This window comes from Marmota monax, unplaced genomic scaffold (genome assembly GCF_021218885.2).
Source record: "Marmota monax isolate L192 unplaced genomic scaffold, Marmota_monax_Labrador192_F-V1.1 WCK01_AAM20220418_F8-fsc00230, whole genome shotgun sequence".
Taxonomy (NCBI): domain Eukaryota; kingdom Metazoa; phylum Chordata; class Mammalia; order Rodentia; family Sciuridae; genus Marmota; species Marmota monax.
In genome coordinates, this window is record NW_026693365.1 from 1,166,778 (window position 1) to 1,238,866 (window position 72,089).

General features: G+C 47.5%; 1 protein-coding gene across 6 annotated transcripts; it reads right to left on the bottom strand.

Annotated features, from left to right (window-relative positions):
- Window positions 1–10,060: 10,060 nt before the first annotated feature.
- On the bottom strand, window positions 10,061–58,861 carry Traf3ip1 (TRAF3 interacting protein 1). 6 transcript variants are annotated; one of them, XM_058583298.1, is made up of 17 exons: window positions 58,692–58,861; window positions 55,461–55,529; window positions 54,875–55,036; window positions 53,864–54,007; window positions 53,370–53,774; window positions 50,316–50,387; window positions 49,202–49,277; window positions 45,150–45,245; window positions 40,452–40,553; window positions 39,422–39,442; window positions 38,009–38,093; window positions 37,561–37,644; window positions 36,267–36,390; window positions 36,023–36,059; window positions 27,864–27,940; window positions 13,324–13,547; window positions 10,061–12,070 (listed from the first exon to the last, which is right to left on the bottom strand). In XM_058583298.1, the coding sequence occupies exons 1-17, from the start codon at window positions 58,812–58,814 to the stop codon at window positions 11,905–11,907; spliced, it is 2,067 nt and encodes a 688-aa protein (XP_058439281.1). In that variant the 5' UTR covers window positions 58,815–58,861; the 3' UTR covers window positions 10,061–11,904. The 6 variants fall into 6 exon arrangements, with proteins under 6 accessions (XP_058439281.1, XP_046312887.1, XP_046312891.1 ...); XM_046456931.2 differs by lacking the exon at window positions 45,150–45,245 and having other exon boundaries at window positions 40,452–40,514; window positions 58,692–58,860; XM_046456935.2 differs by lacking the exons at window positions 45,150–45,245; window positions 53,864–54,007 and having other exon boundaries at window positions 40,452–40,514.
- Window positions 58,862–72,089: the final 13,228 nt, after the last annotated feature.

A 72,089-nucleotide genomic window follows, 5' to 3' on the forward strand; every position in this document is an offset into this window, starting at 1 on the left:
CATGTATCATCTTCTAGTGACCCCCCGCTGAGCGCCCAAGCACAGCCTAATAAAGCCTCCCGCATACCAATCCCAAGCTGTCACGTGGATCTCTCTCATAGGGTGGTAAGGGATTGCGTGCCAATTCTCCATATAAGGAGTTGTTTATCACAGGCCACAGTGGAAGCCGGCGCCATCTTCTAATGGCGGCCACGGTCTATAAGAATGGCTTACCACATTACTACTTTTCTATAAGAGGTTAAAAGCTTTCAGCCTTTAATTCATGTTTTAAATGTGATATTATGTTGTGTTAGCTAATGTTCATGTAAACTTGAACAACAATTTATGTAAACTTTGTAAAATGATCAGCTTCAGAACTATAGTACTTGAGATTTATAAAGAGCCCTGCCTTACTTGAGATAAGGCTCTGTCCCATCTCACTACATGTGAAAGTGGCTATGAAAGAAGTAAGCCAGATTTCAGTACAGTTAAAGTTGTGTCCAAAAGTAGGTTTTTGCCAAGATTACTAGGATCTCAAACAGGGAATTATGATGTATAACCCTGCCAGAATTCATAAGCTAAATATGTTTTTACCCTAGTTAGTTTTGTTTTGTAGTTTGCTTATAGATGGTTTAAGGATTGCCTGGTAATGTTTTAAAGAGGTATTGCTTTAAGAACACAACCTGGGTCAACATAAGATAAGGAGTTATCACCTACAGGATAGAGAGATAGACATTAAAGCCCAGTGCTCTTAATATAAGGCTGTTGAAACTTATTTGCTGGATGTTTAAGATCAAGTTTTTAAAATTAGTTAAATTAAAAGGGCCAAGAAAACCAATATTCGACTCTTGCCCTCTGAGTCAGTCTGAATCAGGGAATAGGGGACTTCTCCAAAGGGCTCAGCAACTCTAGGCCACATAACCTCCTGAGCAGGGAGATTAATGAGACCAGTGGAGGACAGAAAGCCAATCGGTGCATTTGCTGTAAAGAGGAGGGTCATTAGAAAGGGGAGACATCCCTGATGCTTCCGAGGGAAGCCACATGGTCAAGCAAGGCCTGGACCCATCCTAAGGTAAATGGCACTAGCAGAACTGAGAAGCTGCTATGAAGTTCCCCGAGGACTCCCAGGGAAACTCAGCTGACTGTTGACAATAGATAAGAACAAAAGTCAGTTTGACTTGCTTCATCTTAAACACTTACCAAAGATAGTTAAAGCCAAAGCACAGCTGGTCCTAGACATTTTAAATGATAATAATAGTTAAATGTAACTTCCAAAAATAAGTAAACTAGAGGCTACAAAAGAGATTCTCAGACAGGAATGCCTGATAACTATTAAAAGGAACTGCCAGAGTAGTTTTTAGTTTAAGGCCCACAGATATTCCTAACCTACACAGGTAGGCTTGGTGTTTGCTAGTATGGTTATCCAGCCCTAAGTAGCAAAATTAAAGGTTTCTCTATTAGACATAGGTCATACTAGTAAAAAGGACATCTGTAAACCTAAATGTTTGTTGTTGTGTTTACATCCCTGACATTTCTGGCAAGGTGACAAATATCCTTAAAGATTTACATGCTTAGATAGAAGCCATGTCCTCAGCAACTTTGTCGTGGAAACAATATCTTAGCTTCTGGTTCTTGGTACTTCCTGGTGGAAAACATTGTTAGTCTCTGTCTTGGCCATTATACTCATTGGCACATTCCTGTGCTGTGATATTTATTGCTGCATCAATATGGTTCCAGTAAATTAATGAATTCTTGTTTCTCTTATAGACCACCTATCCCTCGAATGGCCCTCCAGCCTAATACTTCTCAATTGGACTTTTATCATGGACCACTCGATAGACCCGATTATTAAAGGGGGACTCCAAACTGCTTGCCCCACACCGTCCCTTTTCAGCCTGAAGAAGCCAGAAAGATTCTCTTCACCCCCCCCCCTTCCTTACAGCAGTGAGGAGTTCCCAAATTAGAGGGGGGAATAAAGCCAGATTTTAAGTTAGGTAGTCAGTGTAGTTAGATAAATCGGGGTCAAATACCGAGTGAAATCTAAAATGGAGGCCATGCTGAAAATGATTCCAGGGAACGCAAAACAACTCATGAAATGTAAAACCCTTCAATAATTGTGATGCATTACTTTTAAGATTAAAAGTAGTCAGAAAAAGGAGTGGGGAATGTAAGGGTAAAAGAAATTGAAGTTAAAGCGTAAAAGTTAAAGGGTAAAAGACCAGGTGTTGTAAAGTTTCTAAGCTGCAAGGTCTGAGTTAAATTTCTGTAGCTGTTAAGACAATGCTTGGAACTGCCCAGTAATAAGGGCTCTGTGTGGTCCCACATAGGCATTGCAGGGCCTGGACCAATCAGTTTAAATGTAACCCCCTCCTTAGGAATGACCTATCACTCCAGCCTGACCTGTTCCCGCCAATGAATGAACCAATCATGTTTAGGAGTTGTTATTCAATTTTCCCGAGCCTAATGATGATTTGTTCTGATGTATACAAAGCCCTCCGCCCTCCCCAAAAAGTGTACTTAAGCAGTGCTCAGCCCCTGCTCGGGGCTCTGGGCTGCTTTCCCTTCTTGAGTGGGCACGGAGCCCCAGCATGCTGGTTCAATAAATCCCCCCTTCTGCCAATTGCAAAAAAAAAAAAAAAAAAAAAAAAAGTCTTTGTGTGGTAAAACAAAAAGTTGTAGAATGTCTAAGTAAGTTGCAGGTTTGTGGAGGGTAAATTTCAAAAAGTTAGTGTGTAACTAAATTGGCTATATATAATTAGCACAATCAGTTACAGCTATTTATTTTTTCCCCTAAGGGCAAATATTAATGTAGTGATATAAATTAAAGTTTAATCCTCTTGTGTTAAAGTATTTCTGAAAACATTAATCTGCTCTTATCTGTCAAGATAATTTCTTGTGTCTGTTAAGAGAAACTAGTCTTAGAGAAACTAGTTTTAGAGAAACTAGTCTTAAATTTTAGAGTATTACACTACATTACAGATTCTGAATTTTTAAAAAAATTTTAAATTAAACTTAGTTAATATAAGAACATCTTTGTAATTGTGCTGCAGTTACTGGCTTCTTTGTATGCCAGATGTATTCATATCTTCCAAGTATGCAAGTCTTCAAAATGTAAAATTTAGGAGTGCATTTTACCAAGCTGTTCTTCTTTAAGCTAACGTTTAAAGTAAAGGTTTGGGATTATAAAAATTATGTTTCTTGATTCATAGCTATTATACAAACTCAATATGTTTTCGTTCTTGTTAATTTCCTTCCTTCCTTCCTCCCTCCCTTCCTTCCTTCCTTTCTAGTTGTAGATGGACACAATACCTTTATTATACTTATTTATGCTTATGTGGTGCTGAGGGTCAAACCCAGTGTCTACATGTGCTAGAAAAGCGCTCTACCACTGAGCCACAACCACAGCCCCACTCTTGGGTTTCAATTAAAGTACTATGAAAACAAGAATTTCCTTTTATATTTTACTTTTAAACTTTATAACTATTGTCTGTTAATGACTCACAAAAGTACAACTTTCAGTATAACAACTTGAGTTAATTTGAGATAATAGGCCATCGCCTATAGGATAGACAAGATGTAAGGCTAACTTCTACTACTAATACTGACCCCAATTAAATATAAGGAGTAAATAACTTTAAAGTTATACAACTAAAGTTCAAAACTAGTACTCATACTTTAAGACAAGTAAAACTTGTCTTACTTGGCTTGTTGAATATTTGAGACCAAAGTTAAGGAAGTAAAAGGGCCAAGAAAGAAAACAGCCAATATTTGGCTCTTGCTCTCTGAGGTCAGCTCAAACCCAGGGAATAAGGGGACTTTTCTAAGGGCTTTACAACTCTGGGCCACATGACCTCCCAATCAGGGGGACCAATGAGGCCATGGAGAACAGAAAGCTGACCAGTGCCCATACTGTAAAGAGGAGGGTCATTGGAGATGGAGATAGCCCTGATGCTTTCCAACAAGACCCTGACCTATCCTGGCAGATGGCACTAGAGGAGTAAGAGGCTGGTCACAAGTTCCCAAGAGTGACCCCTGAAAGAATTCAGCTGACTTTTTAAAAATTTTTATTTGTTTTTGAGAGAGAGAGAGAGAGAGAGAGAGAGAGAGAGAGAGAATTTTTTAATATTTATTTTTTTAGTTTTCGGCAGACACAACATCTTTATTTGTATGTGGTGTTGAGGATTGAACCCAGCGCCGCACGCATGCCAGGCAAGTGCACTACCGCTTGAGCCACATCCCCAGCCCTCAGCTGACTTTTAAAAATAGGTACAGCTTGGTCTTAAACACCTAGCAAAACAAGTTGTAACCAAAATATAGCCATATCTGGGCCATTTAAAAGGGAAGACAGTAGTTCTTTTAATGTAACTTAAGATGTACACTTCTGTCATTCCCACCAAGAGTAAGACTGGAGGCTATAAAAGAAGGATTCTTAGTAGTGCCTAATAACTATCAAAAGAAACTATCAGAGTCAGAAGCTTTTTTAGTCAATTTAAGGCCTACAGATCTTCCTAACGTCCTAGATAGGCAGACTTAATCCTTGTTTGCTAGTATGATTATCTGGCCCTACGTAACAGAAATAAAGGATGTCTACTAAACAGAGGATATGCCAACAGAAAGGTATTTTACAAAAATCAGATGACATTAGATATCTTAACTACATCTTATGGGGGCATCTGTGACATTTTAAAAATTAATATTATTTGCATTCCTGATAACTCTGGCAATGTAACTAATATCCTTAAGGACTTACATTCCCCAATAGAGGCCATGTCCTCACTGGCCTTGTTATGGGAACAACTTCTTAACTCTTGAACTTCCTGGTGAAAATTACTGGTTTCTCTCATCATCTTGATATTCATTGACATGTTCCACATGCTACAACATTTATTTTGTATTAATTTCATTCCAGTACTCATGTCTTCTTATTTCTCTCATAGAAGCACCCACCTCTAAGTTGACTTTACAGTCTGTTTTTTCCAAATCATGCTTGATGCCTTCACCAACCAGGGAACATTCCTAAAAAGGAAAACCCGAACGGCTTGCCCCATGTTGCCCCTTCTCAGCCTAAAGCAGCCATAGTGGTTGTTGTCTATTTCCCCTTACAGCAGTAAGGGTTCCATTATCCAAGGAGAGCATGAGATGGGGCAAAAGACAGGAAGCTGATAATCAAGGAAAAGGAAATGGGCAGATACCACTTCCTATCACCTGGTTGCTAACAACCTCCAGGGGATGAGAAGGATCACACTTTCCAACACAGGCATTCACCCCTGTGGCTCTTCCTACCTTTTAATCACCACATAACATGGGAGGAGAGGACATGAGAAGAAAGAAAACCTAAAATCATGGAGGGGCAAGATACTCCCACTCCCTGGACACCAGCCCTGGGCTCCCTTCTCTCTGGAGGGATCCCTTTCCACCCTACCCCCTATTTTAGCCCTTAAATAAAACTTATTTTCTTGCCTCGGCGTTTTGCTGTTTGCTGAGGCTGGCTTTGAACTTACGATCCTCCCGTCTCAGCCTCCTAAGCCACTAGCCAATCCTGATTTTTAAGAGTGGTTTCTGGGCCCTCACCATCTACCTAGGCATCCATACCACCTTCCCCAGGCTGTGTCTTACCCACGGCCTGGGCCCCAGAAGACGGGTCCAACCCACTCCCAGTGGGATGGTCATGCCTGCTCCAGCCTTATTCTTCTGTCAGCAAAATAATCCTTGAGAAGATCTTCCAAAATGCCCTCCAAAAGTACCACCACGTCCTCAATCCACTAAAAGTCTCAACTGTTTTAACCCTTGACTGAAGAGTGGGTGTCACTGTGCTCTAAGCCCACGTTCCAGAGGCCACCAGTCTACACTCCCAGAGTGCCTACACCTGCTAAGCACTCATCTTGTTATCTGTAGCTGGTCACGCACAGACCCTGACAGCAAGCCACGGATGTGGTACTACGTGGATTAGCCCAGAGGGCAGGAGAAGCAAACAATTTAATTAAAAAAAAAAAACATTCAGATAATTGTCCAAAGTCAAACAGTGACTATGTGAGCACCCAAACGCCGAGGGACTCTGTCTGGCTGGACTGGAGCCCGGGAAGCTCCTTCTCCTGTGGAGATTCCCCAGGCTCTCACTATGTTCCCTTACACATGGCTGAACACTGACTGGCTTACATGCTGCCCCGTCATTTGACTGACACTTGTGTCCTCCTTCGACCGTTCAACTGAGCGGCTGTTATTTTCTAATTAAAAGTCTATTATGAACCTTGACTCCTTGTTAGATATGCGACACATTCTTTTGTTTTCACTTCTGCCTGGCTACCTGGAAATGGGTGACTTCTCAGGGAGCCAGGGGGTCGTTTCCTTCAGGGTGGCCCACCATCACCCTGTCCTAAGGAGGCACGCAGTGCTCACCGCGCCCCCCACTCAGGGCTGCGTTCCCAGCCTCAGCGCGTCTCGTGACACAGACGCGTCCCAGGCATGAGACACATAAACACACAGAGCGCTCTCCAGCTGCAGCTTCTAACATTGTCATGCTGTCCAAAACTTTGATCTTTTGAGAACTGTTATGTGACCTGAGGTGAGAATGCAGTTGTATCTTTGCCATGCTGACAACCACATGTCCGAATACCGATGTGAATCCCTCTGCCTTGAAACGCCACATTTATCAAAACTAAAATCTCCAACTCATTGTCAAGTTGGGGCTCCTGTCCTGTTTCCTGGGTTATCTATTCCCCTGCAGTGCCTGTCTGTTTTAGCTAGTATAGTTTATATGTCAGGGGACAAATTAATTTTATTTTCAAGGCAAACTGTAGAATTGGCTTTAATTTCAACAATCTCATTTTAATAACAGGGTTCAATTTTCAGATTAAGTTGGTGAGAAAGGACATCTATGGACCCTGAGGCCCTAGAGGCCCAAGTGCAATCTCCCCACCACCCAGTCTTCTCCCTAGCCCTACACAGATGTCAGGAATGTTCCCCAGGGAATGTTCTGAGGACATCCCCAAGACCTTGGCTCTGTGCGGTCCCCAGCAGTGAGCTTCTCTACATTGTGTCCTGGGCTGGGCTGCAGGAGGGCAGGTCCCAATCCCCACACTTCCCACCCCAAGCAGGGGAGCTAAGGGGTCCTGGGTGGCTTCATCATCACTAGTGACCACCACAGAGTCCCCCACCATTTCACCCCCGGTCTCCCACAGGCTTCCTGATCACCTAACAAGTGCTGGCACCTCCCTCCTTCCAGGGCGCCCTCTCTGTGCTTACCTGGCCCTGTCTGTCCCCCCAGGCGGAAGGCCACTTCTCTCCCAAGAGCACGCAAAGCAGCATGGCTGGCTTTTCACTACTCAAGCCAGAAGATCTCATGCCTTTCAGGAAAACAGAACAGATGCTTCCTGAATGATGGCCCCATCGGCTCCATGGTTCACACACCTGGCTGAGACCACAAACTTCCAAACCCCCACAGAGGCCTCAGCCCTCTATGCAGGGAGCCAGAATGTTCTCTAGTGACCACCGGCAGACAACTGAGGCTCAGAGAAGACAGAGGAAGAAAAGCACATACGACAAAATGGTTCCCGACTCCACACTCTGTGCTCCTTCCACTCCATCGTCCCAAGGGGGAGGGGTTGGTTGGGGAGCGGAAGAGGAAGGAAGCCCTGGATTCACAGCCCTCTGCCAACGGAGGGGAGCATCCTGTCCAAAGGACAGCCCACCTGAATACTCCTCTCAGGTCAGCCCCAGCTCACAGACATCGGCTGGCAGGGAAGTCCTGAAAGGCGAGTGACTCACCCAGACGGAGATTCAACCAAAAGATTTTATTGGGGGGCTGCCTAAAGGGGAAGGAAAGGAGAGGCAGGGAGGAGAGGAGGAGGGCAGAGAGCATGAGCTTGCAAGGTTGTGTAGGCGACTTGGTGGGTGCTGACTGGAAGGGTGACTCAGAAACTGTGAGCGGACACTGTGTCCTGCAGGGACTGGTGGAGAGAACTTTTGAATTTGGCGCCCTTCAGAGAGGAGGGGCAGGGGTCAGGGATTGTGTGATGTTCTCGGGACCATCAGCCAAGGAGGAAACCCTCGCCAGCACCCTGTCCAGTGAGACCAGGAAGCCCTGCCCAGTGTCCGAGGCTCCTGCACATTGCCAGATGGGGCTTAGGGACCTCCAGGGAAAGCAAAGGATCCGGGCAGAGTCACGAAGACCATAGTACCCACACATGGCACCTCGTGCTCAGAGGCTGTCCCTTCATGGCCACAAGCCATCGGCACAGGCTTCACAGGCCCCCGCACCACTCATCACCCAAATCAGCGGGGAGGGAGGCGCTCAGTCATCACGCAGGTGCAATTCAGGCCCAGCTGGACGGTGCCCAGGGTGGATGGCGAGGGTGGCGGCAGCACCCTCATGAGGCCTGAGACCCCAGGAGGCCCCACAGGCCCGACGAGCAGCACTACAGGCACCTGCGCAGCGGTGGGGGCGTCAAGCAGTGGCCTAAGCGTGCTGCTTTATGTCACAGCACCAGCCAACTTCAGTTTTTGCTGAGAACAAAAGGGGAAATTTAAGGGTGTGACGCCGAGCGAGGTGGATGCTGCCAACCCCGCTGCAACCTTGGCCGGGCCCTGTGATTTGCACCCTGGGGAAGCCTGCGGCAAGCTCGCCTCCTGAACTCTTGCCTTACCAGAAAGACGGATTTTCCTGGTTTAAGAAAAGGATGATCCATTTGATATGCAGCTGTAAATAGTCTTACAAGTAAATTTAAATAATGGTTGAAAACCCATTTAAACTGCTTTTCTCTTGCTGAATTAATAAAAAGAACACAGGATTTCCTTGGTGCAGAGCTCCCCTAACTGCAAGGTCCTGAGTTCCATCCCCAGGTTATGGATGGCACAGTAGTGCCCCAAAAGCTCCCGAGCGAGACAGTGCCAGGACGTCCAGAGGGGAAGGCTGGGACCCAAGCACTGGATCAACCCTCCGCCAGCGCCGAACTGGTTGGTGACTGCAGGCAGGTAGGTGTGGCTGCAGCGTCACTGAGGGGGTGCCTTCGAGCAGAGCTCTGCTTCTTGGCTGTCAAACTGAGCAACTGCCCTCCACACACCCTTCGGTCACCATGTTCTTCTGTCTCCCTGGGGCCCAGAGCTGTGGGCTGGCTGACTGTTGACTGAACCTCTGAAATCATGAACCAACATGAGCTTTCCCTCCAAGTTGCTCTTGTTGGGTCTTGGTCACAGTGACAAAAGGCTGACTAAAACACCCCAGTCGCTCCCTCTCTCTCTCTTTCTCTCTCACACACACACACACACACACACACACACAAACAGTCCTCCCAGCCCCTCCATGACAACACAAGAAAGCTGGAGGTATCCTGATCGGGGCTTCGCTCCTGCCAGCTTGTATAAACTGGTGACCAAAACTCCTCGTGGAAAAACAAGCCCCAGGGTCAGAGTGTCCTGGGCAGATCCAGGGGCAGCCCCCAGGCACCTGGAGCAGCAATGCTGTCCCCTCCCCTCCGCCAGGCCGCTCACCTCCTCTGACATGCCTAAGCTCTGCTTTGCCACACTGGACCCTGCGGAACACCAGGGGCAATCACAGTGGTCTCCTCTGAAGGCCTCTGGATGAAGTGATGAGCTCTCTGTGTCCCTAGGAGTGGACTGTGATGATGACAGATGACCCTGACTGCAGGTGGTCTCTCTTTGAAACAGGTTTATGTGTGCACCTTCTGCCAACTGTTTATTCAAGACCCAGAGAAAGGTCCTGGCTGTCCTTTCTCTCTTGGGGTGCCATGACACCAGGCACAACATACACAAACTAGTCCAGGGCAGTGTGCAAACCAGCCCAGGCGCATTCAACTAGATCCCCCGCTACCCAATCCCAAAGTGCACCTGTCCTGGAGGATGCCTTCTGCCTTCACAGGTCTCAGGAGATGTTTCCTTTAAAGGCTGATTATTGAAAAGGAAACAAGCATGAACATCAAAGTGGAAAGCTTAAATTTTAGCCTTGAACTATTTTTTCCAAAAATTGACACATCTCCTTTGAACATAAATTAGTGTCACTGAATTGGTAAATGCAAACTCCTGAAGAATAACTCTAGAACTTATAAACCACAGTCGAGGAAAACACTTAAGAATTCCATTGGTATATTTCCTCAAAATGTTAATAAGATTAGGATTTAATCTGTTGATCATAAGATACAGTGATAGCTACATACAGAGACCTTCACGAGCTTTATAAGTTGTCTTAAAATTTCTGGTAAATACTTACCTGTCTTATAAAACTTCAGTTAAATTAGAAAAGGGGTAAGTGTCACAACAGGAATGAAAAGACGTATTTTTCTACATACCTTTGAAAACTAAAAATCCAAATGCTTATGATTTTTCCATTTGTGAAATGAACTGTACAATCCATACACTTATAAAAAAAATAGGTGATCATTTTTACGATTTACATATAAAAGAAAAATAAACTTTACGATACAATGTGATAGACTACTTCACACAAGTCTGCTCACATACAATGTATGCAATTTCTGCAATGCACAAATCCTATTCACAGGGACAAAGTCATGAAAGGCATGTGGCTTAACCTGAAGCAAACAGGGACCACTAGGGATCACAGCTGAGCCACTCAATTCAGTAGCAAAGAGACTATAAATACCTGAAGGACTGTAACCAACAGCCCCTCCCACCGCAACCCGTGTGTCCTAGGAACTGGTCAAAAATAACTGCAAGATGCAGGTGGGAGGGAGAAGCAGCAGTGCCACCACAGGGTAGATCTCCAGCACCTGCTCCTGAGCCAGGCAGCTTGGGAGCCCACGGCCGCCCCAGGGAGGGTTTGCTCTGCACCTAAAACAAGCTGTGCTGCCCTTGCTGACCCTTCTCAGCAATGCTCACGTTTGAGGCAGACTCCTCAGTGGAGGCAGAAGGACCAGGATCCAGCCCCCAGGACCTGCAAGTATAACTCCACACACAAACCCTTCCCAGAGGAACTGAAGACCTTTGTATGCATTTGCAATATTGTATTTAAGTGGAAAACTAAAAAAAAAATAAATAAATAAATAAAAATAAAAAAGTTTAAAAAAATTAATAACTTTGCTTTAAAAAGCAATTTCCAAAAAAAGTGGATAACATCAAAAAATTTTAGGCATTGTTCCGTCCTCCTAAGTCTTCTTCTTGTGGCTTCTCCTGAGGGCCTGTCTCTCAGGTGCACAAGCCTGTGCGAGGAAAAGGAAGATGCTGCTGCCTCTCACAGAAGGGCTCCTCCTACAGGGACGCGGGGCTCTGCTCATGCTGACCGGGGACGCCCAGGGCAAGGCCATGAGGAAAGCAAAGGTGTCCCTGTGGCAACTCCATACCAGAGGAGCTCTGAACAGCCACCCTGAAACCTCTCTTGTCCACTGTGAACTTGGAGGGCCAGATACACAAGCACAAGTTAACAGGGCCCAAAAAAACGACCTCATAAGGACGCCCATGCGCTCACGAAGAAGGAGGAAACAACCCGGCGTCGGCACACACCCAAGGACACGGGCTCCCGTCCACCCTGCTCAGCTGGAAATCTAAAATATAACGTGATCGTTTTCAGGCCTCATTCTATGTATCAAGTGCCCATCAAAAAGTTCATGGTGACCCTTCGTTTGGGGCCTATGCAGTAAGCCCTGACTCAAAAACCAAAATAAAGAACATCTCCTGGTGCCGACACCGCTTACCTGCATGAGAATTCTGGTGCAGGACTAAACAGGCTACAGAGAAAGAGAGAACAGGCTTGCAAAAAAACCTCCCACAAAGGTGTTCTGAAGAGCATTTATAAACAACGGGGGCTCCAGCCGGGAGGGGCACAGGCCTCCCGACACACTCTAGGTACAGGCATTTCAGAGCCCGGAAGCTTCCCGACGGCCATGCAGCCCACAGTACTTCCTCCCAACGGCCGGCCATGCAGACACAGCACTTCCTCCCTGGAATCCTCGGCATTCACCTTCGCGACGTCAAGTTGATACTGTACACCATCTTCTGGATTTTCTCTTCGTTCTTGAGAATGTTGGCCTTCACAGCACAGATCTTGTCCTGCTGGTCCTGGATCATCTGCTCCAGCTCCGCCAGCTCGACCTTCAGGGGTTCCACGGCACAGTCCGTGATACTAAGGGAACACACCAGCGCACATCAGGCTGCCCTCATTTTAGATCTGCTTCTTAACTAACCCCCAAAAGACAGCACAAGTCCACTTCTATTGCATCCAAAGAAAAAGGGTACGATCTAAATCTCTGACCCTGATGACAAGAAGGAGCAAACCACTCACGTCTGGACAAAGTTTATTTCACATTTCCGCAACCCCTGCCACGACGAAAAGAGAAGTCAAATAGGAGACTTACTAAAGGAGGCCAATGTTTCTTAAATGATGGGACTGAAGTCCTCAAATTATATACTTGCCAGAGTCCCAGGGTTGGCCAAGAGGTGCACAGCAATTTCCCCATGGACACTTAGGACCACCATCTAGACGAGTCCCTTCCTGTCAGAGGACAGGAGGCCTTGCCACAGGAAGAAGCTGGCCAGGCCAGTAGGGCCTTCTGTGCCAGCCTCTCATCTGCTGCACTAAATAATGGGAGCGAGGGAACTAACATGACCTTGGGAAAGCTGAAGTCAAAACTAACCTTCCCTTTATGGTTTGTTGTTGTTGTTTTTGGTTTTTGGTACTAAGGACTGAACCCAGAGGCACTTAACCACTGAGCCGCATCCCCAGCCCATTTTATTTTTTATTTTTTGAGACAGGGTCTTGGCTCAGTTGCACAGCCTGGCTTTGAACTTGCAACCCTTCTGCCTCTACCTCCTGAGCAGCTGGGATTATAGATGTGTACCACCATGTCCAGCCCATTTTTTTTTTAATATATATATTTTAGTTCTTGATGGGCCTTTATTTTATTCATTTATCTATATGTGGTGCTAAGAATGGAACCCAGTTTCTCACATATGGTAGAGCAAGTTGTCTACTACTGGGCCTCAACCCTAGCCCCCCTTTAGGTTTTTAAAGCATAAAATATAAACTAAAATATACAACAAAGAAGAGCAATAGTTTTCTATCATAACAAAATCAGGTTTTGTAAGGAAGAACTGTCAAGAATGTTTTTTTCAAATACTTTAAATCAAAATGTAGGGGCTAGGGCTGGGGCTCAGTGGTAGCACACTCGCCTGGCACCGCATTCAATTCTCAGCACCGCATGTAAATAGCCTGTGCTCCCTCTCCAGGCTCCTCCCTCCTCTGCCCTCTCCAGGCCCCTCCCTCCCCTGCTCCCTCTGCAGGCCCTTCCCTCCCCTGCTCCCTCTGCAGGCCCCTCCCTCCTCTGCCCCCTCTTCAGGCCCCTCCCTCCTCTGCCCCCTCTGCAGGCTCCTCCCCACCTCTGCTCCTTCTGCAGGGCCTCTGCATGCTGCTTGTTCTCCGCGTGCCACAGCTGCAGTTCGTTCTGCATGGCGTCCACGTCTTCCTGGATGTAGTCCATAATCTTTCCCAGAGGAAGCGCGCTCTTACACAAGGTCTGAATGGACACTCGGAGCTTCTCGATCTCCTTGGAAACAATATCCTTCTCCTTCTTCCACGCCCACTCAAAGACAAAGGATTTCTCCTACAGTCAGGGAAGCCAGGAAAAGAAAGAAGTATCCTGAGTTGTAGGCAGGAGGGGGGCCGCTGGGCACACCACCACCGGGCTGGACAGATGGGCACAGAATAGTGACTGTGCTGGCTGGGGACCGTATCACTCCTAGGACACAGGGACCAACACAGCCAAAAGAGTAGATGTGAGGTGGCAGGCTCCATGGGAGCACCCAAGACAGGAAGGGACCAAACCTTCCCTTCTCAAAGGGAATGTGGGTCTGTCTGCACCTGTAAATTAAAATATCTACTCTAAAAAAGTTGCAAAATATTTGCAAATCATAGTCTTAAAAAAAGCCTGTATCTGGGCTGGGGTTGTGGCTCAGTGGTAGAGCGCTCGCCTAGCATGTGCAGGGGCCTAGCACGTGCGGGGCCCTGGGTTCAATCCTCAGCACCACATAAAAATAAAATAAAGATATTGTGTCCATCTACAACTAAAAAATAAACTATTTTTTTTTTTTAAAGAGAGAGTGAGAGAGATAGAGGTAGAGAGAGAGAGAATTTTTTAATATTTATTTTTTAGTATTTGGCGGACACAACATCTTTGTTTGTATGTGGTGCTGAGGATCGAACCTGGGCCGCATGCATGCCAGGCGAGCGCGCTACCGCTTGAGCCACATCCCAGCCCCAAAAAATAAACTATTTTTTTAAAAAAGCATGTATCTAATATCTGGAATATGCAGAGCACTCTCAAAACCCAATGGCAAAAAGGTAAACAAACGAGTCAGAAAATGGGCAATGCCAGATATTTCACTGAAGAGCACATGCAGACAACTGTTCAAAGCCATCAGCTGCGGAGGACATCCAAGTTCAAGGCCAATGAGATTCCTATACAACCACCACAACGGCTGATTGAAAACTGACAGCACGTCTGAGACGCTGGTCAGGAGAAATGACATTCCCGCTTGCTGCTGGGGGCATGGAACAGCACAACCAGCTGGAAAGCGCTTGGCAGCTTCTGAAAAACTAAATGTGCAGCTACCATATGCTCTAGCGACCGTCCTCCTAGGGGTTCAGCCAGAGCCATGACACCCTCTGTACACCCAGCCCAGACGCCCTGCAGGGGGTCAAGTGAACTGTGGAACACCATGGAATGCACCAGCAAGACAGGAAGGAACTTGGCAGGGAGCCAGCAGGACAGCCCTGAGGAGTCCACTGGGTGAGGAGGGTCCTGAGACACTCCACGGCCCTGCACACCCCAGGCCTGGAGGACAGCCTGGCAGGGGCCCGGGGCTGAGGGCCGGGGAGGAGGGTGGGCTTGCAGGATGCTGTAGCGGCAAGGCCTCCTGGTTGGAGGGTGCGCTGCAGTTCTGCAGGGTGCTGCCACAGGGCAGGTGGAGAGGGCACCGCCTCCTCCATGTCCAACTGCAGAGGACTCTACAGCTCCCTCAAAGCAACATGCTCACTTTAAACAGGTGACAGTCAGGATGCTGGCTGACTAAAAGGGCTCACCACCATAGTCAACTGTTTCCCAAGGGGGAAGCGCACAGTCTTTATCACATACAAACTAGAAAATCTCCCTGACTTGGAAGACAAATTGAAAATTCTATTAAGACCCACTCGCCATGATGATGAGGTGGCCCCCATGTGTCGGACACTGTTGGCACTGACGCTGGCCGTTCAGGGCTGTATGTGTAACTGTCTCACAAAGCCATGGGCTAGGACAAAGAAAGACACAAAGAGCTCACTGGTAAAGCGCCCTCACACTGTGGGTCACCCTGTCAAACCCTTCATATTTCTACATCATAGAACCAAGCACTACTCAGAACACTGAAGTTTATAATCCTTATTTTAAGATGCTAAGAATTTAAAACAAGATATACTTGGGTTGGGATTATGATAGTTTGTGAGACTCTTTTTTTTATTATCTTAAAGGCAATGGATCACATTTCCACAGAACATTAGAATTCTGGAAACATCTAAGCTTTCATTTAGATGAACTTGGCAGGGTAAAGATGGACAAATCAAGCAGTGACTATTTGCTTTAACAAGAACACACACCCCTCTGAGGACAGACTAGTTTTTTAAATTTTTTTTTTTTTAGTTGTAAGTGGACACAATCAATATCTTTATTTCACTTTTTTTTTTTTATGTGATGCAGAGGTTTGAACCCAGTGCCTCACATGTGCTAGGCAAGCACTCTACCATTGAGCTACAACTCCAGCCCCAAGACTAGCTCTTATGTAGCTCATGTAGGTCTACTGGCAACTTTCCATATAAATGTAACCTTGTTTTAAAGAATTTTAATATGTACAGTAAAATTTAAGAATCTACAACCATACTCACCATACAGTAATTAAGTCATATGAAATATTAATTTTTGGAAACAGAGTAAAAATACTGAAAATCCATCATTACACAAGATACGACCTAAACCAATCTAGAATGTAGCAGGTTCACGGACGCAAGATGAGCGGTCAGTCCTGCAGCCAGCCCAGCCATGCCACCTCCCAACTCTAGGCCTTTGGAGCCTGACTTGATCTCTGTACTTCAACTTCCTCTTGATAAAATGGAAATAATATTTATCTTACAGGTAAGGTTAAATGGGACAATAAAATAAGCAGCTCCGTGCCTCACATGCAGAAGCCACCCACAGGCATTAGTTCTCACCGTCAACTTATCCCCAGAAAGAAGTCGAAGGCCTCAGCAGAAGCCCAGGCATGCTTTCACAAACCCGCCAGCCACACAGCTCACCAGGCATGCCTGCAGTACTATGGTGCATGTTGGAAAAAAGATTATTTATACTACCAACCTCCACCAACAGCTGTATGTCCAGATCCAGATGGGTAAATTTTTTCATTAAAACACAATTTTCCACTGGGCAAGGAGGAAACTCACCCAGCAACCCAGGAGGCTGAGGCAGGAGGATAGCACATTTGAGGACACCCTTAGCAACCTAGTACGCCCCGTCTCAAAAAACAAATTTTTTTAAGCCTGCAAAAAGGGGAGGGGGCTGGAGATGCAGTTCAGTGTAAAACCTCTGGGTTTAATCCCTAGTATTACAAATAATAATAATAATAATAATTGACCTTTCTTAGTGACATACTCCCTTCCCTTTCTCCATTTTAAAATAATGTATAACCCCAGCTATGAAATTAACACCCAAACTCTTTTCCATAACAAAAGGTTTGATTCTGAGCTCTGAGAAAATCTGCTGTGAACCATGCAGAACTACCCACAACACCTTTTTGTGACACTCTTACCAGGGTTGTTTCTAAAAGCTGTTTCTAAAAATCATGCAAACAGAGTAGCACCCATGTTTCATGGGGACGCAGACCCGCTCTCCTGGCTCCTGCTTCCTTTTGCTGCAGACTAGAGGCTACTTTCTCAGCTGCCTCTGGCATGAAGGCCTCTGGCAAGTGTAAAAAGCAATTGGCTGAGTACTGCACACACCAGCATGCACACCCCTGCACACACCAGCATGCACACCACTGCACACACCACCATGCACACCCCTGCACACATCACCATGCACACCACTGCACACACCACCATGCACACCACTGCACACACCACCCACCATGCAACACCCTGCACACACCACTGCATGCACCATCATGCACACCACTACATACACCATGCACACCACTGCACACAATAGCATGCACACACACTGCACATGTATCACACACACCCTGCACATACCACTACACGCACCGTCATGCACACACACTGTACATGTACTGCACACACTACTGCATGCACCAGCATGCACACACTGTACATACTACCATGAACACACGGCACACTCTACCATGAACACACCCTGCACACACCACTGCACACACACTGAACACACCACCATGTGCCTGCACTGCACACACCCTGCACACACCACTGCATGCACCACCATGCACACACCCTGCCCACACTGCACACACCACCATGCACACACTATCATGTGCACACACTACCATGTACACACTCTGCCTATGCCACCATGCACACACACTGCACATGTACTGCACACACCCCCATGCATGCAAACTTTAGAAAATGCTTCCAAGATTTTTCTGGTGATCAGTTACCTACTGAAACTTAATACTATTTGCATTTTACTATACACACGTGCCTCCAGAAATGTGGACAATTGTTTTAAAATTTTTAAATTTTCAATCATGTATTATAAGTCAGACAGATAAAAATGATCCAACTTAGAGACCTATTCCAACTGCAATGCTTCAAGAGAAGAAAGTACTAACTGAAGAACAGTGTCTTATTGTCTGGCCCTTGGGTATTGCCAGAAGTCTCTCTCACAAGCAGGTGGGGGCCACAAGGGAGGCCAGGCCTCTGCACTGCCCCCACTCTGCTGCCCTTGACTAGTCATCAACCAGAACTCTACCTTACATTAAGCAAACCTAGTAAACAAAAGCACGATTAATTGGGGCAGAGGGTAATAAATCAAAGAGCATTTGCTTTAAACAACACACTTACCCTTGACCCCAGGGGCTGATTTCTACGAAGCCTGTCAAGAGTTCCTATTCCTCATCAACAGGAAAACCTGCATTCAAGTTACAAATGAAACGCTCGGGCCAACAGAACAATCGTGCTGTGTCACGTTCATCCAGAAGTATCCCACCACCAAACGCCTCTGTGAACCAGACATTCACCTCTTGTGGACACAGATCACCCAGGACCTCTCCAACACAGGAACAAAATGGCCCCTAGGCAAACACTGCCACCTTTTGATGCACATACAGAAAAGCACATTAAGCATGAATGTTCAGTTTAACAGAACAGTGAAGCGGAGAGCTGCAGCTGTCACTTGGGCTAAGTACGCACACTGCTAGCTCTTCCAGCTTGAGCACAGGGTCTGCACAGGTCCGAGGCCTGCCCTTCAGCCTGCTGGAGGTCTGTCTGGCCCGGTGCTTGCCTGCATGCTTGTTTTACTTAGCAGGATACAAATGGACTCATGAGCAAATGGACTCCCTACCTCTGCCTCTTCTGCTCAACATTTGGTTTCTGAATCAACCACATAACTTAGATTTTGTTCACTGTACTGCAGAACAGTACTTCATTATGTGAATGAAACTCCATGATTTATTCACCCAGTCTACTGCTGGTGGGCTCTGGGGTTATTTTTCATGTAGGGCTTTTATAAAAAACACAACTCTGAATAACCTCACACGTGTCCCTGCTCACACAGGCACACGATGTGCTATGGGAAGGGACAAGAAGCAGCACTGCCAGGTCAAAGGCATGTTTTTCATGACATGCTGCCAAGCAATTTTCTAAGATGGCTTTAGAAATCTATGTCGAATATTAATGAACCAATATTCCACTTCTGTGCATATGAGGGAGCCAGCGCCTCCCTCCTCCATCATTTCTGAACAACTTCAAGGGCAGCAGGTAGAACACTGCCACTCCATGTCCAGAACATGCTGTTATTACCTACATCGGAGAAGATGGACAGAATGAGGGTACTGCCCAGACTGGGGCCAAACCCTGCAGGGGGACATCCATCCCATCCCACCTCTAGAACTTATGTCCACAGTTATGACCTGGGGGCCTCATTTTCCTAACTCACTTAGGAACACCTCTCTCAGAGATCACTGCAAAGATTAAACAGAGTGATGTGGGCAATTCTGTGGTCATACTACACATTCTGTAATTGTCAGTTATTACTGTCATCAACATGTCGCCCACAGCTATAAAGAACCGATGGCAAACTTCCCCCGGAGGAGGAATGCACACAGAGTGAGTGTTAGACGTGAGCTTCACCCATGACACCTTCGGAGGTGAGGAAGCCACCTCTTAGAATTGCATGAGAAGAGCAGCAAGCTAGCAGAAGGTCAGATCATGACCCATCTTCAGGCCAGACTTCCTGACGGCCTGGGAAACGGAAATGTCTTTTACAATTGTCTTATCAACGAAGGGTGACCGAATAGGCACTTGAAATGTAGCACTTTGGCAGAGGATTACCTTGACCCAAAGGCAGCTAACAACAGGTGTGGGCCAGGTGCAATGGCACACTCCTGTAATCCCAGCGAGCAAGAGGCTGAAGCAGGAGGAGCAAAAGTCCTCTGTTGAGAGTTCCTATTCCTCAGCAACTTAGCGAGGCTCTGTCTCAAAAACATTTTCAAAAGGTCTGGGGTGTAGCTCAGTGATAAAGCACCCAAGGTTGACCCCCCCCAGTGCCAAAAGCAAAAGGCTGCAGGTGCAGGTGCTCTGCTCTCCCCTCTTCTCCCTAGGAGGGCGATAAACCCCCATGGGGAAAGCCCTTCCTGTTCCAGAGGGATACAAGCAATCTTGTCATCAGAGATGGGAAGTGTCAAGGCCCAGGGGACTGTTGGACCAACCTCGTTAAAACAGCAGCGATCCTCCTCTGGTCCCTATATGCTCTGCCTCCGCCTGAGTGACCTGGTACAGGGGTGTCAGTGCTACCTGCTTGCTGCGGTCTTCATTTTCCTATGGGGCACCCATGTTCGTGTAAAAGCTCTGCATGCTTCTCTCCCAGTGCTGATGGGTGCTCTGCTCCCCTGCATCACAAGGGAACGGACTAGGTGACTTGAACACAGTCCCCTCTACTGGGGAGAGGCAGTGCTCACTCCCAGCTAGAGCCATGGGAGCAAGGGCGGTGGCACTATAGCCCAGGCCTGGCCTCTTGAACATTCTCATGTACTCAATTCTTTTAGATGGCCTTTAGATTATTTGCCCAATTCCAAACATCCATCAAATATTTTTTTTTTTTTTTTTTTTTTTTTTTTTTTTTTAATATTTATTTTTTAGTTATTGGCGGACACAACATCTTTGTTTGTATGTGGTGCTGAGGATCGAACCCGGGCCGCACGCATGGCAGGCGAGCGCGCTACCACTTGAGCCACATCCCCAGCCCTCCATCAAATATTTACCAGAATTGCACTAAGTTTATAAGATATTTGAGGAAAACAACGTCCCTGTGATACTGAATTTCCCCTGCGAACCATGGTGGTCCCGTGGCTTTATCTGGATCCTTCATATTTCCTGGTAACATTCTATAGCTCAACATGGTTACTATAAACTTCTCCATAAGCCACACCTTGGTTTATCAAGCTGCATTTCTGTTTCATGAAGAAACGGGGGGCGGGGGGTATTATTCATATTGTTTCTGACTGTTATCAATACTCACTTTTCTATGCTGATTTTGTCACTGACCATCTCTCTATTTTCTTCCTAAAAGTCAACGTTTTTGGCCAACTTACTTGGTGCACAATGTCATCTCCACTTGAAGATGATCCAGTCTGCTGCTTTCTAGAACTGAACTCATTTCTTTTGGTACTGGCTCAGCCTGCAGGTATCTCAGCAGAACTATGGTATCACCCTTGCTCCTGAGTCTCCTGGGACCTTCTCCAGCCACCCCAGCTACCGGTGACGTGATGACTTGACAGGTGCTTCTCCCTATGGTAAGGACGGGTCTTCCAGCCCTGGATCCTAATGGATGCTGAATCTTATAGGAGCTATTGATTTAAGAGAAAGTGCACTGAGTGGGGATTTTATTTGGCTTAAGAATAATTTCTTAGTTAAATGTTAGATAAGTAAACCACGAGTAGAAGATGCTGCCCAGCTGACCTGAGTGTTGAAACTGAAGCAGCTGACTTCCCGGTTGTGGAAGCACAAATAGAATAAGGAAACATGGACAAAACTACCGCAGAAGAAAACAGACAGGTCGGTCCGACGGGGGACACAGCTTTTAATCCTAGAATGCGTCCTCTTTCACTATGAATTACAAAACAAAACACAGGCTTTACAGAACAATGACTAGGAATTCCTAACTTGTCAAGCTTCTTACCTTTGCTTAAGTGAAATCTCTAGAATCAGTTTCATAACGATTTTAAGGATCAGTAATCCTTTTAAAACAAATCCTTTAAAACCCCTTTTGTGAACAATCCTGGGCTGATTCTGGCAGCAAGGAAACACCACATGAGCCCTGAGAGCAGCTGCAGAGGAGACCCTCGGGGCCATCTCATAGGGCGAAGCGAGCCCCAGGCTGAGCCCTCAAGGACCCAGCTATCACAGCAGCATTTCTACCCCAGCAACACAGGCAGAGAGCAAGTGTACACAGCAGTCTCTCCAACAGCAGAGAACAGTCCAGCGCAGACGCAGACCTAACTGAAGACAGGACTGGCTCTGGAGAGGGCTGCTCAGCGTCAGCCAGGACGCCTATGGAACAGGGCCAGCCCTGCTCAGGAACACGCCAACGGGAACCCAGGGGCCTCGACAGCACTCCACAAGCTGGTCACAGAATTCACATGAAAATGAAAGGGCCAGGGATCGCCAAAGGACAGCTACGAGGAACTAGAAAACAAGGCTTTGCTACCAAACACAGGTCCTATTTAGAGGCGACAGTGCTGAAAGCAGGCTGTGTCAGCGCGAGGCGGTGGACAGCGGGAACTAGGCCTGTAGAACCCAGAGTGAAAAATGGCTCTCACCCTTAACAAACAGTCAAAAAAATATTTTGAGATAATACTAGTGACACAGAAAAGTAAAGAAATTCACCTTTCAGTGTCCGTAAGTAAATAAAGCTCTACGGCACCCGGCCACTGTCTCTCAGTGACAGAGTGGCTTCTGCAGGATGCTGCAGCCTGGACTGGCTGGCGCGTCCCCCAAGGCTCCTGTGCTGACATGCAGTCCTGCTGTGAGCTCATGGCAATGATGCCCTCTCACCAAATCCCCTCTAAAGAAACATGTTTTTGTTTTTGTTTTTTTTAAGGGACCTCATGAAGACAGAAGGGAGGCCCATAGAGCGGAGGAATGGGTGGGGGAGGAGAGGGCAAGGCAAGGAGGCCTGGAGAGTGAGGCGGGTCAAACGGTTATATGTGCGTGTACGATGACTCACAGTGAATCCCACTGTCACACATCATCAAACTGTGTGGCCACAGTCACCGCCAGGTCATGAGAGGCACCAGGTGGGAGCCAGGGAGACCCAGCCAGGCCAAGTGCACTAGGGACATAGGCCCCCTTCTGGGTGGCTGCATCTCTGGGCCATTCCTTCTAGATTCTCCTTTCTAATGTTTTAACAACTGCATGAGCCTCACTGGTACCTTCTGAGGTCTCCTTACTCTGCAGACCAGAGAGGAAATCTCAGCCAGGGAGGACCCACCCGTGCCTACCTGGGGACCAACCCTGCGCCCAGGGCCCAGGCTTCTGGCTGCCCTCCAGAACCCTCCGCACACCCCACACTGGCTTCACCTGCTTTCCAAGGTCCGTTTGCCTACCGCTGGTGTGAGTTCTAATCCTTACCAACTGTGTCCCACCCACAGGCCAGCAAGTCACCCCCAGACCTCTTTAATCACAGTCTACACCATACAGTGCCCCAACTGCCAGCCACGACCCATTAGACTCAAGGTCCTGTGTGAAGCAGAATAGGGTACTGATGGGATAAAGGCCAGGAATGACCCCTGGACACACAGACCCAAGTCTAGAAAACAGACGGGGTCAGTATGACGGATATTTCACACTGGCATTTGAGTAAAAATCATCTTTGTTCATCACACGAGCACTCACCAAGTAAGCGCCCTAAACAGAGGACGACTTGTCAACCTGACCCTGGTGAGTTACAGCCCGTCACCTGTCCATGCAAGAGCCGTGGGCCACACTCGCACACGACGTGCTCTCCAGGTGCAGCCTGCACCTCCAGAGGCCGAGCTCCTCGAACACCTCACAAAGCTCACTGGCAAAAAATTCCAGTGGCTTCCAGACCTTTCTCGTCTGTGGTATACCCATGGCATATGCCTGTAGTTCTTTTAGTGAGGCACAGAGTTTGAACCTCAGCACCACATAAAATAAATAAATAATTTTAAAAAAATCTCCAAATAACTAACAATCCTTCTCCATACCACTCAGAATTAAAATCGATTTCGTGGCTCCCCAGCCTGCTGCTGACCTCTCCCTGTGGGCAACTACCACAGCACAAGGCCACTTTTACTTCCTTCACAGAAATCTCAATGGAAACAATATTCCTTGCCGACAAAATATTCCAGTAACATTAAGACCACAGATAAACCAGACCAAAAGGGACAGCTCTGTGAGGGCTACAGTGGAGGGGACCCGGGGAGCACCTGGCCAGGAGGGTCGAGCATCCGTGGCGAAACTGCACCCCCTGGCGGCCATAGTGAGAAGGGCCTGCCGATCTGAACAGAGGCCCAGGGCAGACAGACCAGGGAAAATCCCCAAAGGCTGTTTGCCGTGCGGCATTTACACAACACACCTGTCTGCAAAGGGTCACACTCACCGGGGAGTGGCATGTGTGACCTCCAGCACGCCCTGAACAGGCGTTGAAAATTAAACACCAGAGAAACACTGGAGCAAGAAAACAAGTTTTATTCAAGAGACGAGAGAGAGAGAGAGAGAGAGAGAGAGAGAGAGAGAGAGAGAGAGACTCCTCTGGAGAGGAGGGTCCAGGGCTGGTGCCAGGCAGTGGGGGTGTCTTGCCCCTGATAGATTTCAGGGTTCCTGTCTTCTCGTGCCTACGTGAGCAAAGGGCAGGGAGAGCGCTGCCAGGGGCTGACCGCTGAGGTAGGCAGCCTGGTGCTGAGAAGTGCTACCTACCCACTTCCTTTTCCTTAATCATCACCAACCTGCCCTTTGCCGGTCTCACCACCATTCGGCCTTGCTATCCCACTCCTTGGTATTCATCCAAAAGAACTAAAATCGGCATACTTTAGGGATACAGAGATGGCATTGTCCACAGCAGCAAAATCCACAAGAGCCCAGGTTGGAACCTGCCATCGACAGAGAAGTGGAGAAAGGAAATGTGGGCTATTGACAGCGGAGCTCTACTCGGCCACAGGGCGGAGTAGAGCATGGCACCTGCAGTAAACGGGTGGCATGGAGACACCACGCCAGGCGAAACGAGCCAGACTCAGAACGACGACAAGGTGCAGTGTCGGCCCTCGAGTGGGAAAGCCAGAGAGGAACTAGGCATCTGAAGAGGAGGAGCCCAGGAAAACAGGAGTGAGAACAGCGCAGGAAAGGAAGGGGACTGCGGGGGAGATGGGAAAGGGCGGGAGCTGCAGGTGATGGTGACCTCATCGCGTGGTGGCGTGGTGTGGTGCATGGCCGTCTCACAGTGAGCTCCACTGTACATGTGACCACAGAGCACCAATCCAAACACAGTGAACAAGGGAAGACCAAGAGAGAGGAGGACCGGCCGAGGGGGGAGGAGGAGGAGAGCGGAAGTACTGGGGCCTGAGATGGAGTGGATCATGGCGCATGCGTTTGTAAATAGTCAAAATGAACTCACTATTATGGGCAACTATAACATACGAATAAAGACATTTTTTTAAAAAACACTGTAAGAGGGGCTAGCGCTGTGGCTCGGTGGCAGAGCACTTGCCTGGCATGGGTGAGGCACTGGGTTCAATTCTCAGCACCACATAAAAATAACTAAAAATAAAATAAAGGTCCATTGACAAGTAAAAAAATATTTAAAAAATAAAAACACTGTCAAGGAAAAGTCAAGCCACAGGCTGGAAGAAAATTTATCTCCTAAAGAACCTGTATCCAAAATATATAAATTTAGAACTTTCAGAACCCAATAAGAAACAAACACCCTAATTAATACCCGGCTAAAAACTTGGACACTTTACCAAGGAAGACACAAGATGGCAAATAAGCACATGAAAAGACTTCAACATCATAAGCCCTTAAGGAAATGCAAATATAACCACGAAAAACCCCCAACGAGGACCTGGAACCCCCGCAGCCAGGGGAGTCTAAGGTGCACAGCGCCTGGGAACAGCTGGGCCGCTTCTTAAAAAGAAACTTCACGCACCCTACAACTCCGCAGTCTCGCCCCGAGGCTCCGAAACGACAGGACGGAGGTACTGACCCAGAGGCAGTCCACAGCAGCTCTGTCCCTCCCATAGGAGGAGCCCCTGTCACTGCCCGCACACAGACCCACACACCGGACACCCTATGGGGGCGCCCTTACTGCTCGGCGGGAACAGGGAACGACCATGGGTCCATGCTGCGATGTGGGCACACGGGAAAGTGACTGCGGAGCAAAAGAAGCCAGGCTCGCCCCAACAGAGCACACGTCCCTGACCTTGTTCACACAGTCCAAGGACACGCAGACATCAGCACAGCAACAAAAAGCCAGGGACTGGGGGGCAGGGGACAAGGAGGCAGGTGGGAGGCGGTCCGTCCTCCTCTGGAAAGAGACCTGCCGCCCCTGGGAGGGAAACCTTTACTGTGGTCCTTGGAGGAGCTCAGTGGCCACATCTGGCAGCTCTACATGTGGGCTCAGCCTCTAAAGCCAGGGTCAGCAAACGACTGCCCACAGGCCGCCCTGTCCCTCTGGGCAGTCCTGCAGAACACAGCCCCTACATTCACCACCACACGGCTGTCTTCGCACCCCTGGGCTGGAGTGGCTGCCACCACAAGGCTCCATCACCTGATGTGATGACCATCTGGCCCTTCAAGAGTCTGCTGACTCCTGCTCAAAGAAACGTGCTCTGCGTGCCAGACACGGGCACACTGTTGACAGCAGCAGCGGCTGAGGACACCCACGCGTGCGTCGATGAAGATGAGTAAAGCAATCAGGGACCCAGCCTTCAACTACAGTGATACACTGACCCACGGGCGTGTAAACAAGGAGAGCCTCAGAAACACGTCACCTGAAGAAAGCCATCTGCACCACGTGACATCACAACGCAACAGCACCAAGCAAGGCAGCACCAGGGCAAAGCAGAAGGCAGCGAGGCGGCTGGGGGCTGCCCTCCAGAAAAAGGGGCAGGGCAGGGGCAAAAAGCACTTCAACTTCTCCTTTATTTAAAACAAAACTGACCAAAATGTTTTAAGAGCAGATTAAACTTAAATCTGATGCTTATCAATATCCTAGAAAACCAGAGAGAGGTTTTCTGCGGGCTCCTCCCCACCCAGCTGCACATCACCCCACCTTCAAACAGCTGACTGAACTTTTTCAAACCAACAGATATTCATGAAACAAAGACAACTTCCCCTTTTATCTTCTGAAGTTAAGTGATTTACCAATGTGAAATTTACCCTTCAAAGGAGGCCTGAAACAAAGTCCCAGTATGCTTTGTACAAAAAATGGAGCTAGCCAGGCGCGGTGGCGCATGCCTGTAATCCCAGTAGCTCAGGAGGCAGAGGCAGGAGGATTGAAATTTCAAAGCCAGCCTCAGCAACAGCGAGGCGCTAAGCAACTCAGTGAGACCCTGTCTCTAAATAAAATACAAAACAGGGGGCTGGGGCTGGGGCTCAGCAGCAGCGCACTGGCCTGGCACATGTGAGGCACTAGGTTCGAGCCTCAGCACCACATATAAATAAATAAATAAAGATCTATCAACAACTAAAAAAAAAAAAGGTTAAAAAAAAATACAAAACAGGACTGGGATGAGGCTCACTGGCTGAGCGCCCCTGAGTTCAATCTCCAGTTAACCCGCCCAAAAAACCACACCTATAAAATCTAAACCAGTGGGCACCTGAAAGGCACCTACATGAACAGACCGGAGGGATGACCCTGGGTTTCATCGCTAGGGACATCTGGACGCCCTGGAGCAGAGGGACAGGGCTGTGGCGGAAGAGAATCCGTGGCAACAGAGGACTGGGTGAGGCCTCGCCCCACATGCTGCTGCAGAGGGCGCCTCCAACGCCAGCTCACGGGCTGTTTCAGGCCATAACTTCACAACTGGACATTTTAAGCAGGATTTTCTGAAACGAATAACCATTAATTTGGGAGGAAAAACAATGTGTGTGCACACAGCCCTGTGTATGAAACTTTTGGAATCACCGGCTGATTGACTATCCAAAAAACTTCTGTTTACACACACGCAAAATCATTCTGTTCATAGTGACATTAGAGGGATGCCACCTGAGCAGCAGGTGCTCACCCTGATGGTCACATGCCTAAGGATAAACAGCAGTGGTGCACAGGAGGCACAGGTCCCCACAAAACCATATCGCACATCTGTAAGGACGACCTAGGAGCCAAGGCCGAACAGAGCACACACTCGCTGCCAGGCGGGCACCCCAGCTCATCCTGCCATCAGCTGGGACAGGCGGCCAGCCTCCCCACTCCCCCAGGAGGGCCTGGAGAAGGGTGGGCAAGGCTGGAAGCAGAACCAGCCCTGGGCCCTGGCTCCAAGGAGCGGGATGCCAGGCCAGGAAAGCGCCCCACTCAGAGAGAACCCAGACTTGCACCCTCCCGACCGGGGATGAGCGGACAGACGCACGTGGCTGTACGGGCAGGCGTCACTGGTCATCACAACACTGGAAGCATCTCTGTTTAAAAGTAAACATGTGAGACAGATTGCTAAGGTGCCAACGGCTACAGAAATCGTTCCATTACCTTCTCTCCAGGTTTGGGTGATTGCTGCAACTTCTCATAATCTTTCTTAGTCTCCAAAATTTTTTTCACAAGTCCACCTGTTGAAAATCAGTGATTGTAGGTTAAAGATATTCTCTGTTCCAAGAAGCTATTTCCAAATGGGTGGGAGGGTGGGAAAAATACTAAATTCTATACTAAAAAGTTTCAAATAATCTATTTGATGAAGCTAGTCTACGAGAGAATGGTACAGCAGCTGGTATTGGAAATCAACTATAAAACTTTAAAGTCTAAGAAATCAGCTCATAGAAAGGGGAAAAGCTTTGGAAATAAAATAGATTTTCTTTTCTACTTCCAGAGTCAAGAAGTATTAGATTAACACCACAAAACATGACCATCTATTACAAACATAGCAATTCCAAATTATTTCTAAGTACTGCTATATATATATATATATATATATATATATATATATATATATATATATATATATATGCAAAAATACTACATTTCTTTTAGAATTGCAGATGGGATATATATCATACAAAAAATCATTTTCTTGAAAATATTATTCCACCTGACCACATATCATTATGGCACTGACAGAATACATCACACACACCTACATGGTGAAGACCACAAAGCTCCAAAAGGGGTTGAGGACTATTTCCTTATATTGCAATAGAAGGGATGCCAGCAAGGACTCAGTTTAAACTATAGAAGCATGGAGGTGGGGACAGGTACTAACACACACACACACACACACACACACACACACACACACTTCTCCTTTTTTGAAAATGGAAGGATCCAGCTGGGTATGGTGGCTCATTCCTGTAAACCCAGTGGCTTGGGAGGCTGAGACAGGAGGATCATGAGTTCAAAGCCAGCCTCAGCAGCAAGGCCCTAAGCAACTCAGGAAGACCCTGCCTTTAAATAAAATACAAAAAAGGGCCGGGGATGTGGTTCAGTGGTTAAGGGCCCCTGGGTTCAATCTCCAGGACCAAAACAAAAAAAGAAAAGGAAAGAAGATGGAAGGATCCAGATTACAGGCCACGTGGCTGGGCGCTACAGTGTGTTTTAAAGCAAGCCATGAAAAACAACAAACACCCCCCCCAGGGGTGGACCAAGCAGCTGGGATCTGCCTGCAGTCCCAGAGCCAGGGGGAGGGTACACTGCCAAGGCCGGGGCCCAGGCCATGCCCCAGGCCATGCCCGACCACTGGTGACCTCAACACTCAAGCCCGCAAGCAGGTTAGCATCCCGGCAGGCCTTCAGTCTTTTTCTCTTGTCGGTTTCCCTGTTATTGTCTTCCATGTCAGTTTATATGGTTTCCTGCTGTGCTCGTTATTTCACATTTTAAAATAATTTTAATATTTTTTTTACTATTTTTTCCCTCTTTCCTTCTCTCCTTTATATTCCACCCCTTTTATCTTTTGCTTTCTCTTCTGTACCTATTCATTCCCCAACATTTTTTTTTCGTTTTTTCTCTCTTGTCCTTTTCCTTCTATTTTTTTTAATGTAGTTTACTGTTGATTTTACTTCCTTATAATCTGACTTTTTCAGCATATGATCACCCCCTTTCTTCTCCTCAGTTAATGGAGAGGCAGAGATCATTCGCCCCACTGTATACTATCTCCAAGAAACACACCTCACAAGCGGAGGCAGCAACAGACTCTTAGGTGGAAGGGTGGAAGATGCCCCTCCATGTCGATGGAGACTGACGGCGAGGTGGAGCCACGCTCGTGTCCCAGTCAAAGCAGATCCCAAGCCCAAATCAGGAGGAACAAAGAAGGTCTTCACTGCTCATAAAGGGAACAATCCAGCAAGAAGATATAATAATTGTAAATACTTATGTTCTGGTTGCTGGGGTCCAACATTTTATAAAACAAAAATTACTAGGTATAAAAGGACTAACCCCGATCCAGAATTAGTGGGAATTTCAATATGCCTCTCTAACTAATAGGTCACCCACACAGAAAAGCAACAAGAACACATCAGATTTAAACCTTATTTTATAGATAAGTTGAACTTAACAGACATCTACATAACATGTCATCCCATGACAACTGCTCCAAAATTGATCATATATTAGGCCCTAAAGCAAGTCTTAGCTAATATAAAAAAGGAAAGAAATCATATCTTGTATTTTTTCAAAAAATAATGAATGAAATTAGAAATCAACAAAAAAACTACAAAGACTATACATACTTTGAACACTACACTCTTGAATGATGAGTGGGTCACTGAAGAAATTAAGGGGGAAATTTAAAAATACCTAGAATCAAACAAAGATGGAAACACATCAGAGCACCATCTCTGGATGCACAAGGCAGCACTAAGTGGGAAGTTCATAGCTACGAGTACTTCCATGTAAAAACAGAAATCTCAGACACCTACTGATACATCCACATGTCTTAGAAAAACACAAACAAACCGACCCTAGTTGTCTGGAAAGAAATAAGGGTTAGAGTTATTATCAACTAAAAGAATACCAAGAATCGATGAACTGGCATAAATTGAAAAAATAAACAAGGTTAATAAACCTCTAGCCAAATTAACCAAGTCAGAGAAAACCCAAATTAATCACATTAGATGAAAATGGAAGAATTACAACACACACAACTGAAATTCAGAGAATCTTTAGGAGATAGATATTTTGAAAACATACATGCCAATAAATTGAAAAGGCTAGAAGAAATGGACAAATTTCTAAACACATATGCCCCTACCAAAACTGAACCAAGAAGAGAGAGAAAACCTAAGAGACCAACTATAAGAACTGAGGTTGGAACAGTAATAAAAAGCCTCCCAACAAAGAAGAATTCAGGAACTGGCTGATTCACAGTTGAATTTTATCAGAGCATTAAAGAAGAATTAATGCCAATACTCCTCAGATTATTCCACGAAGTTGAAACTCATTCCGACTTCCAAACTCATTCTAGAAGCCTGTACCTCCTTGATAGCAAAAACAGATAAAGATACTTCAAGAAAAGAAAACTACAGACCAATATCATTGATGGAACGTAGACACAAAAATCCTCAATAAAATATTAGCAGCAAATCAAATTCAACTACACACTAAAAAAGATTATTTACCTTGATCCAGTTGGTTTCATTCCAGTGATACAAGGGTGGTAACACACGGAAACCAATAAGTGAATTAAACCAGATAAGTAGAAGCAAGGACAAAAATCATCTCAAAAGATGCAGAAAAGGCCTTAGGCAAAATCCAACACCTTTCATGATAAAAACCCTGAAGAGATTAGGGATAGAAGGCACTCACCTCAATATCAAAAGATATCTGTCTACCTATCTCAGGTCCAAAGATAACATCATACTGAATGGGTAAAAACAGAAAAATGTTTCCACTAAGACCAGGAACAAGACACGATGTTCATTCTCAGCACTCCCATCAAAACAATACTTGAAATTTTAGCCAGAGAAATTGAGCAAGAGAAAGAAATACAGATAGGAAAGGAAAAAGTCAAACTTTCCGTATTTGCAAATGATATGATCCTATACTTTGAAGATCGTAAAAGTCCTTCCAGAAAACTTTTAGAGCTGATAAATTTAATAAAGTAACAGGATACAAAATCAACATACAAAAATCAATATTCTACACACAAATAATGAATTCACTGAGAGAGAAGTCAGGAAATAATCCCATTCACCATTCATTTCACAAAATGAAATACTTGAAAATAAACCTAACCAAGGAGGTGCAAGCTCTCTACAATGAAAATCATAGAACCCTAAAAAAGAAACTGAAGAAGCCTCTCAAAGATGGAAAGATCTCCCATGTTCATGGATAGGCAGAATTAACATTGTTAAAACAGCCATATTTCCAAAAGTGATCTACAGAGTCAATGCAATCCCATCAAAACACCCATGATGTACTCACTAGAACTAGAAAAAGCAATCCTAAAATTCACACGGAAGATCAAAGACCAGAAGAGACACAGCAAAAAGAGCAAAGCTGGCGGCATCCCAATACCCAATTTTAGTAATACCTAAAACAGCACAGAACTGGCATAAAACCAGACACGCAGACCCATGGAACAGGACAGAAGACAGTCCTCTCACTCTGCATAAAGGTGCCAAAACATTTCAGTGAAATGCTCTTCAACACATGGTGCTGGGAAGACTGGACAGCCACCTCTCACTCTTATAAAAGTAAACACAATGTGGATCAAAGACCTAACTGTAAGATCAGAAATATTTCAAATATTAAGAGAAAAAAATAGAGGAAACATTTCAACACATAATCACAGGCAAAGACTTCCTGAAGAAGACCTCTATAGTTCAGGAAATACAGAGAATTGATAAACTGGATGGCATCAAATTAAAAGCTTCAATATCGAGGTTCCTTGAAAAGCTACAAACAGATGGGTCCTATGATCCAGCTGTAGCACTCCTTGGTAATTGTCCAACAGAATTCAGGTCAGCTTATCTTAGAGATACATGCATACCTGTGTTCACTGCAGCATGATTCACAATAGCCACATTATGGAATCAGCCTAGTTGCTGTCAACAGATAAATGAACAGAGAAAATGTGCAGGTATGTGTACATATTACATATACACACAGTGGAATCTTATTCAGCCATAAAGACGAATGAAATTATGTCATTTGCAGGAATATAGACGAAACTAGAAAACATAATTTTGAACAAAACAAATCAGACTCATAGAAAAAAGTATTAGATCTTTTCTTTCAAATGTAGAAGAAGTAAAAAACAAGAAAACAGGGGGATTCCCTGAAATTAGAAGGGAGACCAGTGGGAGAGAGAAGGCGACCAGAAGGAGGGAGGGAGGTGGGTGGGGAGGTACTAGGGAGGGAAACTGATCAATCGCGTTTTCATCAATGCCCAGTAAAATGTGCCATTCTGTATGATTAATATACACTCAAAACAATGCTAATAATGTAAGATGAAGATATTAAGGGAACTAAGTGGGTAGTACACAGGAATTTTCTGTAATATCTTTGCAACTTTTTTGTTGATCTAAAATGATTCCAAATAAAAGGTTAAATAAGAAAGAGTGACAGGGGCTGGGGATCAGAGGCAGAGCCCTCGCCTAGCACATGTGAGGCACTGGGTTTGATCCTCAGCACCACATGAAAATAAAGACATTGTGTCCATAACTACAAAAAAATTTTTAAATAAAAATAAAAACCCTGTTTCCTACAGGGTGAGGGAGAATATTGGGTAAAAGAGACAGGGGTCCAAGCCCCACACCTTTAAATAAATATACCTGGTTTGGGACACTTGGCCTTAAAGCTATGTGAAAATTCTATGTGAAGAGAAAAACAAAATTATGAATATTAATGCAAAACAGTGAAAGAAAAATAAGAATGTCAAATTAGTAAGTATATGCTCATTATTTCCTAACTTTAAAACAGTTATGAATCTGCTCTCATACTTCCCTAATGGGATATACCTTAAGAACAAAAAGAGAGAAATTCCCAACTTGCTGTGCGTGCACACTGTGGGAGCACGCACACTGTGGGAGCACGCACACTGTGGGAGCACGCACGGCTGGTGCTGCTGGCAGCCGTGATTTGGGGCAGCAAATGGAAGAGGTGCCTGAGCAAAATCAAAGCTCACAGGCAGAACCTTCAGTCCTAAAGCTCAACTGGAAGCATCGGCAGGAACTCAGGATGTATTTTCTTATGCAGAACTGTAAGTCCCTCCTTTGTGCAAGGAAAACACCCAGAACCCAGGACTACGCCAGAAGCAGCAAGCAGCCAGCCAGGCTCTTAGAGAAGGAGCAGCTGCAGGGGAAACACAGGCGGCCTGAACACCTCGTCGCAGCCAAAGAAGTGTGAAGTCACTGGGCTGTGCTGAAAGGCCTCCAGAAGACAGCCCGTCCAGGCTGGCCCGCCTCTTCTGTGGGGGCGGCAGCTCTGGGTAAGCAAAGCCAGGGATGGGGACGGAGGCGGAAGGGCCATCGTCACTGCCCTGCACCCCAGTGAGAAACAGCCATGGCTGCACGACCAGCAGGGCCCCAGGCAGACACGGCAGAGGTCTAAGACCACCCACGACACTCTTACCAAACAGCCTGAATCCACTGGGTCTTCTAGGACAGGTGTCAGGGCACAAAGGGGAAGAACGTGGCAAAACACACCACAGTGGCCCAGCCAACAACGCTGAATGGTGTCACACTCTAGAGGACAGCCAGGCCAGCTGCACCACCACACGCGTGTCCGGGGAGGGCTGCAGGCTTGGAGCAGGCGACTGCAGTGCAGGGCGTGATCTGCACCCTGACTCCAACCAACCAACCAGAAAAAAGCCGGGTACTTGGCGACATCAAGGGATCCCTGTTAAGTTCTTCTGTATATGATAATGGGAATTTGTTCATTTGTTTTTTTAAAGAGTCTTCAACTTCTCAAGATACATACACAACATATGTACAGAGGAAACGCCTTCTCTGGATCTGAAAACAGCCGGGAGCAGGTCACGGCAGGCTGAGCCGGTGGCAGCTGAGCGGGTGGGCACAGGGCCTATGCTATGACTACTCCTCCCACTTGTCTAAGGGTCTGACATGAGGAGGAGCGTGCTTGGGAGGAGAACAAGACTGCTTCAGAGCCGCAGGCGTGGAGGGACCTTCGGCTCCAACCCCACAGGTAAGAGAACTGACAAGAAAAGGTCACTGGCACAGAAGCCGCAGCTCCTCCAGCTCCACCTCCTGGGGTGGACCGCCAGCCAGCTGTGCCCTAACGTAGCCGAGCAGACCCCCAGCCAGCGCCCCCCACACAACGGCCACTCACGGCTGACCCTTCCAAAGCGCACACAGAGGGGGTGCTCACATGTGCACACCAACACACCAACGGAGGGGTGCATACACGCATGCACAAACATGCGAACACATACGTGTGGACATGCCAACACACAAGAAGGAACAGACACAAACACACCAACAAACAGGAAACACACATACACAGAAACACACCAACAAAGAGAGGGGGTGCATGCATGTACAATGGAACACACCAAGGTGGGGTACACGTGCATACAGGCAAATACACTGACACACAGAGGGGAAGCATATGTGTACATGGGAACACAACAGCCCACAGGGGCACAAGACCATACATACAAACACACCAACACACAGGGAGCATGTTAATATGAACATGCCAACACAGAGAGAGGAGAACACTCACACACACCAATATGCCAAAAGAGGGGGCACACAATGTGCAAGAAAACACTAAAAGGGGGCACGCCCACATACACGCCAAAACAAACAGCACATGCATACATGAGAACACACAAAACACAGGTATGCACACACATACACATCAACATATCAACACGTGTCGGACAGGTGCATGCGAGCACACAAAAAGAAGGGAACATGCACACAAACATGTCAAAACACAGGGGCACACAGTACATGTGAACACGCCAACACACGGGTTGCACACACACTTACTCTAACACAGGCAGGGAGTACCATCCTATACACAAAATCACCAACACACATGGGACACAGGCACATACACTCAAGCATTCCTATACACAGAGCTGCACACATGAAACATGTAAATACACCAACATGCAAGGGGTGCATGAACGTACATAACAAACCAACAGGGTGGACACGCACAGGTGGTAACGTGCCAACACACTGGGCACACACCTGTACACATGAACACATCACCACAGAGGGGGCCACACATGAAAAACCATCACACACAGAGGGTGCACACCCAAACATGCCAACACACACAGGGTGGCCCATACACCTACCCGTGAAAATACCAACACATGGGGGCACACCCATGTAAACAGGAACATAAACACCCATGGGGCACATGCGTACATGCAAAAATCACAAGAGAACACGTGGATGTCCAAACACACCAAAACACAGTAGGGTACATGCATGACACAGGTATAAGCCAACACATTCACAGGGGAGTGCCAACACACGGAGCACATACATGTACACATGAACAGGACTACACACTTACAGGCACACGTGCCTGGGAACACTGTAACCACCTGAGGTACACGTTCAGGTCCATGCCAACACAAACGGGGCACACGCACGTATGTGCAAATGTGCCAATAGACAGAACACCTACATGCAAACACACCGACACCGGGCCCCTGGCTCGCACACTCTGATGTGTCACACAGCAGGGGCACACTTGCGCCCAGCATCGGGACTCACCGTGCTTCTCGCTGTCCTCCAGCTCCAGCGCAGGCACCTAAGCAAGAAAGGAACCAAGAAAAAAGAAGATGCAGGCAGCCGAATTCTCAGAATGACACTTGTGAACTCAAAAAAGGAAGGATCAAACTAAAGAAAGTAGAAAAGTAACCAAAAAAATCGGAAAATTCTGTCTACGTAAGTCTAAAAGCTGGAGCACTGACGTGATGTTTGTGTGTAGTTACTAGAAACACCTTTGTGAACTGACCGTCTCAATTTCGGACATTTCGGAGATCTGAGGGGCAGCCTCCACCACAAACTGATCATCGTCTTCATTGTCTGAATTCTGTGAATCTATAATCACATTTGAGACGGTTTTACCACTCCCTGTCCTAAATAAGAAGACACAAGATCACATCAGCAATGGCCCATCAGTCCCAGGTTTTCCCCAGCCCTGTGCAAGAGGTCACCTAAGAGGAGGTTCACCACCACCCCCCGCCCCAGGGCCTGGCCGCATGGGCACGCCTCCCCCCACGCCCCCTCCCTGCTGCCCAGAGCTCCTGGCCACAGCCAGCCTCCCTCTACCCGCAAAGACCCGTGGCTTCTGCCTCCCCCATGTGTGCCCTACCCAGGCTGCAGCCTCTGCCCTCTGCCTGGAAGGCCTGTTCTCCAGGCACGAACCTCAGGCAGGGGTGGCATGGGCAGCCCCAAGGCCACAGCTGCCCCAGACCTCCCCTCTGCACAAAGCAGCTCCTCAGCGCCCCTCCTGTGGCACCCCGGCCCTGCTTGCCCGTGTCCCCGCCATGGCCTGTATCCCTGCCCAGCACCCACTACACCCTTCCTGTCCACCCAAGTCCTGCCCTTGTTACGAGTCGGCCAACATCCCGCAGCCTGGCCCACCACCTGGACCTCCCAGGTGACCACCCGCTCTCACCCAGGTTCCCTCTGCGGAGGCCCTGGTCGCCTGCAGCTGGGCCATCAGCCCCTGACTTCAGCCCTCCCCAGGTGACCTGGCCAGCATGCTCCAGAGCATCCAGCTGCCACCACTCCAGAGGATGTGCATGCGCATTCTCGCACACACACCATCCTCCGCTGCTCTCACAGAGAAGCGCCTGGAAACAGGTCTCCATGTGCTGTCTCCTCGCCCTGCCTGGGTTCCACCTGAAACCCACCCTGACGGAGCCTGCCTGTGGTCTCTGCAGGACTTACGACTTCTGGACAACTGTGTGGCCTTTGGCAATTAAGCCTTGAACCCCTTCCACCCTATTTCACCCTCACTGTTTTCACGCTCAAGTCTTCCATCTAGAGACCACAGACTCGTAGCCCAACATGTCTCCTGAACCTCAAGAAGTGACCACACGCAGACATGTGTCTCTCCTCCTCATCACCTGCCACGCACACTGCTCTGCGGCCTGAGGCAAGGGCCCAGCCTCGCTTTTCTCTTCCACTGCTCACCTGCCCATCTCTTGGTCCAGCCCCAAGGCCCGTCCAACCCACAACACACAGACAGTGGAGCGGATAGCCAACCTGTGCAACGGGGCCACCCAGCCAACTCGTCTTACCTGTCCATCGTCAAGGTCTCCACGCCCTCTTGCCGTTTGACCCGGGGAGGCGCCGGTCTAGCACTGCCAGGTCGAGGTATTCTTCTAAACCCACCCAAACAATGGAAAATCAAAAGGACACAAAACGATGAACATTTCACACTGGACAAAAGAAAACTCAGACTCAGGGCAAGGCTAATTCCCATTCCACCTCAACATGCTAGTCAGGAGAGTGACAACACCCATTCACGTGACCCAGCTACCGACAGTCAGTACTCAGCCCATCTCCCAAAACCCACTCTGTACTACGTGCAGTTACACAGCTCAGGAACAGAAAAACCACAGAAGCGGTGTAGGCTGCCTTCAATGCACACGATTCCACCTACTTCAGCTCAAGCACTGAGGAGCCGGCAGGGCGCCACAGCAGGCCCCTAGCTGGCACTCCTCTCAGGCAGCAGAAAGCACACACCTGACACTGGAGGACAGCTCGCTGGGGGCTTCTGGATTCTCGCACACCTCGGATTTATCTTGGCCAGTAGCGCCAGTGTCTCCTTCTAAACAGGTACAATCCAGCCAGCAATTCAGAGAAAGAAACACAAAGAACAAGTGATATTTAATTCAAGATTAATTAAAATATATTTAATTCGAATATAAATATTAATTCAAACATAAGTATTTGAAAAAGCAGCAAACAATTCCAAGTATAAATGAACTATTTTCTCATCCATCATTTTAATGAAGATAAGACAGACATGATATCTAAATTTAGAGAAGATTTGGGGAAATGATGTACTGAAACTCCGGAACAAACTGGTTCAGCTACTCAAGAAATAAAACTCAAAATATAGGTACAATTTAACATAAAGGAAATACAAACTAAGAAAAGCAATGGCCAGGCGTAGATGTACATCTGTCCAGATGCACACCCCGTCAACAGGATGGCTCGGTGACTAAGTCCATCATGTTACCATCATATGCTAGGCCCTTGTGTGCGAAACCACATTATCATGTTAACGTATGATGAATAACAGCACTTCAATAGCTTAGTAATCATGTCTACACTCAAGGGGTCCCAGAGGAGATTAAGTTACAAGCAATGGAATTACCAGGGCTTTTTATTTTTACCCTCAGCTTTTCCTTTATTTTTAAATTTTCTACAGTATTTTTATAAACTGAATAAGTTTTCTTCACATTAGTTAAAAAAGATTGAATCAGCAAGTTACAAGCCAAACTACTAAGACAAATTTACTCCATTATTGAAAGAAATTTACACTTTAAAAAGTAGTAAAAACATCAAAATCTGAAAATTGGGAATGTACAATATACTCTGAGGAAAGAAACATCCTGAAATGTATTCTTTTCAGGTGACTCACACACGTGGATTCCCACACGCCCATCACACCTTCAGTGGGTGCTGCAGTTGGGACCTGGACGCTCCCCCAGGCCCACGTGTTGAGGACATGCACAGTTGGGCATTGGTGAAAACTCCGAGGACCTCCCATCACTGGGGACATGTCCTTGAAGGGGACCCTGGTCCCCTCTTTTTGCTCCTCAGCCAAGAGGTGAGCAGCTTTGACCCCCCCATGAGTTCCTGCTATAACATGCTATCTTGTAACAGGCCCAAAGCAACAAGGCCAATTGATCTTGGACTGACATCTCCGACACCATGATCCAAAGTAAACCTTTTCTCTCCATAAGTTGATTATCATCTTAGGTATTCGTCAGCGTAATAGAAAGTTGACAAACAAAATTGATAAAAATTGTTAAGATATATTTCCTCAAAATAAATTACTTTCACTAGTGCAGTGTGTAAAGCAGATTTGAAATGTTTTTTACCCACACACAGACACAATACACCAAGTATACTTAAAGCCATTCTCACCTGCATCACTGATGGAGTCACCTAAAAAAAAAAAAAAAGCACAAGAAAAAATTAATTTTCGTGTTAGTCAACCTCAATGCATCAAGTGGCCTGAACAGAATCGGAGGAGACACGTCCTGAGTTTGGACATCTATTGGGAAAGAGGCCATTTCCTGGCAGCCCTTCCTAGTGCCCCGGCTGCCGCCTCCTGCTATTTTCGACTGTGAATCATAAAATGCACTCCCATGAAAGCCAGAAGCAGGGATGTGAAGAGTGTATCACAGACAGAAACGAGGTAAAGCCCTACAGCCAGGAGGCCCTGGGAAGTGCCATCAGACAGCTCAGGTGGGTGCCAAGACGCTACACAGAACCAGGTGAGCTCGGCCATGCACCAGCTCCCTGAGGCCATCTCCCAGCCACACTCCTGCACTGCCCCAGGGTCCCTTCTCGAGTGCTATGCCTGGGGACACATGTGGCCCAAGCAGTCACAGGCAAGCAGCAGTGCCACAGGGCAGGGCAGGAGTGGATTCAAAGCTGAGATGAATCATCTTTTCATGACACTTTTTAAATACACGAACACACACGTATGGAAGGGCCGACACCAGGTGCATTTCCACGCTGGCCCGGACATCAGGTGGGGCAGAGTGACCAGCAATCATCCGCACCCAACCTCTAGCCAGGCCCAGTCCCACCCAGGCACGCAGAGTGCAAGCGCTCCCCGGACACCCGGGTCCACCTGCCCCTGGACTTCCCGTGAACACTACAGCCTGAGAGCCCTCGAAGGGGTAGCTCTGGGCAGGGCAGCGAGCTCGGAGAGCAGCAGGATTTCTATTTGGGGACCATCTATGGCAGCCCCAGAGTCATGAATGCTGCCACTTGCCCTCACACAGGATGCCGCCTGTTACCAGCAGTGGCCTCTGTCACTCATGGGAAAAGCCCCAGGGGAAACCCCAGGCCCAGCTGCACCCATGGGAGCAGGCATAGTGCCCGGCAATGGCTGACCCTGGGGCAGTCTCCTCCCACCAGCAAGGTGCACACAGGCCGTTCTTGCCTTTCTGCTTTACTGCTGGGTCGGGCTCAACGCTCTCACGCCACAGAGTAGTGGAGTTATCATCTGAAACAATAGTTGAGTTAGTAATGGTTTCTTTGGTTCCTGACATAAAACAGTTTAAAATCGGTCACTCAGACTGTACCCTGAAGGGCTGGTGATCAGTGGCATCCTGAGCCCTCTGGGTTAGGGCTAACCAGAGCTCACACGCCCACCTTTCCCCATGCTGCAAGTTGACCAAACTGACAAAGGCAGCTTTGAAAACACATCTAGAATGTTCCTCCTGCACTGTGGCTCTGGGATTGGGCACCAGACTGTGAGCAGGCCCCTCCCAGCCCACTGACCCAGGAGGGACTCTTGGGCCTCCCTGGGCAAAGCAGCCCGCATCCACCTCCACTTCTAGAACCACTCGGACCCACAGAACCACTTGGTTCTGCTGGCTCCCACCATAGTCAGGCCCAGGAGCCGGCTGTTCCAGGAAAGAAGGAGGAAAAGAAAGGTATCCTGACACATGTACTATCCTAGACATACTGAGAATCACAAAACAGGGGTCTCATCACTGTGCTCTGAAGTCTTGAAAATAGAAAAGAAATTGAATAGCTGAGAAATAAAATAAAATATTTCCCTATTAAAAACAAAAAGGGCACAGGAGGTGCTGGAGGAAGAGGTTTTGAATTATGGCAGGACCCAGAGCTGAAAAACTGACCCATGGTCCAAGACACACCACTGTCTAAATAAAGATGAAACTGGAAAAACATCCCCCAAACCCAATCCTAGATGTCTTAAAACCATTTAAAGAAATAGCTTACATCAGAATCAACCCGTCATTAACTAGCAAATAACTGCTTTATTTAGGTAATAGAATTACATTAAATTGATGATATTTTTAAAATATTTTTTTTTTTAGTTGTAGATAGACCCAATATCTTCACTTTATTTATTTGTATGTGGTATTAAGGATCGAACCCAGTGTCTCACTCAAGCTAGGCAAGTGCCGTACCACTGAGCCACCACCCCAGCCACATGACATACAGTTTTGTAAGGAAATCTCTGTAAAAATTATGTTGATTTAAACAGTCTAACAGCTAATTACTTATGATGTTTCCTAAAGGGTAGCCAAAGAATGAATATAAAATATTAAGATCTAAAAATAAATATGTTTGGCAGTTGTAGATTTGTCAATTTTAGAATGAAGCACTCTAATAAACGTAAGTTGTCATATTTTAGTTAAAAGTGTCAAAGATGTTCTATTTATTTACTTATTTATTTGCAGTACTGGGGATTAAGCTCAGGGGCACTCTACCCCTGAGTCACACACACTCAACACTTCATTTTTTTACGTTGAGACAGGCCCTCACTAAGTTGCTGAGGCTGGCCTTGAACATGCGACCCTCCTGCCACAGCTCCCCAAGTTGCTGAGGTGTGTACAACTGGGCGCAGCAAAGATTCTCTGAATTCTATAGAACCCAGGATCGTAGAAGGTAGATGCAAATGCACTGTCTTCTGTCTGGAGTTCAAGGGGATGAATTTATCTTTTCCAAGTTCTAGTGAACTTAAACAAGCTTTACTAAACCCCAAGTTCCCACAAACACAAAGGACATACAAATAGGCTACATACTCACTAAAAACACTAGAATCAATTTTTACTCACAAAGGGCAAATCAACCAGTTTATTGAATAATACTTTTAAAAGACTAAAATAATGCACTTATTAAGAAATCAAAGTTACTCTGCAGGGTGAAACAATCATTGCCTCAGCACAATCTGCTATCTGGAACTATCTGGTAAGCAAGAAATCCCACAGGGAAGGACGGGGCCTTGGCACCAGACTTCCCAAGTTCAGACCCTGGGGCTGTCACTGGACACAGACCTGAGTTGCAGTCCATCAGGTCCTGCGACCGAAACCAGCCGCTGGATGGCTGCCCACAGAGCCGCTGCAGGCAGTCCCGACAGTCCGCCTTCTACAGCGGCCTCACAGACTGCAGCCTCCTCGATTTGCTACTAAATGTCCTCACAGAACCAGGGATTTTTAAACATGAAAACCATTTCGGAACAAAAATGGTTACTATTGGGAAATAATGATTCTTTCAGTGAGGTAAGAATTCTGTGGCTATGTAGACTACCTCATTTTATTTTTTGAGCTGCATGCTGAAGTATTTTAAAATATATTATTAGGATGTTGCAATATGCCTTGAAATCATTCATAAAAATACAGAGCTAAAGTGAAGCATAATGTTGGAACCACTCAGCCTGGGTGAGTGCCTGAGTGTGAATTGCACTATTCTTTCTGCTTTCTTGTATTTTTCATGATAAAAAAACTGGGGATATAGGTCAGTGATACAGCGCTCGCCTAGCATGCATGTGCGAGGCCTTGTGTTCAATCCTCAGCACCACATAAAAATATATAAACTAAATAAAGGTGTTGTATCCAACTACATCTAAAAAATAAATATATTTTTTAAAACAAACTTAAACCATGCAACAAAAAGGAAAGAGGGCAGGAAGACCACGAGTTCAAAGCCAGCCTCAGCAAAAGCGAGGCGCTAAGCAACTCAGTGAGACCCTGTCTCTAAATAAAGTACAAAATAGGGCTGGGAGTGTGGCTCAGTGGTCCAGTGCCCCTGAGTTCAATTCCTGGTACCAAAAAAAAAAAAAAAAAAAAAAGGAAATGAGAGAAACTAAGCAAAAGAAAGGTACAGTTTACATTCCAGAGAACTTGGAATTGTCATAGGTTAAGAAAAGGCACAGCCTATAGCTGGCATTACAACATGGAGAGCAGGAAGAAACCATTCACACTTTAAAAAGGAACAGTTGAGTGCCTTTTTGAACTCTTCACCCAAAATGCAAAATGCTAAAAACAAGACCCACAAGTTCTCTTCGGACAACCTGAGGCAGCAGGGTCAGCGGGCCCCAGCACAGGCCCAGCGTCTCGGCGTCTGAGCTGCATCAGCTGCCTGCACCTGTTTTTCCCTTTTTGGCCCTGGGGATTGAACCCAGCGTGCTCTGACATCCCCCACCCCACTGTTGTTTGTTTGGTTTCTTTTTTGAGAAAAGGTGTCACTAAGTTGCCCAGATTGGCCTTGAACTTGCAATCCTCCTAACTCAGCCTCCTGAGTTGCAGGGATTACAGTGTGGCCAGCACTCTGGCCAACACAGCCGCTTTCCTTTCCTCTGAAGTACTTAGGAATGAGAGGTAACAGCCCAGGGCAGGGAGCCTGGGAACCATGCTCAGCGCCAGAAACAACTGCTTGCAGCCTCTGAGTTCCAGGAGTTCCCAACAGCACCCACAGAGCAGCAGGGTGACTGTGAAGGCACCCCAGCCCAAAGAGAAGGGTTGGGGAGGAAAAAGAGGGACCAGGGTCTCTCCCAGCCCCGGGGGCACATGTGAGCAGGGCTATGCTCCCCGCTGGACAACCAAGCTTCATTCTCACCCACAAAACACCCCACTGAGAAACAAGGTTTGCAGTGTGCACCTCTTCACGCCCCAGGTTACACTATTTTCACACTTGTAGATAAAATCCATGAAATGCTCAATACACGCCTGGTGGACAACTTCAACCTGTGTTAAAGTCCACAAGCTCTGATACAGCCTGATCAGGGGCTGTCTGTTCAGCTAGTGACCTGTCACACAGCACACCTGTCACTCAGCTGCTGTCCAGACACCAGCCCGCTCAAACTCAAGGCGGGCATTTGTACAACCATCTGCGATGAGCACACTGTGGTTCGGAGGACCCATCTGTGCATGTGCTCCAGGCCAGGAGGTAGTGAGTGGGAAAGGTGTGAACGTGGTGTCCCCAGCTACACTGACACAGGTCACTCCATGGCCTACCAATTGCCATTCCTCCAAGCCTTCACCACTGCCCTTACCCTCTCCTGCAGCACAGGACACCTGGCCAGCTCCCCCACAGGAGCCTGGAGAAGAAAAAAGGTCCCTTAAAAATAAGATCCAATACAAGATGGGGCTGAACTGTGACGCACATGTGCACAGTGGAGTAAGACCCAGCACGGCCTCCGGGCTTCCGCACCACGCCCGCCACACCAAGGCATCAGCCACTCACAGCACCCCTCCCAGCGAGGGAAGTCCTCAAAGACACCATGCAGAGAAGGCCCCTCGCCATTCTAGCCACATTTCCAGAGTCTTAAAAATGCAGATGGAAACAAAAACTTCTATCTTCTCCTAGAAGAAATCTACACTATTTTTTTTCTTGAATACAACTCAAAAATTCTAATATTTCTGAAGAATTTGGTCTCGGGACACAGAAGACTGGTGGGACTGATATTTCATTGAGGGCTGCCCACCCACGCGCAGCGGCACACCATCAGTGCTGGCTGTGAACGGGCGAGTGCAGTGTGTTGCAGACGTGCTGCCTAAAATCTTTATTGTGGAGAAATTCTAGCAGCACAGTAGGCTAAAGATTAAAAAAAAATTCCAATAGCAAAATTAAGAATGCACTTTGACATAAAAAAAATAGAAGTTAAACATAAAAATACATGTAAAGATTAACTTAAAGCTGTCACAATGGAGCAAAATTAAAGAAAATAAAACATCAAGTCATTTCTGATCTTCAGCACAATGTTAAAAAAATCTGACAAACACTGGAGTGGTAAGAATAATACAAAAAAACTTAGAACTACACCAAGATGTCGCAACTGTACATCAAGGTGTAGAGGAACTTAAACTAGAGAATACCTTTTTCTTACCTATTTCTGAAGCTGTAGTTTCCTGATCTGGTTCGTCATTTAATCCAGACGTTATGGGGTCTAAACTTTTACCTGAAATATTATCCTCCTTCCTTCCTGACATAAAATAGTTAACAACAGATTAACATATTACAAAGCTTTCAGTATCTGTTTGCTTTAGTTGGGATTTATAGGGGTCTGGGTCAAGGCCACCAAAACACCACCATGTCCTCTCAGTGGTCCACTCTCAGCCTCCACTTGGTTCCCATAGACTGGACAGAAGCCCCCTCCCCTCCATGAGATGCCCTCCCCACATCCAGGACAGCCTCTCCTAACAGCAGCCCTGTCCTCTGCCCCCTGCCCTGGAGTCCCGTCCCCCGCAGAGCTCAACACACCCTGTTCCCCCAAAGCCACAGCTGTAAACATCGTCATGGCCAGAACCTCAGGTGTGTCACCTCCAACCTCTGCGACTCTCCCTGATCACAGGTCACACATCCCACCGTCTACAAAGACCTCCGCGTGCGCAGTCAGACCTGTGTTCTGGTACAGCCGCCCACACAGCAGCCTGCCATTTCAGCAAGCGGCACTGCGCAGGTGCCCAGAACCCCCCAAAGCGGTCTTCTCTCGGATTCCTCTCATTGAAACAAGTGGCACCCCGTCCATCGGCACAGCCGTCGTCCTCTCTCCTGCCCCTCACACCCTGAACCCCACTGCTGTCGCCACCGACACCTGGTCCAAGCCACCACACTCCCCATCCAGTCGCCACGAGCTCCTCGCTGTCCCAGGCCTCCACTCCTGCCCTCCAATCTTACAAGGAGGCCCTTTAAAACACACACCCTAACTCTGTCCTCTGTCTGTCCTGCTCAAAGCCCTCCGGGTCTTCCAGCCACCAGCCACCTGTAGACACAGGGCAGAGGCCCCAGGCCCCTGCTGGGGCAGCCCCTCCCCCAACACTGCCCCTCCTTCCTCTCCAGCTCCACGGCTGGGCTTCCTGCCCTGCATGCAGCAAGTCCAGCAGCTCAGGTCTCTGCTCAGGATCCCTGGACACCTGCAGGTCCTCCTCCCCAGCGAGTCACCTGTCCAGATGTCCCCAGAGGCCCTCCCTGCCGTCCCTTCCTCCTGCTTCTCCTGGCTTTCTTTTTCACTAAAAATCCTCATCACTAATCAACATGAATACAGGCACCCTCTCGGCTCCTCATGAGTATAAATGTCTTCCAAATAAAGAAAGGAAGGCTGCACTGGACAATTTCAGTCCCAGGCAGACTTAGGGTAGCACACCCTTGGCTGCGGAGAACAGCCCTGTGGCCCAGGAGCAGCTGTCCTCCTGCCCTCCTCCACTCTGACCAGGCCCACGTGACCCTCTGAGGCTCCCCTGCTCTGTGATGGCGCTGAGGCAGAGAATCAGGTAGCGAACAACTGCCCCCGGCGGACACGCGCTCTCAGTCCCACTATGGCTTAGTCTTACCGAGCTGTTTCCCAGCATGCTCCTTCTTAGCTTTACTGTAGGAAGAGTTACGTTCTTTTTCTGGGGAAAGACTGTGTTCACTGGTTCTAGAGTCCCTTCTTCCTGACATGAAATTGCACAACGAAAACATGTATTACACTTAACTTGTAATGCTGAATAGTTACCAAATGAATGAAACCAAACACACTAATTCCAAGTTATACTTCCTTTAGAACACACTCCTCATGAGTTAGCAAAAATTATCCTACTCTTCTGTGGACTAGCCTTGGGTTCTAGGCTAGTACGGCTGTCCACATTCATCCTATGAACATGTGCCATACTCTAGTAGATGCAGGGCACAGAGGTCCCATGCCTTGAGCACCCCCGGGTCCAGATGTTTGTCCAGATACCAACCCACCCAAGCAAGGCCAAAGGTTTGGGCCGAGCACCAGCTCTGCTGGGGCAGACTTGGGCCAGGTCAGTGCCTGGCCAGCCAGCAGCAAAAATAGGAGCCCCTGAACTGCTGACCGCTGAGAAGCTCACTGCCGTCAAGGGTGCAGTCTCCAATAGAAAACTCTTGAAGAGCACCCAGAAAGAAAGAGCCCACGGCAGAAGGCGGCCGTACACACAGACGAAGGAAAACCCTGCGTGTCAGAGATGGAGATGCCTCAGCTGTGAGCTCGGGAAACCCGAAGAAGCAACCAAGATCCCTTGGATCAGGATGAGCAGCAAGGCTAGAGTTCAGATGGTGAGAGCAGTCAGTGAAACCAACAAGCCACTAACAACCAGGGGGAAGACAGCATCTCCAAACACGAAAACAGACAACGACTGAGCCACCACCTGGACAGACCCTGCAGACTGCAGCTGGAGGCAGCCACCCTCTGAGAAGTGGCTGCTCCCTTTGCAGGGGGCTCTTGAGTCATGTGGCAATTTTAAAATTCATCTGAACAGATAAGCAAGTAAAATGGCTTAAAACTTTTCTGAAAAGAACACTGACAAGAAACAGTAGTGAAACAGAGACCAGTGAAAGTGGAAAGCGAACAAGATCCCAGACCTTGACGGGTGCAACTAAGCCATCAGGCAGAAAGGCACCCTTAATTAGCAAGTGATCCTGGCACAGCAGGCAAAGAATTCTAAAAAAATAAGTCAGCGCCTTGGCATACGCAGGAATGAAAGTAAGAGATGAATACAAAGACTCAATATTAAAATGTATGCTAAAACACAAATCTTCAAGTCACAAATCTTTACACAAATTACCAAAAGCTTCAAGCACATAAAATTAAGCACTCAGGCAAATCCAAAACCAAACTGAACATAATTAGTACAAATGAAGCGCAAAAATATAAAAAACACACTTACTTAAAAATTGGCTGAGGTCCTTAACATACAAAGAGTTCACACAAAATAACAAGAACTCTTGCATCTCCAGACAGTCAATGAGGAATCAGGAAAGAACAGACAAATCCAAGACCCCAGTCAAAACTAGGGACACACATGAAAAAATGCAATCTCACTAGGAATTAAACTTCCCAATTTTTTGTCTATCAAAATCAGAAAGCCTTGGGGCTGGGGCTGGGGCTGAGCAGTAGCGCACTTGCCTGGCATGTGTGAGGCACTGGGTTCGATTCCTAGCAGCACGTATAAATAAATAAAATAATATCTATCAATAACTAAAAATATATTTAAAAAAAAAATCAGAAAGCCTTGCCAGGAGCAGTGGCACACACCTGTAATCTCAATGGCTTGGGAGGCTGAGACAAGAGGACTGCAAGTTCAAAGCCAGCCTCAGGAAAAGCAAAGCGCTAAGCAACTCAGTGAGACCTTGTCTCTAAATAAAATACAAAACAGGGCTGGGATGTGGCTCAGTGGTCGAGTGCCAGTACCCACCAAAAAAATCAGCCTTTAAAACACTGGAGGGTGGGCAGAGGGCACCTATAGAGGAGCCCCGGGCCAGCGCTCACTCCTCTGGGCTGGGACAGGGCACCACCAAGAGGACGTCCCTAGAGCATCACTGACTGACTGTTGGGAAGGGACAGATCTTATGTAAGTTCACTTCTGGATAATTCCAACTACCACGCTGTCCCACACTAACCTACAGGATTCGGGAAAGCGTGGTGTTTCAGAAACCACTACTGCTTTTCAGAGCCTCCAGCAAGAGCGGCTCTGGCCAGCGCAGCCCTGAATTCCCTGCCTCTCTGGTCCTACTGCTGGTGTGTCACAGTAACGTTCCATTTTCAGCCAAATCCCAGGCCAGACCTGTGAGCGTAGCTTTCTGCATGAGTCCAGTGCTCACTCCTGCTATTTTTAACCACAGGCACATATGTCATCTGCCTGCGTGCTCTTCATGCCCAATGGGAAAGACAAGAACCCTGCAACCCGACGACCAACACACACTCTGGAAAACGAAAATCCAATCACCCCCTTTAAGTTCCAGCATAGATCTGCAGCAAAAGGGGCGGCTTTGCCCTGAGTGGTGTGAGTTCACACAAGTGTGTACACATGCGTTCCCCCCACTGTTTGTTCCCAGGCACGGCAGACCTGTGACCAGCCACGAGTCTGCTACCAAAGAATGGGACGAAGGCAACAGAGCTCAGACCCACATCTGCAGCCACAGTCAGCTCGGCAGTACCTTCCTCTGAAGTTTTGGATCTTCGTTTTGATGTTTTTGATGTCAATGACCGGGACGCTGTCGTGGAAAACTCAGCCTTAGAGAGAAGAAAAGACAAAAATCAATGGAAGCTTCACACAGCAATACCACCAGACTCATTGTTCAAGCTCTGCCCAAGGAAACCAAGTATGAAAACAGCAGCAGCACAGGCTTTAGGGGACTTGCCACATGGTGCAGTTACATGCTCGGGACCTGAGAAGGAGTCCAGACCTCTTCCAGCCTCCACACAGGCTTCTCTGTGCAGCCCCAGGCAGCTCAGCAATCTGCTAAGGGCGCTCAAGAAACACTGCCTGTCACACGTGCTTAATGCCGGTCACAGTTGTCAGAGGACTGCAAGGCCCAATGCCCTGGAGGGCACTTGCTCACACTGAGATGCCAGTGGGACGAATGTGGGACCAGTGTGGGACCACCTCTGGATGTGCAGTCCGCCACTGAGACACTGCCATGTGACACACGACTGTACTGAACTACTTAAATGCATCTGTATGCCACTCTGAAAGTAAAACCTCTCACCTTGTGTTTCTAGAGAACACAGTGGGAGAAGGCAGCACACCCCCCCGCCCGCCCTTGACATGATTCCACTCTCACGCCCTCTCCCCAGAGCAGCCCCGGTGGCCCCCAGCCCTCATGCGGCTGACTCCATGTCCCTACTGTCAGACAATTATGGAAGTCAGCTAAGCTCTCAAGGGTCCCTTCTGCCAACCTCTACAGCATGGCCTCACGGGGACGACAGGCCACGAGCGGACCTCAGCCACAGGAAACACTGTGGGGTCCCAAGAGTTGCCAGGCCGAGCTGAGCGAGCGCCTCAGCGGGCCCTCCCTTCCCCACCAGCCCCCAACTCAGTCCTCTTCCCGACTCACCCCGAGTGCCCCTGTCACCACCTCCCCTCAGCACCACACATCACACTCACCAAAGGTGCAGGCCCAGAAACCACCCGACATGTGCCAGGAGGTATGCCACGCCACCATTCCTGAGACAGCCTTTCCCCAGCCACAGCCCCACTGGTCCAGGGAGGACACACATCCACGACCCAACTCCAGTTCACAGCTCTGGAAACTGCTGTTTAAACTCTACCTCTGTTTCCGCCTTGGAGTCTTTAAAGGATCCATCTGAAAACTTCTTAGATATCTCCCCTGAACTTGCTGACTGTAAAAAAAAAAATATATATATATATATATATACATATATTTTTTTTTTCCTTCAAATTTTGGAAATATTCACATCTGTAATACCTAAAAACAAATCAAGCTCTGGTCCATGATACTGACGTACAAACAAGCAACCCTTTGCACAGACCGGAGCAGCCCGTCCGGTCACTGCTGCTGGAACCTCAGTGCTCCTGGCGAGCAGCACAGGGGCTAGGACACCAAACACTCCTGCCTGGCAGGGGACTACGCAGAGGCCAATCCCCCGACCATGACAGCCCAGGAGATGCAGAAATGGGATGGGATGAATTTAAACTCCAGGGCCCACAAAATATTTGTCCGTCTTCTGATATTTGAGCATCTTCTAATAACGGGGCAACTGGAATGACGTGACTCTTCATAAGCAAAGGCTGCAGACAGACAGTCAGGAAGGCACCCTCCTAAGCCACATGACTCCTGTCAACGCCATCTACACATCTGGACACAGGATGTCAAAGGACACCCGTTTAGTATTTCAACAATGAAACATGCTCTTCAGACAGACACATCAGATGGTACAGGTGGTCATCACCCAAGGTCAGGGGGCCCAGCAGGTGCCACACTCATGTGCTCACCATGTAGGGTGACATCTGGGGCTCATGGACGGCCAGTCTAACCTGGCACCTGGGCTCCAGCCACCACACCATACCCCCATGGCACTCCCGACTTCTCAGGATGCCTCCGTCTCTATCTTACCGTCCTCCACACAAACCATGGGCAGGCCGGGTGCACACCTATAACCTGAGCAACTCACAGGAGGCTGAGGCAGGAGGATGGCAAGTCCCAGATCAGTCTCAGCAACTTAGTGAGACCCAGTCTCCAAAGAAAAATAAAAAGGGCTGGGGATGTGGCTCAGTAGTGGAGTGCTTGCCAGCGTCATGCAAGGCCCTGAGCTAACCCCCCAGGACTACCAATAAAATAAAAGAAAGAATTTGTCTGGGCAGCCTGCGCCCTCCTGTCGCCCTCCCTCCAAGACAGTCAGGCTTTGGCTAGAGCGGGCAGTGATGTGGCACTGCAGGGCCTGAACTGCCATCTCCTGCCTCCACTAAGGACTGACATCCTCAGGGCCATTTTACAAGTCACTTGAACCAGGTTCTTTGAGAGGCACCTCATGGCAGCTCATTCCTGCATGGCGCTTCTGACCAGGAGACCTTGCTGCTGTTGTCCAGATCAGCACAGCTAACAAAGACACCCCAGATTCACAAAGGCCAGGCAAACAGAATCCCTGAAAGACCTAAGCAAATCCACTGCACCTCACTGTGGTCTCCAGCCCTTCTCAACAAAACCATCTTTCCCACTTGGCTCTCACACATCCCAAACATCAGCCTGCAAACATTTCTCTTTAGAATTTTCTTTCTCTCTATTAAAGCGACTAATCGCAGCATTGGCAATTTCAGTGAACTCAATGTGGGAGGCTCTATCTGAAGACCCCCAACTGCTGAGGAGGCTGTCCACTCAGGGGCTGTCTCATGCACACAAAAAATATACCAGAACATGCCAGCACCTACAAATATACCAGAACACGCCAGCTGCAAAAAGCAGATCAGGGCGAAATACTTTTTCTCAGGCTGCTAAAAAGTGGTAAAGAGGGAGGCTGCACTCTCACCCTCCAGGGCCCCCAGGTCTTTATGGCAGAGAACCAGGGTGTGTTAGTTACTCCAGACGTGAATGGAGGGAAAGCGATACTATGAAGACTACAACCTGACAGTCCCCCCTAGAATACCGATTTCAAATGCTAACAAAACCACATCTTTTTGGATAGGTGCCCCCTTGCTTGCTGCAGCGGGCAGAGAAAAGTTTATACCGACTTGCAGAGAAAAACCAGTTTACAGACTTCCAGCAAGGTCAGTCCTGTGGAGCCCACTCCCAGGGACAGGGATGCCCCAGAGGCAGCACTACTGAACAAGACGGCCAGTGGGGCAGGGAGCTGGAGGCCAGCACAGGCCTTGCCTCTCACTGCCCAGCTGCATCACCTGGGCAGTCCAGGAGCCAGGCCAGACCTCTGCCTCCGCTGCCAGCAGCCACAGACCAGACGACTGTCCTGTCTTCCCAGGATGATGTCCCACAAGAAGGGCATCTAGCAAGGCAACTTGCACATTTAGAAGTCACAGTCTGAAACCCAAGGCTTCTGGCCAGTCGTAAAATTACCTGAAAATTCCATTAAACAAGAATGACAGGGGCTGGGGTTGTGGCTCAGCGGTAGAGCACTCGCCTAGCACGTGCGAGGCCCTGGGTTCGATCCTCAGCACCACATAAAATAAATACACAAAATAAAGTACTGTGTCCAACTACAACTAATAAACAAACAAATAAATACATATAAAAAGGATGACAGTAACCTGAAGTCTTATTGTACCGATCTGCCAGTGTCCAAAAGACTTGGTGTCTCTGCTCCTTAACAAACTCAGTAGTGCCCGAGCTCCAGAGACCACACGGCCACTGACCCTGCCGAAACGCCACCTCCAATGACACCAGGGACCAGCTCCACCAAACACAAGTGCAGGCCATGTCACAGAGGTGCAAAGCAACATATCTCGGCACATCTGGCAAGATGACAAGGGCAACTGGGCAAATGAACTCAACCCCTGAAAACGGAAGCAGCTCACAAAGAGCGAGCGCCTCGCGGTCTTTTCCCAGCTTCCTCCAAGCTACCTCCCGCCACCCCCAGAGCAGCGCTCCTCACAAAGAGGCCCAGGAAGGCCTGTGACTGTGCTGCCACCCGGGGTTCACTGGTCTGAAGACCCCGCCAGCCCGGCCTGGTCCTCCGGGCCCCCGGGGGCCACCACACCATGCTCTTCAAGGATGGCCATGCGTTTAAAAGCAGGCCCTGGCAGAACCGTGCCCTCGCGGGCTCCCACCAGGAATGCGCAGTTTTACGCCGCCACGGAAGGAAACCCTCAGGAACGGCCGGCTCCCCCCAAAAAGCCAGCTCCCAGGCCGTTACCTTTCTCTCCAGCTTCTCCTGCTCTCGGTTCTTCTCCCTGTCGGGGTCCCTGGAGTGCTCCCCGTTTCTCGCTCTCCGCCGCTCCCGGTCCTTGCCCTGGTCGCGGTCGCGCTCCGGGTCTCTGAGCCGCTCCTTCTCCCGCCCCGTGTCCCGGCCTGCGTCTCTGTCCTTGTGGCCTCTGTCTCTGTCCCTCTCTCGCTCCTGCCTGGCCCTGCTCCTGCTTTGCTCCTTCTCCCCTTCCCGGGACTTGTCTCTCTCCGCCTCTTTGTGTCGGTCTCGGTCACTGTCCTTCGTCTTCTCCTTGCCCCTTTCTTTTTCTCTTGACTTGCCGTCTTCTTTCAGCTCTCCTCTCTGCTTTCCATCTCTGCTCGTACTTCTCTCTTTTACTTCTGAATTTCCTCTACCCTAAAAATATATGTATATGTAAGTATAAGCGTTTTTACCTAAACTACCAACAGACCGCTTCATTCCTAAAGGTGCGCCACTGCAGTCACCTCTCTATCTCTGTGAGCTCTCGAGTCGCCTTCCCTCACATTCTTATTGTCCGACTCGTGAGGCTTGGAGGTCCGGGAGGCCCTTCCTCTCGCGTCCGCCTTCTCTCCAGCCAGAACTCTCCGCACTGCGTCCTCGCTGGAGAGCTTTTTCCACAGGCCAGGAGGTGAATGCAAGGCAAAAACGAGATCAGCACGGGCAACAACACAAACGCCAGCAAGGGGAGTTCATTCGACAGATTTTGTATGAGTAAAATTTGAATGAAATATTAAAAGAAAATGTCATTATCACAGACAAAGCCCTGTGTCTCTTGATCACTATGACTAATGATTCATCACTAAGTCCTGGTCCAGTCCCACCCATGCTGCCCAGGGTGGACGTGAGTGTGGTTCAGGAGCAGTAACGCTGAAAACCAACAACTCACAAACCTCTCCACCTCCACTGGGATCAGGGCCCTAGCAGAAAGGGCCTTCAGAGGTGACTCGACCACCTCATTCCCTAAAAACTAGCACGCTCTGAGGCTAGGACACCAAGAGGTGGAGCAAGCCCAGTGCAGGCCTGTGGTGCCTGGAGTAGGGGGCACAGGTGTGGGAGGCAAGGACGGAAGTTGAGGAGCAGCTCCTACAGCGCCCCTCGCCCTGGGCAGGTAAAACGCTGTCCTCAAAGGAGGCAGCACCAGCTTCAAAAGACAGCTTTGGGCCGCCAGGCCAAAAGCAAAGCACCTACGAGGCCCCACATACTACAGAAAGCCTGCCATCCTGTGTTTTGCAGGCCCTGGCTCACAATCACAGAAGCTCCTCCTGCACCTCCAAGCTCCAGAATACTTGGGACCCAACTCAAAGTGCAAGGGTCAATGGGTACCACTGGAACTCCCCCTTAAACACCTCCCACGATATTTAAGTCACTCACTCCCCCTCCACTTCTTGCTACTCAGCACTACTAAGTTTAAAATGCCAGTGCTGCAGTGTCACCGTGTGGATGCAGCACTTTCCAATGATCTGAAGCAGCATTACCTTGTTGATGCAGCACTTTGCAATTATCTGAAGCAGCTCGTTTGTTCTTTCAGGCTCGTGCCCGGCCACGATTCGGGCTGGTTTTGCCAACAAAGGCTCTCCTGAAACCATCATGACCACATCTATGGCCTTCTGGAGGAAGCTAATTTTTGCATCTTTATCCTGAAATGTTTCCATTAAAATAGAAATATTAACATACTTCAAAGAGTTTGCATTATCCTCAGAATGTTTGAAAGACATGGGATAGATCCTCTTTATAGAAAAAACAATTTTTAGATATATGACAAATTTAGAAATACTGACCTTTTATAACACAACAAAATTCATGAAAGCTATTAAGTTAGCTGATGGGCTGCATTAACCTTTGAAATACTAATTCTGCTTTTCAGTCGATAAATTTAGCACAACACGGACTGGCCACAATCAAGAAGATGAAATGAGAAAGGTCCATGCCATTCGTGAGTTAAAGGGCCTCGTCTGCCCACCACACACAGCATTTTCCTCACACAAGGGGTAGCCGCGGCCTAAAACAATCTGTTCACTCGGGGGAAGGACAGGGAGAGGAGGAGCCCCCACGCCAACCTACCTTGACGTTATCTGACTTCATCTCAACATCTGTGTAGAGGCCCTTCATGAACCCAGTGGTCCTAATCACCTTCAAAACACAAAAAAGAAATTCACGCACCTCCCAGGACATCCGCTGACCCCCCCACCAGCGCCCAGGAGTCTCACTGTCCACTCTCGACAAATGTTTACGTCATGAGTGCAGGACGCTGTGGCGCAGAACACAACCAGGCCTCAGGACATTGTGGCTGCAAGCACAAAGAGTGCCAACACCCAGGGGTGCCAGGGCAGCCCACAGGAGGGGAGGGCCCAGGTGCCAGGGACAGCTTCCCAGGGGAGACCAGACCTAAACTGGACCCAGAAGCTAACAGAAGAGCTGGGGAAGAGGGCATTTAGGAAGCACTTGACCAATCAAAGAAATCTATTCCATGAGGGATGGAACAATTCGGATGGAATAAATCTTCTTGTTTGTGGCCAGAGCATGTTGTGCTAATTTATCAACTGAAAAGCAGAATTAGTATTTCAAAGGTTAATGTAGCCCATCAGCCAACTTAAAAGCTTTCACGAATTGTTTCTGTTGTATTATAAAAGGTCAGTATTTCTAAATTTTCAAGGGATCCAGAGAAGTGTGAGACAGCAGGAGTCTGAGGCCTCCAGAGTCCTGGAGGGCCTGACCCAGAGGCTCTTTGCAACCACTTAGGGACACAAACTATGCTTACGAGACCGGGCAGTTCTAACACAGAGAGGCCAGGCCACTCTGAGCTTCACTGGAGTCCCCCAGGCACGGTGGCAGGAATGGATACCAGAAGGAAAAGGAAGAGCTTAGCCTGGGCATCCAAACCAGAATCTCCAGATGGGTCCTCCTCACTTCTTAGGATGGTGGGGTACCATGCATCTATGTCATCACTTCTGTTCTCCTCCTACCTGCCCCTCCCCCTCAGGTAACCTGAACCCTGAAATATCCTGAAAGGGCTGTGGTTTGCTCTGTCCCTCCCTGTCCCCCACCCAGAATCCTGGATATCTTAAGGTCAGAGTTATTAAAAATGTAAGGGTTACTGAAAAATCAAAACAATGGATTTTCTAAAAAATGAAACAGAACAGAAAATATCAGGTGTGTCCTGGGTCAGCTGTAGCTTTATTACTGTGAGTCAGGTTTTAAAAACCAATGGCAAAAGACAGGCCTGGGAGTCAGCCAACTACTGCGTTGTTTTGTTTGGCTTTGTTCTTAGAAGATGGCTAGAATGCGGACTCTTAAAAGCATCCCACCCTTAATGTTCCTGACAAGTGCTCACTTCTTCCGGGTTGAGGTTTTCCCAGGGTGCAGACAGTTTAAATTGTGAGCAGTAACTGGAAGCAACAAGAAACAACATCACAGAACCCTGCTTAACCTAATGAAAAACGCTGTTAGTTCGCTACAGCTCCATATTTAGACACTGACTTGAACAAGACATTCAGGGGCAGTAAGAATCTTCACAGGACACTCTCCACCCACCATCTAAAAATGCTTTTCAGCATGTCAGCCATTCTAACGCCTTGTCAAGCAGGTGTCAGTGCATTTATCTTGACACCGAAAAAGAAATTAATTTCAGCATTAGAAAAAGTTCAGAAGAAAAGCAGACCTATTCCCAATGGAGCATATACCTCACTGCATACCTGCCTACCAGGCCACAGAGTGGATTCCTGCTTGAATGTTCCTCCTCCATCCCACAAAACACCCTTGGACCAACCAGGACATGGTCATTAAGCCACACCCACAAGCTCCCCCAGGATGAGCAAACTCCCCTGTGGCACTCCCCTCTTCTAACCCTGCCATTCCTTTTGGTTACCTGCAGCATTCTCACTGAAAGGTCCTCCCTAAGTCCTGAGAATGGAAGTATTCTTTAGGCTCCCTCCCCCTCAAAGTTTCTCTTCCCTCCAAGTGCCTTCCTCGGGTGGCCCTACATTTCATGAGCTGCCAGGAGCAGCACAGGAAATGAGGTATAGCTTTGCAGCCTCAGCTCCAACAGTGCAGGCTCCAGGCAGGCCAGTTTTTCCTCGCTCCCTCAGGATCAGGGGATGGCACCTGCTACTTCACAGAGTGGTGGTGACAGAGCACACTGCCTGGCTCCCATGGGACTCTCTACACAGCTGGGTCCCTTCCCCATACACCATCCAGGACAGGCTGTAAGAGCTGTGCAATCCAAGAGAAGGGGACCACCAGTCAAAATAGGAGTGTGGGTGATTCCCAGAGCTTTTCCGCATGAGCAGGTTTGGGACAGAGACACACGTTCCAGGAGAGTACACACCGCAGCTAGTAGGATGGCCAAAATCAACAAGGAATGAGAACCCTCACGCCGTGAGGCTAGGAGCCCTGGGAGCCTGCAATCTGACCCCTAAGTCCCAGAGAGCACCGGGGCCCCTGAGCCCTCTGGTGCACCCTGAAATGGGTGCTGCCACCCTTGAGGCAACACTCCTGAGTTACTAAGCACCTGGACAGACTGCCAAACAGTGAATGTTTGTTGTGCAATTTCTATGTACCCAGTGCAGCTCACTGGAGATGCACTAACAAATCAGTACCGTCCTGTCATTGAGAAATTCACCGTCCTTAAGTGAGAAAGTCACAGCGACAATAACCTCAAGTTAAAGCAGGCTGTGCAGTTTATCAACAAATATCAAACGACATTTTTACAGCTTTCCTTTCAGGTTCCCCTACAACCAACATATTTATTCTCCTTCGTGTATTTATTAAGCATTCTAACTCCGGTGACTGCACCAAGCAGTCGTGAGAGAAACTCTGAGGAGGGAGCCTAAAGAATAGCTCCACCCTCCCAGGACTTGCGGAGCACCTTCCACGTGAGATCGCTGCAGGGCAACCAAGGGGAATGACAGGTTAGAGGGGAAGTCACACAATCGGTTCTGCCAGCAGAACCACGAAGGGCTCTGAAGAGACACGCCTGTGGGTAGGAAAGAAACGGGAAGGTTCCCGGGGCCGGGCGCCCGCGACCCCAGCTACCTGGGAGGCCGCGGCAGGAAGATCGCGAGTTCAGGGCCAGCCTGGGCGACCGGTCGAGGCCCAGTCTCAAATTAAACGTAAACAGGGCTGGACGCGGCTCGGCCGGGGAGGCGCGCAGAGGCACAGCGCCCCGCGTCCAATCCCCGGGCCCCCGAGGCGGGACCCCGGCAGGAGCCGGCCCTGCGCTCCCGGTCTGCAGCTCCCAGCCGATCTCCCGGCGCAGCGCCCCCCCCGGCCCGGCCCACGCCGCCCGGCGCGCACCTCCGTGACGATGTCGTGCAGGTAGCGGAACGGGGGCTTGCTCAGCAGCTTCTCCGTCAGCGGCGGCCTGCGGATCACCTTGCCCAGCGCCTCCTGCGTCCGCCGCACCACCGCCGCGTTCATGGCGGTGCCGCCGCGCGACTGCCCGCCCGCGCCGCTCCGCCCGCCGGGTCCCCGCGGCCGCAGCAGAGAGCCGGACTCCCATCCCACAATGCACCGCAGCGCGCGCTGCGCCTGCGCGGCCCGCCCGCGGTTGCCAGGGCTGCGCGGCCTTAGCAACGGACGCTCGTGGGGCCCGCCTCTCCCGAAACCCGCCCTCATAGGCCCCGCCCCGGACGCAGTCCCGCCCACCGCCTATCCCGGACCGCAGCGCTCGCCCCGCCCACAGCCCCCCTGACCCACTTCGCTTTGCTGCCCGCTTGGCAGCCGGCTCCGCAGCCCCGCCCCTCCGCAGCGTAGCCCTGCTGTCCCGCTGCCCTGCTGCCCAGCTGACCTCCTGACCAGCCCGCTCTGCCCACTGGCGGAGGCCGCGGTGGGCCGCCTAGCACAAGCAGCTCCCAGGACCTGCGCTGCCTGACAGGCACAGTTCCAGGGGAGCGGTAGGCTCAGGTGAATGGACGGGGCTGCGCGGAGTCCTCGCACGTGGTACTCCACGTGGCTTCTTGGGCAAGGGCTTGTTTTCTCTGACAATTCATTTCTGTTCCTATAAAGGAGGATACTAACGTGTCGCCCAGGAAGGTGAGGACTGCGTGATGTCCCCTGTTCACCGGGCGTCGGATTCTGTCCCACCTCCTGTCCGACCGGCACAAACCCTCTCGGCAGTGTGGGGGCTCTGTATTCTGCGTTTATTCTTCCAGTGAATGCTTTTATGGCTTTTTAATTTACATTCACTTTTTACCATTTTGCATACTTTTCGTTCTTTGTGTAGATCTAGATTTCCACCTGGTGCGTACTCCTGTCTGAAGAACTCCTTCTTTAGTATGTATTTTTGCACCGTTAAGCTGGCAACTAATGCTTCATCTTTTATGTATCCCAAAATCTTTATTTCATCTTCACATTTGAAAGAATTTACCACGCTCAAATGGGGGGAGGTTGTATAGACTACCAATCTCAAGTCAGGCTGTATGGCTTATCAATAAATACTAAACTGCATACTTTTTTTTTCTTCAGTACTGCCCCTTGAACTCAGGGGTGCTCTACCACCGACCTACATCCCCAACCCTTTTTAGTGATTAGTGATTTTGAGCTTCATTTCCTGTACATTTTGGATATTCCTATGTCTTTAATGCATATAGTCCATATGGTATCATTCAAACATTTATTGAATCAGTATAAAAGATACTATCTAGATACTGGGAGTTTAATGGGGAACTACATTCCATTTTTTTAGTTTTGTTTAGTTTGTTTTGTGTTTCTTTGTTTTTTGTTTGTTACTGAGGATTCAGTGACACAGGATTCAGTGGATTCAGAGGTTTCAGTGATTCCGAGAGACGGAATTGACAACACTCCCTTCAGAAAGCCAACCAAGGTCCAGGGAAAGAGTCCCCAAGGAATTGCGCTCTCAGAGAGGTTCCAGCCTGGCTGGCATCCCTTCTTAACCCTTCCCTGGCCTCAGGTGCCAGCTGCTAAGAGCCAAGTATATGATGCATGGCATTTTTGGTCGAAAGGTGACGCCAGCTAGCCAATGAGATGGTATGATTATGTTAAGATTTGCATTCATATGGATATTGGACTCCTGCTGTTCACCTAGGCCGGCTACGGGACTCCTGGAGAGTTCCCATTGGTTGGGGAAGTACAGGAGGAGGGAGTTCGGGGGAGGAGCTCTCTCCGCGGGTTCCGAGAGGAGGCCGCGTGGGTGGAAAAAATCTTCCCGGGTGGTACCGGACATTGGTGGCAGTTTCAAAAAATAAAAACTTTGTTCCTGCTTGAGTGGCTCGTGATTTTGTGCCCAGCCAGACTGCGGCAGCCAGCCTCTGACCCTGGCCTTGTCCAGTCTTCCTGGCTTTCTGGATGCCTGCCCCACAGGGGCCTTGGGGTCTTCCCACCCCATTCCCCCACACTGCATTCCCCAGAGCCTGAGTCTCCAGTCCAGATTCATACCCCAGGGCCTTGGCAGAGCAGCCCACAGTGGTGTGTGGCACTGCAGTCCCTTGGAATAGTCCAGAGTGACCATGGACATGAACCAGGCTTCTTCCAGGGCCTCCAGAGTCCCATTACCCTCCTGATGACCGGCGCACAGGTCCTTCCCCGCACACATTCTCCTTCCCAGAGACCAGCTTCAGTCCTCACGTAGCTTATCAGCTCCCACAGAGAACAGAACACTTCTCCAAAGAGCTCATCTGCAGCTGGCTCCTTGTCATGGAGGCTTCCACCAAGATTTACAAGGAAGGCCTGGGAGGCCAGGCAAAGTGCAGCAGGGTTGGGGTCCCTGCAGGTGCCCCTGAGAGGGTGAGGCATGAAGATGTGAGAAGGAAGTCAAAGCTGCAGCAGAGACACCCCCTGCCATGCAAGATTAAGAGATTCCAGTAACGTGGGACGTCTGCCCGGGGAAGCTACAGAAATAGATCAGAAACAAGCTGAGAGAGAGGGCAAGTGAGCTGCCACCAGCAAGGTCACAGGGGTGGAGCTACACAAGCTCTTTGGGGAAAACACGAAGATGCCCTGTGCCCAGATGCTGGGTGCGGAGCTACAGGACTTGTTTGCCCAGTTGAATTTTGGTCTTGCTTCGGCTCAGACCCTTCCTTCTGTACCCTTATTTCTCCCTTTTAAAATGGAAATATTTATTCTATGACATTCTGTACTGGATATATGGAACTTGCTTTTGATCTTAACAGGGAAAAAAGCTAAGAGTTTGCCTTGAGTCTTAGAAGAGATTTTTAGACTTAGGCTTTTGGGCAGTACTGGAACTGTTAACTGGAACTCTTCATCATGTACAACCACAAAAATGGGAAGTTAGACTCCAGGTGTGTATGATATGTCAAAATACATTCCACTGTCATGTATAACAGAAAAGAACAAACTTAAAATTTTTAACAAATAGAAAGATTACGGGGACTCCAGAATAACCAAAGCAAATGCAAGCCAAAAAAGCAATGCTGGAAGCATCACAGTAATTGACACAGTTATGAAAACTGCATGGTACTGGCATAAAACAAATGTATGGACCAGTGGTACAGAAGAGAGGTCACAGAGACAAACCCACACATCTATAGTCACCTGCTCCTTGACCAAGGTACCAAAAACGTATGTTAGAGAAAACAGCCTTTTAAACAAACGGTGCTCAGAAAACTGATTTTGCATATGTACAAGAATGAAACTAGACCCATATTTTTTACCCTGTATAAAAAAAAAATCAGGGGCTGGGGTTGTAGCTTAGCGGTAGAGCGCTCTCACACGTGAGAGGCCCTGGGTTCAATCCTCAGCACCACATAAATAAATAAAAAAGAGATATTGTGTTCAATTACAACTAAAAAATAAATATTTAAAAAAATCAACTCCAGAACTGGAGAGGGTCCTGCTAGGTGCAATAACCCAGTCCCAAAACACCAAAGGCAGCATGTTCTCTCTGATATGTGGACGCTAACTCACGAGGAGGGAAAGAAGAACAGAAGTTCATGGGCTAGACAAAGGGACTTGAAGTGAAGGGAGGGAGAATGGGAAGAGAAAGGTAGTAGAATACAGTGGTCATGACTCTTCTATGTTCACATATGAATACACAACCAGTGAAACCCCACACAAGTACAACCCTGAGAATGGGAAGTTAGACTCCACATATGTATGATGTGTCAAAATACATCCTACTATCATGTATGACCAAAAAGAACAAATACATTTAAAAAAAGTCAACTCCATATGAATCCAAGACCTCGGAATTAGACCAGAAACCATGTAACTCCTAGAAGAAAACCAAGGGTCAACTCCAGCTTTTAGGCTCAGGCAGCGACTTTCTCAATTAGACCCATAAGGCTCAGGAAAGAATGCCAAGAATTAATAAATGGGATGGCATCAAATTAAAAAGCTTCTATACAGCAAAAGAAACAATTAGGAATGTGAAGAGAATCCACAGAACGGGAGAAAATCTTTGCCAGTTTATCTAATCTTTGCCAGCTTAACTAACCCTCTGACAGAGGATTAGTTCAAAGAATATATAAGGAACTCAAAACTTAATACCAAGAAATCAAATAAGCCAATTATTAAACATGTAAATGAATTAAATAGATACTTCTGAAAAGAAGAAATACAAATGGCCAAAAAAATATATGAAGAAATGTTTAACATCATTAGCAATTAGAATGGCTGTCATCAAGAATTCAAACAAAAAGAAAATGAAAAAAGAAAAAATATGTTAAAAATTTTAAAAAGTAAAAACAAAAGAAAAAAACACAACAAAATAATAATAAATAAATAAAAAGAATACAAATAATACTTGCTGGGCACAGTGGCTTGGTAGACTGAGGCAGGAGAATTGCAAGTTCAAAGCGAGCTTCAACAATTAGGAGGCCCTAAGCAATTCAGTGATACCCTGTCTCTAAATAAAATAAAAAATTTGGATGTATTATCAAATTTAAAAAAAAGAGAAAGAAAAGGATACATACAATATGCAGGCTGGGGTTGTGGCTCAGTGGTAGAGCATTTGCCTAGCATCACATATAAATACATAAATAATAAGGTTCCATCAACAACTAAAAAAAAATAAAAACAATAATAAATTCTGGAGAGAATGTGGAGAAAAATGACAAATTTTTACACTGTTGGTGAGGTTGTAAATTAGTACAACCACTATGGAAATTAGTATGTAGGTTCCTCAAAGGACTAGGCATGGAACCACCACGTGACCCATCTGTACCCCTCCTCTGTATTAGTCCTGAAGATTAAAGTCAGCACACTACAGTGACACGTGAACATCCATGTTTACAGCAGCACAATTCATAGTAGCCAAACTATGGAACCAGCCTAGGTGTCCATCAACAGATGAATGGATAAAGAAAATGTGGTACATATACACAGTGGGGTTCTATTGAGCCAGAAAGAAAAATAAAATTATGTCATTTGCAGGAAAATGGATGGAAGTAGAGACAATTATGTTAAGCAAAATAAGCCAAAAGCAGAAGATCAAAGGTCATATGTTTTCTCTCTTATGTGAAATTGAGAGGAAAAAGGGAAAGGAAGGTAAGAGAGGGATCTCATGAAAATCAAAGGGAGATCAGAGAGGAAAGAAACCCAGGGGTAGGAGGCAGGTAGAGATGGGGACGTTCTGGAGGGCCATAGTGGTCAAACTACATTGTTAGATTGTGGCATGTGTTGAGTATGTAACAACAAATCCCATCATCAGGTACTACTATAATGCACCAACAGAAAACATGGAAAGAGAAAAACTACAGGGTCTCTTGGAAATGGACTAAATGTATTTAAATTGTGAGATAGTCACGAGCTTTAGGGGGCCAGGGGTAGAATGTATGGTTTGGATGTGACATGTCCCAAAAAACTCATGGGACACAATGCCAGACCATTCAGAGGTGAAATGACTAGCCTTGTAAGAGCTGTGATCTAGAACTGATGAACACTGACAAGCCTTGACTGGTGGTAATGGTAGGCAGGAGGGGCCGCTGGGTGGGGTGCCTGTGAGGTCTGTACTCGGATGCTGGAGCTGCTCTCTGCTTCCCGGTTGCCGAGTCCTGAGTTGCTTACTTGTGCCACACCCTTCCTTCCCCCATGTCTTTTTGCCTCACCTTGGGCCTAGAGCCATGGAGAGGGATGACTGTGGACTGAACCTCTGAAACTGTGAGCCAAAATACGCTTCATCTTCTCTAAAGAATAAGGAAGAGAGCCAGGCACCGTGGTGCACGCCTGTAATCCCAGCAGCTCAGGAGGCTGAGTCAGGAGGATTACGAGTTCAAAGCCAGCCTCAGCAAAAGCGAGGTGCAAAGCAACTCAGTGAGACCCTGCCTCTAAATAAAATAAAAATAGGGCTGGGGGTGTGGCTCAGTGATTGAGTGCCCCTGAGTTCAATTCTCAGTACCATGAGGAGGAAGAGGAGGAACAGGAGGAAGAAGGGAAGGAGGAGGAGGAGGAGAAAAGTAGATTCCTAACTCCCTCATCATTTTCAAGTATCCTCCACCCATTGAAGCTAGTACTTCACATTAACATGGAGAATGGTCTTAGCTCCCTTCATTCCTTCATTCCCCTTTCTTGTCCAACACCCAACCCTCCCCTAGAGGAGAAGTATAGTGAGACTGCATTTCTCGCATGTGGCTGGGCCTTTCATTCAGGAAGGCTAGCCCAAAGCTGTGAAATTTCTAACCCTTAGACTCCAACCCCTAGCCTCCTACCCCTTCTGGGTATCAGAGAAGGCTATTATGTTCAGAGAATGGGCAGGCGGAGGCTCTCGGGGTGCCACACCAGACACAGGGCTGCCATTTCATCTGAGCTGGAGGAAGCCCTACCCAGAAGTCCTCCCTGATCTGTCCACCATGGCCATGCCAGGATGGGGGTCTTCCTGGGGAGTGGGAAGAACACAGGCCCCCAATGCCCTGCTTTCTGCACACTCTCGGAGAGAACACATACCCACCTCCTCCCCCAGAAGTTCACACTGGGCAGAATCCCACTCTGGGCGCAGGGCTGTGGATAGCTGTGGCCAGCAACACGGATCTGTGAGAGGCTGGCCTGGGTGATGGGGACATGGGTGTGACCAGAGAGCCTCTCCCCTGGAGGTTCTACCAAGTTCCCAGGGCCCAGGGCCTGGGCTACACATCAGGACCTATTGTTGTTTCTCCCACATCCTATGTTGTTGCCTGGGGCCAAGGAGACCCCTTGGAGGCCCTCGGGGTCTCAAAGACCTGGGCTTCAGGGTCTCTGGGGGGATCTGGGACAAGGGAGCAGTGTCACCCAACCCCACAGAGGTCTAATCCGGGGAGATGGCCATGGAGTAGACACATGTCCCTGGACTTTGCAGCCTCGGGGGAGCGTGGATTCCCCTGGCCATGCACTGCGTCCTCCAGAGGCCTGGGCACTGCCACTGTGCAGATCCACCCTGCACACAGAGGGCAGGCGGACGGCATTCTGGACTCACACAGAGCAGGTCCTGGAGCCTGCAGTCCTAGAGGCCAGCTCGGTGGGTGCCACTAACCTAAATTACCCCATGAAAGCACTGAAGGAAAAGCAGAGAACATGGAAAAGCGTCATTCGTTTTCTCTAAAAAGTAATTGATGGAGTAACTACAGACAATCACAGCAAAGAAGGTGACTGAAACACAAAGGCTGGCAGGAGACGCTCTGAAATGAGCAGTTCCTGAATGAATGAGATGGCCGGGGCCAGGACCACCCCGGGAGCGGCCACACAAAGCTACAGGGCTTCCAGGCCCTCCCTCCCTCCTAGACAAAGGCCTGGGGAGGCCCCACCCGAGCCCCACATCTGCCAGAGCCAGGATGTGGGTCAGACGTGGGGAAAGGCTCAGAGGCAGGTCCCAGAGCAGGGAAGTCCCCTGTGGAGCCAGGCACAGGCTCACCAGCGCTGGACCCACAGGCCCTGGGTGGAGTGCCAGGTTCAATACAGAGCACTCACTTCGATTTGATTTTCAGATAAACAATTTTTTAATTTAAATGTATCTTAATATTTGGGACATTCTTTTACTGAAATATTTTTTCATTTTGTCTTTGAAATTCAAATGTAACCGAGCATTCTGCATTGTCATTTGCTGAGTCTGCAGCCATAGCTGTGGCAGCAAGTTTGTCCACCGCAAGTCAGGTGGACCCAGCCCAGGAAGCATGTGTCTCCCACTAGGGGGCAGCCTTTCTCAGAGCTGACTCCTGCTGCCACTAAGGGTACAAAATAAGGTCCCCCACCTTAAGTCAGAGAGGTAAAGAGAGGTGGAAAGGGGACAAAAGGGAAGAAAAAGAGATGGTGAGTCTGGAAGCCCCCGATCGGGCTTACTCCCCAGACCTGTTTCCCTCCAGGCCAGTCACTTTCAAATTTCTGAGAAATCTGCAAATTTCAGAGTCCACTGTAAATTCACTCATTTATGAACAGGATCTGGATAAAACTTACATGCACGGTTAGGCTACATGGTGTATTCAGGTTAGATAAAGGGAGTTGTATTTAAGAAACCTATGATACAGGAGACCCTGTGGACTCTGGCAGGAGGCTCTACATCTATCCATGCAGGATCAGAGATGGCGTTTGCTGATGCTTCTCAGGAATTCACCTTACCCTGAACACCAGTCTTGGAATACAACCTAAAAAATTCTGGAAATCACAGGCCTGAAAGAACCCCTGGGATTTCATCTACTCAAATCACTGCCTCTGACCAATCACACCAGCCCACGTGGGACCCAGGCTCACAGTAGGGGTGGGGCAGACACCCACCAGAGCCTAACCTCTGGTGCAGGACCACCCCTTCCAACCAGAAGACTACCATGGGAGGTCAAGCCCGGTGGCCAAGATCTACCAACACTGACCTGTGCAGGTCCAGGCTTACAGCAGGCCTAGGTCCACCCCTACACTGGCAGGCACCCCCCAGAGCCCAGCCTCCTGCACAGTACCGCCTCTTCCAACCAGCAGACTACCGTGGGAGTCCAGGCCCGGTCCAGATATGTCCACACCGACTTGTGCAGGACCCAGGTCCAGGATGCAGTAGCATACATTGAGGGACATCAGCAGGGTCTGGAAGCCCAACATCAAGGTGAGGTACAGACAATCTGCACAGGTACTACAAGAATATAGGAAAGAACCTGTAATATCTCAGATCCACGCTGCAAGAAAGGAAGACACAGAGACAACATGAAAAAACAAGGGAGGAAAGTGCCCCAAACAAACCAGGATACTGTAATAACAGAACCCACGGACAGCAAAGTTGATGAAATGTCAGAGAAGGAGTTCAGAAGGTTCATAATTAAAATGACCTGTGAATTAAAGAGTGACCTAAATGAGCAAATACAGGCAAAAATTGATCACTCCAACAATGAGATAAGAGAGCAAATAGAGGTAGCAAAAGATTACTTCGAGAGAGAGAGAGGGGCTGGGTTTGTGGCTCAGTGGTAGAGTGCTCGCCTCGCATGTGCGAGGCCCTGGGTTCAATCCTCAGCACCATATAAAAATAAATAAATAAATAAATAGGTGTGTTGTGTTCAACTACAACTAAAAAATAAATTAAAGAGAGATAGAGACTCTGAAAAAAAACAGAAATGAAGGATATCCTTCAGAAATCCTTAAAGTGGAGGATACAATAAATCAAATTTAAAAAAAAAAACTCAATAGAAAGCATAACCAATAGACTAGACCACTTGGAAAAAAGAATGTCAGATAATGAAGACAAAGTATACAATCTGGAAAGTAAAGTTGATCACACAGTGAAGATAGTAAGAAACCATGAACAGAACATCCAAGAATTATGGGACACATCAAAAGACCAAATCTAAGAGTCATTGGGAAAGAGGAAGGCACAGAGCTTCGAACCAAAGGAATGCACAATCTCTTCAATGAGATAATATCAGAACATTTCCCAAGCATGAAGAATGAATTGGAAAACCCAATACAAGAGGCTTACAGGACACCAAATGTACAAAATTCTGACAGATCTACACCAAGGCACATTATAATAAAAATGCCTAGCATACAGAATGAGGATAGAATCTTTAAAGTTGCAAGAGACAGAAATGAGATCACATATAGGGGGAGACCAATTTATATCTCAGCAGACTTTTCAACCCAGACCCTCAGAGCCAGGAGATCATGGAACAACATATACCAAGCCCTGAAAGAAAATGGATGCCAACCAAGAATCTTATATCCTGAAAAACTAAGCTTTAGATTTGATGATGAAATAAAAACATCCCATGATAAAGAAAAGTTAAAAGAATTTACAACTAGAAAACCTGCACTACAGAACATCCTCAGCAAAATATTCCATGAAGAGGAAATGAAAAACAGTGATGAAAATCAGCAGAGGGAGATTACACTAAAGGAAAATCTAATCAGAGGAAAAACCAAGTCAAGTTAAATACCAAAAATAAACAAAAATGGCTGAGAATACAAATCATGTCTCAATAGTAACCCTGAATGTTAATGGCCTAAATTCACAGATCAAAAGACATAGACTAGCAGATTGGATCAAAAAAAAAAAAAAAAAAAAAAAAAAACGACCCAACAATATGCTGCCTCCACGAGACTCATCTCATAGGAAAAGACATCCACAGACTGAAGGTGAAAGGTTGGGAAAAATCATACCACTCACATGGACTGTGGAAGCAAGCAGGGGTTTCCATCCTCATATCAAATAAAGTAGACTTTAAAACTAAAGTCAATTAAAAAGGATAAAGAAGGACACTGCATACTGCTCAAGGGAACATTACTCCAACAAGACTTAACAATTATAAATGCATATGCCCCAAACAATGGAGCATCTACGTTCATCAAACAAACTCTTCTCAAGTTCAAGAGTCAAATAGACCACAACACAATAATTTTGGGTGATTTTAACACACATCTTTCATCACTAGATAAATATTCCAAACAAAAGCTGAATAAAGAAACTATAGAACTCAATAATACAATCAATAACTTGGATTTAACTGACATATATAGAATATTTCATCCTTCAACAAGAGAATAAGCTTTCTTCTCAGCAGCACATGGATCCTTCTCTAGAATAGACATATACTATGCCACAAAGCAACTCTTAGCAAATATAAAAAAAGTAGAGACACTACCCTACATTCTATCAGATCATAATTGAATGAAATTAGAAATCTATGATAAAATAAGAAATAAAATCCACTCCAACACCTGGAGACTAAATAATATGCTACTGAATGAACAATGGGTTGCAGAAGATATCAAGGAGGAGATTAAGAATTTTAGAGGTGAATGAGAACATATCGAAATCTCTGGGACATTATGAAGGCAGTTCTAAGAGGAACATTCATTGCATGGAGTTCATTCCTTAAAAAAGAAAAAGTCAACAAATAAGTGACTTAACATTATATCTCAAAGCCCTAGAAAAAGAAGAACAAATCAACACCAAAAGCAGTAGAAATAATTAAAATCAGAGCTGAAATCAATGAAATTGAAACAAAAGAAGCAATTGAAAAAATTGACAGGAAAAAAAGTTGGTTCTTTGAAAAAATAAATAAAGTTGACAGACCCTTAGTCATGCTAATGAAAAGAAGGAGAGAGAAAACTCAAATTACTAACATATGTGATGAAAAAGGAAATATCACAACAGACACCACAGAAATACAAAAGATAATTAGAAATTAACTTGAAAACTTGTAATCCAATAAAATAGAAAATATAGAAGGCATCAACAAATTTCTAGAGTCATATAATTTGCCCAAATTGGATCAGGATGATATTCACAATTTAAACAGGTCAATTTCAAGTGACGAAATAGAAGATGCCATCAAAAGTCTACCAACCAAGAAAAGCCCAGGACTGGATGGATACACAGCCAAGTTCTACAAGACCTTTAAAGAAGAACTAATACCAGTACTCTCCAATTTATTTCAGGAAGTAGAAAAGGGGGCAGCACTTCCAAACTCATTATATGAGGCCAATATCACCCTGATTCCAAAACCAGGCAAAGACACATCAAAAAAAGAAAACTTCAGACCAATATCTCTAATGAACATAGATGCAAAAATTCTCACAAAATTCTGGCAAATCAAATACAAAAACATATCAAAATGATCATGCACCACGATCAAGTGGGATTCATCCCAGGGATGCAAGGTTGGTTCAACATATGGAAATCAGTAAATATAATTCATCACATCAATAGATTAAAGATAATAATCACAGGATCATCTCAATAGACATAGAAAAAGCATCTGACAAAATACAACACCCCTTCATGTTCAAAACACTCCAAAAACTAGGGATACTAGGAACTGTTCTCTCTACTTTTAAAAAATGATTTAAAATATACATTTTAATTAAAAAATCAAAACAGTAAAAATAAAAAGAAACAAATGTCTACGGTTGGACAAAGCGATAAACAATGAGGCACGAACGCTAGCGTGGCACACACACACACACACACACACACACACAGAAGAACATTCAGCCATAAAAGAGAAGGAAATACTGCCATCTGCACAGTGTGGATGGATCCAGGGACTTTAGGTCAGGTGAAGAAGCCAGCACAGATGGACCAAGCCACGTGGTCACACTTACACGTGGAGTTTAAAAGTTGGACTCAGAAGCAGAGAGCAGAAGTGTGGTCCAGGGGGCTGTGAGGGGGACACGGAGACATTGGTTCAGATTTCAGTTGGGTGGCTGAGTGAATCCTGAGGATCTACTGTGCAGCCTGGTGACGAGGGGTGAGGCTAATGCGTGGTATAGAATATTGCTGTGGAGTGGAGTTGAAGTGTCTTCACACAAAAAAGGAGAACAGTGAGAGGCAGTGATATGCTAATCAGCTTAATTTAATAATTCACCATATATACATATATCGAAACTTCACATTGCACAGTAGAGATATACCTCAACAAATTGGAGAAAAGGGAAATAAATGCATGAATAATATGATGCAAAGTAAAACCAAATGGAAAAAATAATAAAATTTGCTCTCTGTAACCTCATCAGAATGGAGGGTATCTGGCAGGCATGAAATTAGGGGTTCCCTTTAGATGTCTTTAGGATGTCTGAGAAGCCCACCCTCCCTCCCTCCCTCCCTCCTTCTCTCCCTCCCTACCTCTCTCCCTCTCTCCCCCCTCCCTTCCTTTCCTCTCTCCCTCCTTCCTCCCTCCCTCTCTCCCACCCTCCCTTCCTTCCTCCCTCTCTGCCTCCCTCCCTTCCTCCTTCTCTCCCTCCCACCCTCCCTTCCTTCCTTCCTTCCGTAGTTCTGGGGGTCAAACACAGACCTCATGTTTGAACTCTATCATGAGCTCTGTCCACAGCTCTCTAATGCAGTCAAAAGCCCACTCCTGGGCTGGGGTTGTGGCTCAGGGGCTCGCCTGGTGCATGCGAGGCCCTGGGTTCCATCCTCAGCACCACATAAAAATAAACAAAATAAAGGTATTGTGTCCATCTACAACTAAAAATAAATAGGCCCGCTCCCAACATGATTCCTCCTCCTGGACATGGGCAGGCCCTGTGGCACAGCTCCACTTTCCCAGGGGTATCCTTGACATTGACCCCCAGCTCCCCAGGGAGGCAGACCCTTCCCCTTCAGCTGGAGAGGCTATGGCCAGCAGAGCTGCTCAGGATTGGTATGAAATTGTCATGAGCAGCTCAGAGGCCTCTGGAGTGTGATGGGACCCAGTGATCAATCCTTTCCCAGTCCTGGAGAGAACTGGACCTGGTGAGAACAGTGACACCCCCAGGGACAGCCTGGGGGCAGGAGCCTCGGGTCTGCTTGCTGTCTTTCCCTCCCACTCTGCCACCCAGAGGGCACTCCAGCTT

Coding starts and splice junctions, on each gene's coding strand:
- Traf3ip1 (XM_058583298.1), bottom strand. CDS start 58,814: ATGAACGCGGCGGTGGTGCGGCGGACGCAGGAGGCGCTGGGCAAGGTG. Junction 37,645..38,008: donor GAGCTGTCCTCCAGTGTCAG/GTGTGTGCTTTC, acceptor GGGTGGGTTTAG/AAGAATACCTCGACCTGGCA. Junction 13,548..27,863: donor CACCCAAACCTGGAGAGAAG/GTAATGGAACGA, acceptor CCCTGACTGTAG/GAGAAATCCTTTGTCTTTGA.